The sequence below is a fragment of the Podarcis vaucheri genome (genome assembly GCF_965113315.1).
Source record: "Podarcis vaucheri genome assembly, chromosome: 18".
NCBI classification, from domain to species: Eukaryota; Metazoa; Chordata; class Lepidosauria; order Squamata; family Lacertidae; genus Podarcis; species Podarcis vaucheri.
In genome coordinates this window covers 12,145,231-12,212,739 of record NC_138756.1, presented here as the reverse complement: position 1 = coordinate 12,212,739, position 67,509 = coordinate 12,145,231, and the positions used below count along the sequence as shown (strand labels likewise).

The following is a 67,509-nucleotide window of genomic DNA, read 5'->3' as shown; positions in this document are numbered from 1 at the left end:
GGTCCCTTCCGAAGGATTCCAGTCGCCGCGGGGTTTTTAGGACCTTGCAGGGCGGGAGGGAATCGGGCTGCCTTCTCCTGCCGCTGGGGGGAGACGCTTCCCTTCTCCTCCTCCTCCTCCTCCTCCCTTGGCCTCTGATCTGCTGCTGCAAGCCGGCTTTGCTGCCCGTTATCCCAGCATCAGGACCGCTCGCCAGCATCCTTCATCTCCCCCTGCATCCCTCATCCCTGGTCCCTTCCTCCTGCGCCGCCGGCTGAGATCGGATGGATGGCTACTCGATACTTCCTGGGAGGGACGATGAAGCAAATTTGCTTCTGCGCTGCCTCCTCCTTCGCGGTAGGCTCTCCCCCCCCGATTCTGCATTTTTTGGGTACCCCCCCTCCGATTCTGCTCCCTTTTCTCCCCCTCCAATGACTCCCCCCCCCCCGAATTGCACCATCTCCTCCTCCGTCCTCGTCCGGAGCCGAATTATCACCGTCGCGGTTTATTTATTCGTTTATTTTGATGCAAGAGGCTGCCTTGGGGAGCGGGGTGGGGTGGGGTGGAATTCAGCCTTTAGGGAGATGCACTCTGTACATGCTCTGTGGTGGTGGTGGGGGGGGGGCCGGACACACACAGATGTGCTGTGTAAGGTTGCTTCCCCCCATGAATAGAGCCTTAGGAAGGGAGAGAAAGGAATAGGGGTGGTGTTTTTTGTGTGATTTCCGTTTTTGGGCAGGGAAGATAGAGTTGAATTTGTCCCTTATTCCTTGTCCTAGTATTCCCTGAATATATATTCCTTGTCCCAGTAATTCCTTAATAAACATTCCTTGTCCCAATATTCCCTGAATATATATTCCTTGTCCCAGTATTCCCTGAATAAATCCTTCTTTGTTGCATTGGGCAAACGGCCAATTTTCTTCATCCTCATCCACTGAAGAAGTCGGGGACGTATAATTCTCTCTCTCTCTTTTTCTCTCGTTTAATTTAATTCCATTACAGTCCAATTTTAGCTTTCCTTGCCCTCCAGGGATAATCTCCCCCCTCCCTCCCCACATTTCAGCTGCACAACAACCCTGTGAGGCTGAGAGATGGAGACCGGCCCAAAGGTCACCTTAGGGAGCCTGACGGCTGAGCCATGATTCGAACCCGCGTCTCGCTGGTTTCCGTCTTCTACCTACATTATCAAATCTCTTCCCTTAGTAAACGTACCTGTTTTATTTCTTTTTAAACCCAATAATGCACTTTTTTCTGCATTCCATTTCTCCATTTGCAACACCCCTGACTTCCACCCCCACGTCCTTTTTCACCTTTCCAAGGATAGACACCTGAGATATACCTTTGAACGCAGATCAATTGATTCCTTATTTCATTTACAACCAAGTTACCCCGTGGAAGGAAAAACGTTTCTCCTTCTGTTTCCCAGTGTTTGCTGTTTCTCTTAGCTTTTTAGCTAACACCCGGAAAAGAGGATGCGTGCTGCGCAAAGAGGCCCCATGGCGTGGGTCACGACCCACTAGAACCGTAAAGTTGGGAGCAGGGGGTCCCTCAAAGGTCATCCATCCATCCACCCCCTCCAACGTTTCTCCCCTGAAAAGAGGGACGTCCTATTCCATCCCCTCCAATGTTTCTCCCGTGGAAATAGGGATGTCCTAAGGAAAAGCGGGACATTCTGGGATCAGATCAGTAACTGGGTCAGCTTCTGTAAATCTGGTACCCTCCTTGGGTGTGAGTTGAGCAGGGAAGAAGAAAAAACTTTCAAATCTGTCTTTGTGCAAGGAAGCATTTATATTTTCCCTTACGGAGCAAGTCGAGGCAATCCCTGTGTATCCTCAACCTGTGGGTCCCCAGATTTTGTTGAACTACAACTCCCATCACCCCTAGCTAGCAAGGCCAGAGGTCAGGGATGATGGGAGTTGTAGTCCAACAACATCTGGGGACCTGCAGGTGGAGAACCACTACAGCAACTAACACGGTGCCCCATGGATGTTGGATTCCGGCTGCCTTCATCCCTGATCTTTGGCCGCACTGGGCGCTGGGAGTTGTAGCACAGCCCAGGGGACATTTCAGGGTCCCAAAGCCCAGGGGTTTGTGTCTATTTTATGGGATCGGAAGAGCTGATTTAGAGATTCCTCTGGCCAGGCTACTTTGAAAGCTTTTGCCGTGCTGCTGAGGTCAAGCGACCTTGTCCGGCGCGCCCGGCCTTCGAAAACCAGGTCCTTTCGGATTAACCGGCGTTGCCGTGGAAACCAGGTGATTTCTGGGGAATACAAGCGATTAATCCGCAATCTGGAGGCCAGGATTCTGCAAAGCATAGCAGCCTCTTCTTCAAAAAACGTGTGTTTTAGCCTTCTTTTTAGTTCCTCCTAGATCAGTGATGGCCAAACTTGCATCTTCCCTGCTTAATCCCAAATGCACATTTCCCTGCTGTTCCCTGTTCAAATCTTCCTTGCGCCATGTTTATTTATCTTTTTAATATGATTTTTATTCATTTCTTTTTCAACACGATAACAAAACAAATAAATCCTTTGCTCTGCTGAGGCCTTGACTTCCCTCCATCCCTTTCGACCAGTTTTTAAATTTTTAAAAGGACTCAGAACATTTCGGTCCTACCTAAAACCTGCCTCTTCTCCAGCTCTGCTTTCCACTGTTAAATTTCCATTTCCATTGTTAAATTTGCCAGTTTGGCATGCTCCGCAAACCTCTCATTCTAGGCGTGTTGATCCAAACGGCGCTTGACCTTTTTGCTGTTTTTCCCCTCTTCCTTTTCCTTTTTTTTTTTTTTGGGTTTACAGAGCCAGGACTGGAGCAAAAATGACGAGAAGCTCCTGCAGGCGGTGGAATACAATGACGCCGACCGTGTCTCCTCGCTCCTCGTCCGAAAGGGTCTGGTTCCCACCAAGCTGGACTCGGAAGGGAAATCAGCGTAAGCCCAAATAACCTGAATTTCACAATCAGTCAGTCGGTTTTATTGCACATAGCCAAAGGCTGCTGCAACGCACACAGAACCATTCAACAATTAAAAGAAAACATGCTCGATTAATACAAAAAAACATTTATATTATCAAGAGCCATAGCTGTCAACTTTCCCCCTTTCTTGCGAGGAATCCTATTTGGAATAAGGGAATTTCCCTTAAAGGGAAACGTTGACAGCTATTGATTCAAGACATTACCTACTCTGAACAGAGCTTTGAAAGGACCTTAATAGACAGGTTAAGACATTAAACAGTAAAATTTATAGGCTAAAATCACCACACGTTAAAAAATAATGTTAATTAATGCAATGTGCAATTATATTCGGAGTTTGGTCATAAAGATAGAATATAGCTTAGGGTCAAATAAATTCATCTCCTTTACAGTTGGTGGCTATATAATTTACTCTAATTTTCCTAGCGGCAGTTGCAAAGAGTGCTACACGCCAGGTCACATACTTATCTATGTCTGCGAGGAGATATAAAATCATGTCACAGAGTCGGGAAATCGCACGGCCGAAAGGGGCCCGATGCGAATCTCGAACCCATGGCCCTGAGACAAAGCGTCTCCTGATCTACCAACTGAGCCATTGTGAAGTCGTGCAATTAATCTCAGAGTTGTAGAATTGGAAGGGGGCCCCCTGGGGTCATCCAGCCTGACCCCCTGGACCTGCTTAATTTCAAGTGGCGGGGATTTCCAAAGTTCTAAACTGCTAAGTTTATTTATTTGTATTTATTTAAATTGGTGAGCTTCATCCGGTGACCCCCCAGGAAATCCCACTGCCCACCCCACAACTGTCCACTAGGAGACCACTGCTGTCAAGCAATACCCCAGGGGCTTCTAAACCCTCGATCTGCCGGGTGCTTAGGCCAGTGGTTCATCCGACCCCGGGGACCCTGGATTAACAGGGAAATCCTAGAATTGTAGAGTCGGGCCCTCCCGAGTCATCTAGCCCAACCCCTCGCGATGCGGGAATCGCAGATCAAGTGTCGGTCTGTTCCGCAGGTTCCACCTGGCTGCGACGAAAGGGAACACAGATTGCCTGGAAGTCATGCTGGCCCACGGAGCGGACGCCATGACGACCGATGGCGCAGGTGGGTTTAGGGTGCAAAAGCTATTATTATGGAGGTTGAATCCTGACAAGACAGAAGGACTGTTTTGGGGGACAGGCGGGTATGGGGGACTCCCTGGTCCTGAATGGGGTAACTGTGCCCCCCGAAGGACCAGGTGCGCAGCCTGGGGGTCGTTTTGGACTCACAGCTGTCCATGGAGGCGCAGGTCAGTTCTGTGCCCAGGGCAGCTCCATCTGGGACGCAGGATGAGACCCTCCCTGCCCACAGACTGTCTGGCCGGAGTGGTGCATGCTCTGGTTTTCTTCCGCTTGGACTACTGCAATGCGCTCTACGTGGGGCTACCTTGGAAGGTGACCCGGAAACTGCAATTAATCCAGAATGTGACACTGGCCATTGTCTTATAATGAAAAAACCCCATATCTCACGTTCCTTCCTTCCCCGCAGGCTACGCAGCGTTGCACCTGTCGGCTAAGCATGGACACCCGCAGTGCGTGAGCAAGCTGTTGCAGGTAACTCTCGGGGCAGCTTCAAGCATGGCTTTCAACTGCAGCTGCGCACTGAATTTGGCCAAATCCCAAAGTGAACTGGGTGGGTTTGGGTTTTCAAGGCGGCTTTGCAAGGAGAGGCAAGGCAAGAGCCGGATCCGCCTTGGCCATCTTCCCACTGGGTTGGTATGGGGCTTACTCCCCAGGAAGCCGCAGGTAGGATTGGGGGCTCAGCTCCTTTTCACTGGTTAACTCTCTCTCTCTCTCTTCTCTCTCTCTCTTCTCTCTCTGTCTCTCTCTCTCTTTCTCCCCCTCCCTCCCTCCCTCCCTCCCTCCCTCCCTCCCTCCCTCCCTCCTTCTCTCTCTCTCTCTCTGTCTCTCTCTCTCTCTCTTCCTCTTTCTCCCTCCCTCCCTCCTTCTCTCTCTCTCTCTCTCTTCCTTCCTTCCTTCCTTCCTTCCTTCCTTTCTTTCGTTCTTTCTTTCTCTTCCAGGCATCCTGTCCAGTGGACGTAGCCGACAGCCACGGACGGACAGCTCTCCACCACGCAGGTCAGCATATTTCACCATCTCCCCAAACCCCAGGGAGCGGGGGGTGGGGTGGGCACTGGTTCCGGGGCATTTTGCTGCTTCAGGTGAATCTCAGGTGATAACCCCACCTCACTTGGGCCATATATATATATATATATATATATATATATATATATATATATATATATATATATGCTTTCGTAGATTTTCACGGGTACAGGAATGCAGGTTTTGGTGTCTTCGGGTGTCTTCCCGTGTAAGAGTCGGGGTGTCTGGGCGACGTTTCGACGAGGTCTCACTCGTCATCTTCAGGCTGGTGCTTTCGGCTTCTTGTTACTGGAACAGAGCAGAGTCTGGTGTTTGAGTTCCTATAAATACTGTTGAGGGGTGTGGTGTATAGCCTCCAACGTTCTGGGCAGGGAGGAAGTTCCTAGATTAGTGTGCCTCTTCTTCTTTTGTTCCTTAATTACTTGAGGGATATCTTGAGTGATTTCATGAGTGATATTCTGAATATCACTGGGTGGGTCATTAAGTGTAGATTAGTTGCTAAAGCTTTCGTGTCTTGACCTCTTGAGCTTGTGAAGAGTTTTTCTGAGAAGATGGCTGTGCTGCATTTAGTTGTGCTCTGGCTTGGCTTCGTGTATAGGGGCGAGCTGTGGTTTTGTGCCTTGTGCCAGCCAGATCTGTGTAGGGATTGCAGGGGGGTGCAGCATCCGGAGGTGCCACTATAGTTTGGCTACTGGATGGAGTCTGTAATATGTCTGTGGAGAGGGTCTGGGTTTGGGTCTGGTGTGGTTGATTGGTGACGGCGTTCTGTGTGCCTCTGGTTCTGGTGTCGGTTTTTGTGGGGAGGGCTAATTTCCAGATGTCTGGCAGGCGGGACGTGTCGTCACGCTTGTTCATGTTGTGAGGGTGTTTCTCTATCTCGATGGCTTCCATGATTATTCTCTTGTGGTGATGTTCCATGTTAAAGAGCAATTTGGAATCTGCAAAATTAATTTCGTGTCCTGTTTCTTTCATGTGTTGGAAAAGAGAGGAAGTTTTTTCTTCTTTTTTGACGGCATTCTTGTGTTCTGCGATACGTGCATTTATTCGTCTGTTTGTTTGTCCAATGTACGTGGCTGGGCAGACTATATATTACAATCCCATGTTCCCGTAGCTCAGTTACATGAACGTTTGCCCCAAAACCAAGGAATGAACTGCCATTATAATTACGTATCATAATACGGGAAATAAGGAGCTTGCAAGTTTTCCAGTGCTTGTACAAAGTCTTGTACATTGTAGAATAAATTGCAAGAACAGAAGGACGTCTTGTTTGCTCCTTACTAGGTTTTCCCCTGCTCTTTCCCTGCAGCTGTCAACGGATGCATCTCCTGTCTTGAAATCCTTTGCGACTTTAAGGCTCCTTTGAACACCAAGGACAAGGTAAGCGCCGATCCAAATTCACAAAAACCTCCCTCTGCGTTCGTTTCCCCCGCTGCTGGGTAGGGGTGCAAGAAGGCGCTGTTTTCTTTTCTTTTCAATCAGTTTTACGGTGGCACCTTGGTTCTCAAACGCCTTGGTACTCAAACAACTTGGAACCCAAGCACTGCAAACCTGGAAGGAAGCGTTCCGGTTTGCGAACCTTTTTCAGAAGCCGAACGTGCTCCGTTTTGAGTGTTACGCTTCCCGTTTTAGTGGTAAATGGAAGTGTGGCACTTAGAACAAAAGTGTGGCACTCAAATCAGAAGCGTAACACTCAAAACGGTGCGCGTTCGGCTTCCGGAAAAACTTCGCAAACCGGAACACTTACTTCCGGGTTTGCAGTGTTTGGCTTCCAAGTTGCTTGAGTCCCAAGGCGTTCGAGAACCAAGGTGCCACTGGTATTATGATATTTAAAGGCTTCCATTCTTCCATGCGGGACGCGGGTGGCGCTGTGGGTTAAACCACAGAGCCTAGGACTTGCCGATCAGAATCCCCGCAATGACGGGTTGAGCTCCCATTGCTCGGTCCCTGCTCCTGCCAACCTAGCAGTTTGAAAGCACGTCAAAGTGCAAGTAGATAAATAGGTCCCACTTCGGTGGGAAGGTAAACGGCGTTTCCGTGCGTTGCTCTGGTTCGCCAGAAGCGGCTCAGTCCTGCTGGCCACATGACCCGGAAGCTGTACGCCGGCTCCCTCGGCCAATAAAGCGAGATGAGCGCCGCAACCCCAGAGTCGGCCACGACTGGACCTAACGGTCAGGGGTCCCTTTACCTTTACCTATTCTTCCACGAAACAGTTGTCATTAAGTTCTCTGGTTTTAGCTGTTAACTTTGGGTCAACTCTCCTCTCTGGCGGCAGGATGGCGCGACGCCTCTCATGCTAGCAGCCAAGATGAGCCACTCGGAGCTGTGCCGCTACCTGCTCCACCGGGGAGCCGCCGTCAACGCCAGAGACCAGCGTGGACGGTGAGCGCCTTTTACTGCCTGTGTGTGTGTGTGTGGCATTGGGCGGCATCCTTCCTCTGCACCTCCCCATTTCCCCCTGCGGCACCGGAAAGCGGACCGGATCACAGAGCAAGTGTGGTGTAGTGGTTAAGAGCGGTAGACTCGTAATCTGGTGAACTGGGTTCGATTCCCCGCTCCTCCACCTGCAGCTGCTGGGTGACCTTGGACCAGTCACACTTCTCTCTGAAGTCTCTCAGCCCCACTCACCTCACAGAGTGTTTGTTGTGGGGGAGGAAGGGAAAGGAGATTGTGAGCCGCTTTGAGACTCCCTAGGGTAGTGATAAAGTGGGATATCAAATCGAAATCCAATCAAGCCCTCCGCCGTTTCCATTTCTTTCCGCAACGCCTCCCTGCCGCTTGGTCCAAACAAAGCAACAGTGGTACCTCGGGTTACATACACTTCAGGTTACATACGCTTCAGGTTACAGACTCCGCTCACCTAGACATAGTGCTTCAGGTTAAGAACTTTGCTTCAGGATGAGAACAGAAATCGTGCAGCGGCAGAAGGAGGCCCCATTAGCTAAAGTGGTGCTTCAGGTTAAGGACAGTTTCAGGTTAAGAACGGACCTCCGGAACGAATTAAGTACTTAACCAGAGGTACCACTGTACCCCTCTCAACTTAACTGGCCTCGTCTTTGCTTCAGAACAGCCCTGATGGTGGCTTGCGAGAACGGCAGCGTGGAGACGGTGGAAGTCCTGGTCCACGGCGGAGCACGGGTCGGCCTCGTTGACGCCACGGGTCACGACGCGGCCCATTATGGCGCGGCCGTGGGAAACGCCCTCATCCAGCACTACCTGCAGGAAGCTGCTCAGCGCCACTCCTGGGCCAGCGGTAAGGATACCTTTCCTCCGCCAAACTGGGCTTTTTCCTGATGAGAAGCGGAGGCCGTTTCTGCGTCTCCATGTTCCTGAGGAACTGTAGGCAGAAGGAGGAGACAGGCTCCAAGACGGTTTAAACTCGGCTAGCTCTGCCCCTGCCTTTGTTGTCCTTTAAACAAATGCTCTCCTGAAAATGCTTAGGCTAGAATAAATCACAGACACTCAGCTTTGCAAATCTAAATAGCTTTACTAATGCCAAAGCAAACAAGTCTCCCTTCGCCAGCAATAAAGCAAAGAAAAAGGTTCCAAATGACTTTAAAGGGGGGAGGGAGTTGGGGAAAAAAGGATCATGCAATATTTGGGTTAGCAAAGATGCAGGCAGTGAAATCTCCTTTTAGAGAGATTTGGTTTGCTTGCAGGGAGCCATGGCTGCGTGGCTTCTTGCTTGTTCCGGGAAGCAGGAAGAGGAAACACTGGGAAGGTGGGGCATGTTAAGCCTGGCAACTTGAGCTCAGGGCTCAGGTTAACCCTTTCATGCAAGCAAGTGTGAGTCTGCAACTGTGTATTGCAGCATCTAAGCCATCTCAGTTGTTAACAGGGGGACGTCCCTGGGCCTCGCAAGTGACTTGTTCCCTCACCATCTAATATAATTCCATCTTTGTGTTCTCTCTCTCTCTCTCTCTCTCTCTCTCTCTCTCTCTCCTTCTACTTTTCACAGAAGAGGAATCGACCGAAGCATCCTCACAGGTAACAATTTTCGAGCCCCCAATACTTGTACGGCGGGCGATGTTGCCGGGGGCACATTCTTCTCACGTGCCTCATTTGCGTTTTCTACATCTATTTCTTTCCTTTTTCCGAAATAAAAACCAGACCTCCTCTCCACGCCACTCTCTGACCAAAGGGAAGAACAGCAGCCCGAGAAAAAGGAAAGCCCCACCTCCCCCAGGAAGTGCCCCCAGCCAGGTAGGGAAAATAGGAAGCCGTGTTGGACGTTCGAGTTCCAAAATAACGTTCAAAAACCAGAACCCTCACTTCCGGGTTTGTGACGTTCAGGAGCCGATTTGTTCGGGAGCCAAGGCTTTTGAGATTCAAGGTATGAATGTATAAGCCCTGCTTTCTGAATGTCAGCTTAATTATATACCGCTATGTTGTTTAGCGAAGTTTTAAATGTTTGATGTTTTATTGTGTTTCTAATATTCTGTTGGGAGCTGCCCAGAGTGGCTGGGGACACCCAGACAGATGGGTGGGATATAAACAAACAAACAATTATTATTATTATTATTATTATTATTATTATTATTATTATTAGGACCCCCACCCGCCGGACCACAACTCGGCTCCTGCCGAACGGGGCAACCGAGTCATCACCGCCAAGCCAGCCCGGACCCACCACAACGACCCTCCTGTTCCGGCTGCGACGGTGAGGATCCCTTAGTGGTGATGCCCTTGTTATGAGAAAACACCGTTCCTTTTCCCTTATGGGGTACCCAAGAGCCTGTATAGAGTCCTTATGTAGGTTCTCTATTGGTAGGAGAAAGTAACAGAGGCTGAGCAGAGAATATTGAGAAGCAAAGCAGCTAGTAAGCCTGATCTTTATTGATCTGTTGCAACAGGGTCCCCTGCTCACCCCACGCAGGGAGGGAGGAGAGGAACCCCAGTATTGGTGCGCAAGCTATTATATGAACTTTTGAAATTGCCCACCCTGTAGCTCAAGACCACCCCCCCAAAACATCATCCATACATCACAGAAAGAGGTGGTCTCCACTAGAAATTTGAGTGTGTTGCTTCTCTCCTGTCTGCCAGGAGACCTGATCATGCCTTATCAATTGCTTTTTCTGGGTCGCCTGGCCATTCCTTGGAGATGGTCAATACTCAGTTCCCGAATCTCTTACGCATATTGATAGTGTGCTCAGCTGAACAGATACTTGCCAGGCTGTATTTGAAAAGGGAGGCGTAAGCCCCTACAGTCCAAAGAACTTCCTGACAGTAAGAGCTGTTTGACAGTGGAATTTGCTGCCAAGGAGTGTGGTGGAGTCTCCTACTTTGGAGGTCTTTAAGCAGAGGCTTGACAACCATATGTCAGGAGTGCTCTGATGGTGTTTCCTGCTTGGCAGGGGGTTGGACTCGATGGCCCTTGGGGTCTCTTCCAACTCTATGTGTCTATGAGTCTATGACCATTGGAAAGCTTTCCCCATTTCCTTCCTCCTTGCAGAGAAATATTTGAGGTCAATTTGGGAGAGTCAAAATGTCTTCAGGATTGCTCTCCTGTACTATTTCAGACACGTGGATGATATACTTATGTGTTTGCCTTGTACATTTATGAACATATATTTTATATATATATAAAAGGCCTTAGAATTCCTATAACACCCTCGAGGTGAGGAAGGGGACCAGTCCCTCGTTGCTCAGGTTTGGGTTTTTCTCCCCCGCCCAGGAGGACCAGGAGGCCTACGAGGAAATCGTGCGGCTGCGTCAGGAGAGAGCTCAGCTCCTGCAAAAGATCCGAAGCCTGGAGCAGCGGCAGGAGACGTTGAAGCAGAAAGTGAGGCGCTTCGGGGTTGAACTTGCTCCCGGCGAACCCCGGGATCTGTCTCCCGTGCCATCCCTCAGCCGTACGGCATACACACATATATACAGTGGTCCCTTGATTCTCAAACTTAATCCGTTCCGGATGTCCGTTCCAAAACCAAAGCATTCCAAAACAGAAAGGAATGCAAAAGGGATTAACCCGTTCCAGACTTTTAAAAACAACCCCTAAAACAGCAACTTAATGTGAACTTTACTATCTAGCGAGACAATTGATCCATAAAATGAAAGCAAGAATCAATGTACTGTACTATAAAATAAATAGGACAGTATTGTAGATGATAAAAATTGAAATTATTTTTTTTCTTTACCTGCACTGATGACAGTCACTGTTTGGATGGGGGGGGGGCTTTTATTCATTTCCGCAGCCACACAATACATCAATCGGTAGTTGGACTGTGTTCTGCACAGTCGCAAAAACAAATGAACCGAAAAAGCCTCAAAAACGCAAAATAAAGAGCGAAAACAAAAGCAGCAAACTTAATCTGTTCCGGAAGTCTGTTTGGCTTCTGAAATGTTCAGAAACCGAGGCGCGGCTTCTGATTGGTGCAGGCACCCCGGAAACAATAGCTGACAGCCGCGTCGGACGTTCAGCTTCCGAAAAATGTTCGAAAACTGGTACACTTTCGGCGTTTGGGAACCAAGGCGTTTGAGAACCAGGGTACCACTGTAATTAAATTTATACCCTGCCCATCTGGGTGGGTTGCCCCAGCCATTCCAGGTGGCTTCCAACACATATAGAAATACAGTCAGTTTTCAAACGTCTCAGCTGCCGAATGTTTTGGAAGCCGAACTCCAAAAACCTGGAAGCGAATGCTTCCATTTTTGAATGCGCCTCGGGAGACGAACGTTCAATTTCCTAGGCACGCTTCTCAATTTCCCCCATTAAACTTGCCGGCAGTCCCTTTGATCCTCGGTTTTCGGACGTTTCGGGACTTCTGGAACGGATGACATTAGAAAACCGAGGTTCCACTGTAATGATAAAACGTCAAACGCTTATAGGGACAATCTGGTCCGATATTAAAAAGGGTCACATTCGCTTTGAAATAAACAGCTCATCTTGAATAAAGCAATGTTCAGTAATCCATTAGGATCCCATCGTAAAATTAAACGTCAGTGCATAATGAGTAAGTAGTTTACATTTACACATGAATGCAGGCAGCGAGGGTTACATAGGCATGTGCAGAGTGCTTTCGAGTAACGGCCTGTGCAAAGCTGTGATGGGGAGATGGCAGGCTGCCTTATATGGCTGCAAGAAACCCCACTTACTTAAGAGTAAAACCCTGTTGAATTGAGTAGGACTCAGGTCACAGTAGACATGGTTAGGGTCCCTTTGTACGGAAAAATTAGCAATATAAATTTGTGTGTGTGTGTATATATATTTTCTCAGGCTCTATTAATCCTGTCCATCTCCCTTTTTTCTTGTCTCCATTAGCGACTGGACGATGGGTCTTTGCATACTCTGCAGAAGCAGGTGAGCCTATTACCTGCCCGAGATAATATTCGAGGATGGTTTAAAAAAGGACCAAGAAAATCGCATTTATTAAACACCGCAGCAAATTGAGATGATGGGGAGAGGAGGGGGTGAGAAAGGCTTAGGTTTAAAAGATGCCGTTTCTTAGAAAAGGGAACCCATTGCCCCCGCGCTGATCCTAGAATCGTAGAGTTGCATGGGACCCCCAGCGGCCATCTAGACCAACCCCTGCAATGTGGGAATCTCAGCTAAAGCATCCCCGACGCATGGTCCTCCATTCTCTTCTTTCGGCTAGCTTTTTGCGTCTATTGCTTCACGTTTCAAAACATTGGAACCAGGGCTGGATTTGGTTTTGATGAGGCCCTCAGCTCCTGAAGGTAATGGGGCCCTTTATATGTCCAGCTGTCCTTCGTCAACAACAAATTGTCACTGTTTTTTGTGTTGAATATATGCTATATGGCGATTTATGGACCTCATAGGTATCTTGAGCCATTTGCACATGTTGCCCTGCAACCAGTCCATGCAGAATGTCAGCACCCTATATACGGAAAGGAGCAAACCGGTGATATTTTAGGGAGCAGGCGGGGCCCATGACTTACACCCGAGGAGCCTACACAACGCAAAACACGGTTGCTGCATGCCGGTTTTATTTTATTTGCTTTTTATATTTTGGAAATGCACATCCAATTTATTAAAATACGGGTTAAAATACAATTTGAAATGCAGCCTCATTTTAATGGTAGCCCATAGATCAAAACCATAAGGGGTTTTGCAAACGTTTACCGTATTTTTTGCTCTGTAAGACGCACCAGACCACAAGACGCACCTAGTTTTTGGAGGAGGAAGACAAGAAAAAAAATATTCTGAATCTCAGAAGCCAGAACAGCAAGAGGGATCGCTGCGCAGCGAAAGCAGCAATCCCTCTTGCTGTTCTGGCTTCTGGGATAGCTGCGCAGCCTGTATTCGCCCCATAAGACGCACACGCATTTCCCCTTACTTTTTAGGAGGGGAAAAGGGGGTCTTTTAGAGCAAAAAATATGGTAAATGAATGGATCGATTTCTTTTGCTCTCTGCCCCACCAGGTGGAAGAACTTCAGAAGCAGCTGGAGGAGAAAGTTGGGGAAAAGGAAAACCTTGGGAGAGAGCTGGCGGTTTTGCGGAGCCGTCTGTCATCCATGGAGGTACCGCAAGCCATGTGCATCGGTGGGGTTTGAAATACACAGCAGACTCGTTGTAACAATGGGCGTTTTCTTTTTTGGGTTTACCCCAATAAGAGCTTTGTTCCCTACGAGCCAATATCTGTGGTGGGATAGTCTTGACATCTGGATTTGCAAAGGGCAGACGCCACCACCGAGAAGGCCCTCTGCCTGGTTCCCTGGAACCTTGCTTCTCGCAGGGAGGGAACCGCCAGAAAACCCTCGGGAGGAGGACCCCAGTGTCCGGGTAGAGACGCTCCTTCAGGTCTACTGGGCCATTTAGGGCTTGAAAGGTCAGCACCAACACTTTGAATTATGCTTGGAAATGTCTGGGAGCCAGTGTAGGTCTTTCAGGACTGGTGTTATGTGGTCTCCACTCCCAGTCCCCAGTCTGGCTGCCCCATTCTGGATTAGTTGCAGTTTCTGGGTCACCTTCCAAGGGAGCCCCACGGACAGCGCATGGCAGTAGTCCAAGCGGGAGATAACCAGAGCGTGCACCAATCTGGGGCAACAGTCTGTGGGCAGGGAGGGTCTCATCCTGCGCACCAGATGGAGCTGGCAGACAACTGCCCTGGATACAGAATTGACTTGTACCTCCATGGACAGCTGTGAGTCCATAATGGCTCATATTGATCTGTCCCTGCCTGGACCCCTCTTTTTCTGCTCTCCCCTGCCCCACACAGAACGAGAAGGAAAACACCAGCTACGACATTGAAACTCTGCAAGACGAAGAGGGAGACCTCCTCGAATTCCCAGGTATGGTTGTTATTAGTATTTAATGGTCACTCCCTCCCCCCTCGAGGACCTTATTTGAATATGTAGAATCAGCAAAGATGGCAGGCGTTTGTGATGTTCTGTTACGTTCCGTCATGTTATTGTTATTTATTGGGATTCATTTGAAATGCGACGAATCGAATCCGGACTCTGCAGCGCGATGCGTTGCCGTGGGATTTCGGCTTTTCTTTAAAGTTGCTCTTCTTTCGACAGGAGCAGAGCTTCTGCTCTCCAAAAAGAGTTTGAGCGTCTCCACTGAGGAACTCCTGGCGACCTTGCAAGGACAGGTTGATTCCCTGACCCAGAAGAACAAGGAGCTGATGGAAAAGATACAGGTAAACGGAGAACTCCCCGCAGCTATTTATACCCTGTCCATCTGGCTGGATTTCCCCAGCCACTCTGGGCGGCTCCCAACAGAATATTAAAAACGCAATAAAACATCAAACATTAAATGCTTCCCTAAACAGGGCTGCCCTCAGATGTCTTCTAAAAGTCAGGTAGTTGTTTATTTCCTTGACATCTGATGGGAGGGCGCCACCACCAAGAAGGCCCTCTGCCTGGTTCCCTGTAACTTAGCTTCTTGCAGTGAGGGAACCCCCAGAAGGCCCTTGGAGATGGACCCCGTTGTCCGGGGTGGATGATGGGGGTGGAGATGCTCCTTCAGGTCTACTGGGCCATTTAGGGCTTTCAAGGTCAGCACCAACACTTTGAATTGTGCTTGGAAATGTCCTGGGAGCCAATGTAGGTCTTTCGGGACCGGTGTTATATGGTCTCCATTCCTAGTCCCCAGTCTGGCTGCCACATTCTGGATTAGTTGCAGTTTCCGGGTCACCTTCAAAGGCAGCCCCATGGAGAGCGCATGGCAGTAGTCCAAGCAAGAGATAACCAGAGCATGCGCCACTCTGGCCAGACAGTCTGCGAGCAGGGAGGGTCTCATCCTGCGTCCCAGATGGAGCTGCCCTGGACACAGAACTGACCTGTGCCTCCATGGACAGCTGTGAGTCCAGAAGGACTCCCAGGCTGCGCACCTGGTCCTTCGGGGGCACAGTTGTTCAGGACCAGCGAGTCCTCCAGACCAACTAACTTCCCATCTCCCGCAGGTCCTGGAGAATTACGAAAAGGACGAGAGCGACGCCGACATCTCGGCGGACTTCATCCCCATCATCCTGTACGACTCGCTCCGGTCCGAGTTTGACCGCTTGAAGGAGCAACACGTGGAGGCCCAGGAGGCACTGAAGTCCATCGATGGAGCTGGCGAGTCGTCCTGCAAGCTCATCCCTGCGGAGGCGTACGAGCAACTGAAGGCTGACCACGAGAAGCAAATCCGGGCCCTCAAACTGGCTTTGGAGAAGAGCAGCTTCCCGGCCCTCCGGGGTGGCAGTGGGCCGCCGGCAGAGGGGAGCTCTGGTTTGGGGACGGAAGGAGACGCAAGCCAAGCAGAGCCGGGAGCCAGGAAGGAGGCGGTGGAGGAGCTGGCTAAGGAGCTCAGCGCCACCCGGGAGAAGTACCAGGCAGCCCTAGCGGAAGTAAAGCTCCTTCAAGAACAGATGGAGCTGGGCATCTTGTCTGTGGAGGAGAAGGAGTTGTTGGAGAGCTCCAGGACCGAGCTGGAGACGACAAAGACCGCCTTGCAGCAGGCTCGGATGGACCTTGAGGAGCGAGACCGGAAGGTGATGGATCTGGAGGGACGTCTGAGGGCTCAGGAGGAAGCAGCTGTGGTGGAGGACAAGGAGATGAAGGTCTCCTTAGATGAGGTCTCCAGAGAGAAGGAGGCCCTTCTGGCAAGGTGCGCTTCCGCTGAGGCCGAGGTGAGGGAGCTGAAGGAGAAGACCCGGCAGCTGGAAGAGGATGGGAGTCGGAGCTTGAGGGAGGAGGCTGGCAAACTGCGGAGCCAGCTGGACGCAATTGAGGGGCAGTGCCGGGCGGCTGAGGCTGAGGCGGATCAGCTCCGGAAAGGCCGCGAGGCGCTGGCGGAGGAGCTGAGGTCCACCAAAGAGGAGCTGGCCTCTCGACGGGAGCAGGAGGACGCGGCAGGCAAGCTGAGGACCTCCCTCTCCGAGGCGGAGAAGAGCCTATCGGAGCTGAAGGAGCGGCATGAAGGCACCTTGAAGAAGTTGGCGGAAGCGCGGGAGGCGGCGGAGACCTGTCGGCGCGGATCGGTGCCCCTCGCAGAGCACGCCCGGGCCAAGGAGGCGCTGGAAGGCACCCTGTGGGAGCTGAAGGCCAAGTCGAAGCTTCTGGAGCAAGAGCTGAAGGCCAAGGACCAGGAGATTGTGGGTCTCAAGGAGGAGCTGGAGGTGGTTCTGAAGGGAGCGGTCTCGAAGGAGGCGCACGAGGAACTCCGCGCCCGGCTGCAGGGCGAGGCGGACGCCCTGAGCGCCAAGCTGGCCGATTTGGGGCGCAAGCACGAACGGACCTGCACCGAGGTCTTCCAGGTCCAGCGAGAGGCCCTCTTCATGAAAAGCGAGAAGCACGCGGCGGAGGCCCAGCTGGCGGCCGCCGAGAAGCAGCTGCAAGGCTTGCGGGCCGAGTCGGAGCGGATCCGGGAGCTGCACAGCCACATCGAGGACTCGGCCAAACTGGTCAAGGAAAAGGACCGCAAAGTGAGTGCAGGAGGACCAGACACATCTGTTTGGGTTTGGGAAATACAGTGGTACCTCGGCTTAAGTACCGTATTTTTTGCACCACAACACTCACTTTTTTCCTTCTAAAAAGTAAGGGGAAATGTCTGTGCGTGTTATGGAGGGAATGCCTACGGGTGGCATGCCTACGGATTCTCCTCCTCTAAAAACTACGTGCGTGTTATGGTCGGGTGCGTGTTATAGAGCGAAAAATATGGTACTTAATTCGTTCCGGAGGTCTGTCCTTAACCCGAAACTGTTCTTAAACTGAAGCACCACTTTAGCTAATGGGGCCTCCTGCTGCTGCCGCGCCGCCGGATCACGATTTCTGTTCTCATCCTGAAGCAAAGTTCTTAACCCAAAGTACTATTTCTGGGCTAGCGGAGTCTGTAACCTGAAGCATATGTAACCAGAGGTACCACTGTAAATTGGAGGGCTTCTCTAGAAGCCTGCTAATATTTATTTATTCGGTTGGATTTTTCAAGTTGAAATTTTACAAATACAGTGGTACCTCTGGTTGCGAACGGGATCCATTCTGGAGGCCCGTTCGCAACATGAAAAGCCCACAACCTGAAGTGCCGTATCTGTGCATGTGCGCAGCGTGATTTGGCACTTGTGTGCATGCGCGAAGCGTGATTTAGCGCTACTGCGCATGCGCGAGCAGCGAAACCTGGAAGTCACCCTTTCCGGTACTTCCGGGTCGCCGCGAGACACAACCTGAAAAAACGTAACATGAAGCAAACATAGCATGAGGTATAACTGTACAGTGGTCCCTTGGTTCTCAAACTGAATCCGTTCCGGAAATTCCGTTCCAAAACCAAAGCGTTCCAAAACTCAGAGCGTGCTTTCCCATAGAAATTCATGAAAAACGGATTAATCCGTTCCAGGCTTTTAAAAACCCCTAAAACAGTAATTGAACATGAATTTCACTATCTAATGAGACCATCGATCCATAAAATAAAAGCAGTAATCCAGGCGTAGGCAAACTCCGGCCCTCCAGATGTTTGGGACTACAATTCCCATCATCCCTACCTAACAGGACTAGTGGTCAGTGGTTACAATAATCCAAATCTTTTATCTCTCCATTGTGTCCGAAATTCGCCCTTAAACTACAAGTGTTATTCCAACACTGCTAACTTTTGGCTACAACTACGGAAGATCAAATTTCCTGAACGCAATTTTGCACAGTTTCCATACCGAAACTTGCAAGAAGCTGCACCCAGGAACCCTTTCGAAATATTTGCAGCAGCTTACGGATTTGCAGTCGGGGGGAGACGCAGCATGAAAGGGAAATGGGCTTGGATGGAGGAGGAAATACCAAAACCCCTTTAGTTTCACGATGCTCTTTTATTGAGGGGAAATGTCGGAATGGGCGGGCACCGGGAGAATAAAGTGCCTCTTCGCTGCCCTGCAGATCACAGAGCTTTCCAAGGAAGTCTTCAAACTCAAGGAAGCTCTGAACGACCTCTCAGAGCTGTCAGGCGAGGCTTCAGCCAAAGCCACCTCGCCAAAGGTGGAGTCGCGGCAGGAGGTTGCTACTCTCCAGGGCCGAATCCGAGATCTGGAGCAGCAGTTGGCTGTGAGTATCTCGCGGGGGCCAGCTTGTTGCGGAAGGGGACGATGGGGGCCACCCTCTGTTGTTTAGTCGTGTCCACCTCTTCGTGACCCCCTGGACCAGAGCACACCAGGCACTCCTGTCTTCCACTGCCTCCCGCAGTTTGGTCAAACTCATGCTGGTAGCTTCGAGAACACTGTCCCACCATCTCGTCCTCCGTCGTCCCCTTCTCCTTGTGCCCTCCATCTTTCCCAACATCAGGGTCTTTTCCAGGGAGTCTTCCCTTCTCATGAGGTGGCCAAAGTCTTGGAGCCTCAGCTTCCGGATCTGTCCTTCCAGTGAGCACTCAGGGCTGATTTCCCTAAGAATGGAGAGGTTTGATCTTCTTGCAGTCCATGGGACTCTCAAGAGTCTCCTCCAGCACCACAATTAAAAAACATCCATTCTTTGGCGATCAGCACGGCTGACGCAAATCAAGATTCATTCATTCATTCATTCTTGGCCACCGCAGCATCTTGTAGCGGTGAATTCCGCCGGTTAGCCGCCCATCGTTAAAAACGACCAGTTCCTTCCCCAAAATTCGTCGCATGGAGTCTTACCGAGAACACAATGGGATTCGGCCGCCCTGCCCGAGTAATCAGTGCAGCGGATCCTTGCCTGTGATGTCACAGTCCTGAGAGCTCTTGCCAAAAGGCTTGGCTCTGTAATTAATCCTGACCAATCCAGATTAATTCCTGCATGATGAGTCAGTGTTTGGGGAAAGTAATCTGGGTTTACGGGATTAATTACGGAGCGAGCCAAGGGGAGTTCATCTCTCGCTGACGTCCCCAGAATATCGTTACACGCAACTCCCGTTATAGGAAAAATTTGGGGTCGGCTTTGGTAGCCCAGCTCCTCAGTGCCCCCTTAGTCGGAGAAGAATGGATGGAGGCAGAATCTAGTGAAAGCAAGGAAGATATTTATTTTTCTGTTGCAACTGAATTCTGCCTGCCCCCCCTCCTGCAAACAGGTGAGGACCCAGAACAAAGGTCTTTTTAAATACTTTTAAAATTGCCCAGCCCTGAGTCCGCCCAAAAAGTATCATACACACGTCGCAGAAACATGCCCTCCAACATTTCTCCGATGAAAATAGGGATGTCCCATTCCATAATGATAGTTTTACTCTTTATAGCCCGACCCCATACATCTACCTGGGTTGCCCCAGCCACTCTGGGCAGCTTCCAACGTATATGAAAAACATAATAAAATGAAACATAAAAAAACACTTCCCTATACAGGGCTACCTTCAGATGGCTCGGGGGTCGGATAACTCCATCCCCTCCAAAGTTTCTCCCGTGAAAAGAGGGGAGTCCTATTCCATCCCCTCCAACGTTTCTCCCCTGAAAATAGGGACGTCCTATTCCATCCCCTCCAACATTTCTGCCTTAAAAATAGGGACGTCCTATTCCATCCCCTCCAACGTTTCTCCCCTGAAAATAGGGACGTCCTATTCCATCCCCTCCAACGTTTCTCCCGTGAAAATAGGGACGTCCTATTCCATCCCCTCCAACATTTCTGCCTTAAAAATAGGGACGTCCTATTCCATCCCCTCCAACGTTTCTCCCCTGAAAATAGGGACGTCCTTTTCCATCCCCTCCAACATTTCTCCAATGAATATAGAGATGTTCTATTCCAGGGGTCAGCAGGGGGCCGGTCCCCTGTCCCTCAGACCTTGCGGGGGGCCGGACTATGTTTTGGGGAAAAATAATAATGAACAAATTCCTATGCCCCACAAATAACCCAGAGATGCATTTTAAATAAAAGGGCACATTCTACTCATGTAAAAACACGCTGATTCCTGGACCTGTGTCTGTGCGTTTTCACCTTGCGCACCTACAAACATCAATTTTATATTCGAGAGCTTAGAATTCTTACAATGATGGCTTGGGGACCTGGTTCCCGGCTTTGAAACCTTTTTCCTTTCTTCTTCCAGGAGGCTGAGCGACGGCATGGCAATATCGTTTCTTTGTACAGGGGACACCTTCTCTATGCCATCCAGGTGAGTTTACCTGGACCCAGGTGAGTTTACCTGGAATTTACCTGCCAGGTTGCAGGATTGGGGCTCGGTATTTTGGGGGTGGTCAGAGGCTTGGAGGGCAACCCGGAGGGAGACTTTGTCCATACAGATCCTCCTTAATAATAATAATAATAATTATTATTAATTTATACCCCACCGAATATTAAAAACACAATAAAGCATTAAACATTAAAAACTTCCCTAAACAGGGCTGCCTATGATTCTAAATAATAATAACAATTTTAAATAACAACAATTGTAAATAACAATAACTTTAAATAATAATAACTTTAAATAACAACAACAATAATTTTAAATGATAATAATTTTAAATGATGATGATGATACAGTGGTACCTCAAGTTACATACGCTTCAGGTTACATACGCTTCAGGTTACAGACTCCGCTAACCCAGAAATAGTACCTTGGGTTAAGAACTTTGTTTCAGGATGAGAACAGAAATCGCGTGGCGGTGGCAGCGGGAGGCCCCATTAGCTAAAGTGGTGCTTCAGGTTAAGAACAGTTTCAGGTTGAGAACGGACCTCCGGAACGAATTAAGTACTTAACCCGAGGTACCACTGTAATAATAATAATAATAATAATAATAATAATAATAATAATAATTCTCTCTCCCCAGGGACACATGGATGAAGATATTCAGAGGATCCTCTTCCAGATTCTGAAGATGCAAAGACTCCAGGAACAAGGCAGATGAGATTCGGGAAAAGAGGACCGCCGATTTCAAAACGGGGGTGGGGGTGGGGGGCTTTTCCATATTGGAGAACTGCTGTCTAGAGAACTCCCTTCCCCTCACGCCAGCCCTGCAGTGCGGCACCGATCCTTCGCACTCCCTTCCTCTGGAACGCAAGCCGCCTGCCTCGCCTGCACAAGAGTCTTCCTGAACCCCTATCCTCACGGACTTTGCCTTTTCTGTCCTCGGGGAGCGCCTGCGAGGAAGACTTTGCCCCCCCCCACTTTGCCCCCCCCCCGTCACCACCTTCAAAGGGCTTAAATGGGCCACTCCAGCAGGCAGAAATCCACTGCCCTCCATCGCTGCACCTCCCTTCTGCGCAAAGCCGCACCTGTGGAACATCCGCCCACCGCGACACTGTGATAGCCCATGCTGCAGGTGGGAAAGGTGCTTGCAGGGTTGGGCAGAGGCCGTTTCTCACCAGGAACGAGAAAATATATTTAAAACTGATTAGTTGTATACAAATGACAGGGCTGACCTTTCCTGGAAACAGAATTCTTCCTTCCTTCCTTCCTTCCTTCCTTCCTTCCTTCCTTCCTTCCTTCCTTCCCTCTCTCTTTCTCATTCTCTCAGTTCCTCCTTCCTTCCTTCCTTCCTTCCTTCCTTCCTTCCTTCCTTCCTTCCTTCTCTTTTAAACTCTGCGATTCACACTTCCCAGGGAGAAAATGCAGGGTTTCTATATTTCAAAAAGCAAAAAACCAGGACACCGCAAGAGCTGTTGAGCTTTTCTTTTCTTTTAGGAAAACCCCAAAGCTTTCTGTTTCATTTCGTTTGCTGTATGAGTAACGAAAACGAGCGGATTGATGGAGTCAGTAAAATACAGGTTGCCAACTCCTTTCCTGGCTCTGCTCCTGTGCGCTCAAACAGTCGGGGAGTTGGCAACCCTCGTTGATTTATTTATTTTTTATTTTGCATTAAAAGGCGAAGAAATAAACTCGGTTTGGAGTCCACAAATATTTGGGGTGGGGCAGCTGAATATCTGGTCTGCAGGCCATGGCTGGGGGACGGAAGTGGGGGTCACAAGCATGGGGGGGAATGGGGAGGGGATCTGCGTTAATGTCGGGGGCTGAATGGAGGAGCTTTCGAGAAAGTCACTGTCTTCTTTCTTCTTACCACCCATGGCAATAAAGCATCTATGCTGACTTCCCATCTTGGCTCATTTGGTCTCCTTGTATTACCCTTTTCAAAGGAGGATGGATGGCGGCTAACAGATTGAGGTTGAATCCTGACAAGACAGAAGTACCGTTTTGGGGGGACAGGGGGTGGGCAGGTGTGGAGGACTCCCTGGTCCTGAATGGGGGTCACTGTTCCCCCGAAGGACCAGGTGCGCAGCCTGGGGGTCATTTTGGACTCACCGCTGTCCATGGAGGTGCAGGTCAGTTCTGCGTCCTGAGCGGGTGTTTATCAGCTCCACCTGGGACGCAGGATGAGACCTTCCCTGCCCGCAGACTATCTGGCCAGAGTGGTGCATGCTCTGGTTATCTCCCACTTGGACTACTGCCATGCGCTCTCCGTGGGGCTACCTTGGAAGGTGACCCGGAAACTGCAACTAATCCAGAATGTGGCAGCTAGACTGGGGACTGGGAGCGGAGACCATATAACACTGGTCCTGAAAGACCTACATTGGCTCCCAGGACATTTCCGAGCACAATTCAAAGTGTTGGTGCTGACCTTGAAAGCCCTAAATGGCCCAGTATACTTGAAGGAGTGTCTACACCCCCATCATTCTGCCCGGACACCGGGGTCCATCTCCTGAGGGCCTTCTGGCAGTTCCCTCCCTGCGAGAAGTGAGGTTACAGGGAACCAGGCACAGGGCCTTCTCGGTGGTGGCGTCTGCCCGAGGGTAGGACTCGAACCCATGGCTTCAAGTTGCAGGAAAGGAGAGTCGGACTCAACATCAGGAAGAGCTTTCTGACAGTCGGAGCCATTAGACGGTGGGATGGAAGGAGGTAGACTCCTTCCTTGGAGGTTTCTAAGCAGGGGTTGGATGGACACCTGTCATGGATTCCTGCATTGAAGCGGGTCAGACTGGATAACCCTTGGGGTCCCTTCCAATTCTGCAATTACATGCCCTCTCCCAGACAGCCATTAGGTGGAGCCACAGGGCTGCTAGGTGGAGTTTTCCAGTCCTGTCTAACTTGGTGCTAGGCATGGCTGACAGATCTGATTCTGTCTGGATTTAAGGCCTAAATACCTAATATGGAACAGGACGTCCCTCTTTTCAGGGCAGAAACGTTGGAGGGGATGGAATAGGACGTCCCTATTTTCAGGGGAGAAATGTTGGAGGGGATGGAATAGGACGTCCCTATTTTCAGGGGAGAAATGTTGGAGGGGATGGAATAGGACGTCCCTCTTTTCAGGGGAGAAACGTTGGAGGGGATGGAATAGGGCGTCCCTATTTTCAGGGGAGAAACGTTGGAGGGGATGGAATAGGACGTCCCTCTTTTCAGGGGAGAAACGTTGGAGGGGATGGAATAGGACGTCCCTATTTTCAGGGGAGAAACGTTGGAGGGGATGGAAGAGGACGTCCCTATTTTCAGGGGAGAAACGTTGGAGGGGATGGAATAGGACGTCCCTATTTTCAGGGGAGAAACGTTGGAGGGGATGGAAGAGGACGTCCCTATTTTCAGGGGAGAAACGTTGGAGGGGATGGAATAGGACGTCCCTATTTTCAGGGGAGAAACGTTGGAGGGGGTGGAATAGGACGTCCCTATTTTCAGGGGAGAAACGTTGGAGGGGATGGAATAGGACGTCCCTATTTTCAGGGAAGAAATGTTGGAGGGGATGGAATAGGACGTCCCTATTTTCAGGGGAGAAACGTTGGAGGGGATGGAATAGGACGTCCCTATTTCCAGGGGAGAAACGTTGGAGGGGATGGAATAGGACGTCCCTATTTTCAGGGGAGAAACGTTGGAGGGGATGGAAGAGGACGTCCCTATTTTCAGGGGAGAAACGTTGGAGGGGATGGAATAGGACGTCCCTATTTTCAGGGGAGAAACGTTGGAGGGGGTGGAATAGGACGTCCCTATTTTCAGGGGAGAAACGTTGGAGGGGATGGAATAGGACGTCCCTATTTTCAGGGAAGAAATGTTGGAGGGGATGGAATAGGATGTCCCTATTTTCAGGGAAGAAACGTTGGAGGGGGTGGAATAGGACGTTCCTCTTTTAATGGGAGAAACGTTGGAGGGGATGGAATAGGACGTCCCTATTTCTATCGTAGAAATATTGGAGGGCTCAGATTCCTCGCCCGTTCTGAATCTCCCAGTGTCCAACTTCGTTCCTTGACGGGTCTTTGAATTCACGGAGGGTGTTCTTGGCTAGGTGTGTTGTGTCGGCTTCCAGGAAAGTGTTGGCGATCCGTCGACGGGAGCCATCGATCACGCTCAGACGTCAGGATTCCAAGAAGCTGTGGGCTCATTGCGTCCCTTATCTGTTGGCTGCACCAGCCCCCAGTTTGGACAGGGAACAATGGAGGTCACAAAGACCCTTTCCTGCCAAGCTGCCGGGAACGGGAATTCCCAGAAGACTTGACCTCCTCGCTTCTCGGCTTGGGAAAGGAAGATGGTCTGACTTTGGGCTGCCTACTAGTCCGAAGCCAGATTCCTTTTATTTATGTCTTCTCCTCAACCGAGGCCTCCGTTTCTGCAGAAGTAAAAAACTGACCAAGACTCTGCGTTCCTTCCTGTTACAAAAAAGGAGATTTGCTTTTGTTCGGGTGAGATAGATTTAAAATGAGAGAGTAGGGGCTGTGCCCGACTCTAATCCTTCTCCGAGAAGAAAATAATGAATAATAATGACATGATTTCATTGATTTGTAGAATTGGAAGGACATCTAGTTCTGGAATCTTTTATAACTTCACACCCTCCAACATTTCTCCCATGTGTTCACAAATGTACAAGGGAAACACACACATAAGTATATAAACCACGTGTCCAGGGGAGCAATCCTGAAGCCATTTGGACTCTTCCAAATTGACCTCAAATATTTCTTTGCAAGGAGGAAGGAAATGGGGAAAGCTTTCCAATGGTCTTTGGTCTGTAGGGGCTTACACCTCCCTGCAAATACAGTCTGGCAAGTATATGTTTAGCTGAGCACACTTATCAATATGCGTAAGAGATTCAGGAACTGAGTATTGAATGGCCAGGCGACCCAGAAAAGGCAATTGATAAGGCACGATTGATCAGCTATCCTGGCAGACAGGAGAGACGCAACACACTCCCATTTCTGCTGGGGACCACCTCTTTCTGTGATGTATGCCTGATGTTTTGGGGAGTGGTCTTGAGCTACAGGGGAGGCAATTTCAAAAGTCTATATATAGGGGCTTGCGCACCATTGTTCTGGGTTCCTCCAGAATGTGGGGAGTGAGGACCCTGTTGCAGCAGTTCAATAAAGACCAGGCTTACTAGCCGCTTTGCTTCTCAATATTCACTGCTTGGCCTCTGTTATCTTCTCCTACCAATAGAAAGCCTACATAAGGACTCAATACGGGGTCTTGGATACCCAAAAAAGAGCAGTTTTTCCTTATAACAGCCCCCTTAAAGGTTTTTGGTTTTTTTAAATACGCCCCTGTATCTTCCCATGTTCTTAAATTCACCCAGGATTTAAGAATGTGCTTTGCGGTTACGAAACAGGACCAGGAAGCCGACTGAGAACTCTTTCTGAATCCTTGGAGGCCTCTCGTTCTTTTTTTGGGGGGGGCAACTGTTTATTGGCCCCCGGCGACTCCAAGCCATTGCCACAAACACCTGCATCAATCATCTTTTAATTCGTGAATCACCTCGCCTTTGAAACGAACATCCTGTTTGCCTGGACGACTCTGCGGGATTGTGGCTTATCGGTCAGGAGCGAATTCTGGCATTTACTCTCCTGCAAATTACCCTACGACAAACCTGCTCCTCTTTATTGGGGATGTGAGCAATTCCCTCTCCTCTCCCCCCCTCAAAAAACCCCCCACATCCTTTTCCTTTCCTAAAAACTCATTAGCGGGAGCACGTTCAGAGTTCCCTTTTGTGTTAAAGACTTTGTTTCCGAAAGGAATGGAACCACACCCAGGATGTATTTAATGGGATGCAAACTCACACACGCACACAAAACAGCATCCTAGAGAGAGGTTTTCTTGAGGAGAGGGCGTTGTCTGTGCGCAAGGAAGCTCTGGGGCCTCTTAGCAGCCGCTATAAATAATATTTTTGCAAGGTTCAGTTTCCAGCCTGATGTGAGAGCAGGAGACGACTGCCTTGCCTCCAGTGCAAAATTCGTTTTTTAAATACAGCTACGCTACCTAAAGGGTGCTGGGAAAGGGCACTCCCAAAAGGTTGATTTCCCCCCTATTTAGCCTAATATTTACATTCTTCCCCCCCCCTTCAGTGATTGGGGGGGGGGGAAAGGAAAGTGAGTGAATGGTGAAAAATGTACAAAAACGTATATTCTTATGTGAATTGAAATAGTGTCGTTATCCTGAAACATAGGCAGATTTTTAAAAGTCTACCTAGGGCTGCCATATTTTGAAGAGCGAAAATGAGGGCACGTTTGCCGACTTCTGCTTTTTGCTACGGGGAGCTATTATGACGACTCTCCTATATGCAGGCCTGAGAAGCTGCGACCTACAGGTGAAACTCGAAAAATTAGAATATCGTGGGAAAGTTCATTGATTTCAGGAATTCAACTTGAATGGTGAAACTAATATATGAGATCGACTCGTGACATGCAAAGCAAGATGTGCGTCTGCTTCTCAGAGGCCCAATCTTGCTCGATTTGCAATCCTCGTTTTGCTGATTTCCTTGAATATTCTAATTTTCTGAGATGGTTAATTTGGGGTTTTCACCAGCTGTACGCCACGATCATGGCAATGATCACAAATCAAGGCTTGACATATCTCGCTTTGCATGTCACAAGTCTGTCTCATATATTAGTTTCACCTTTCAAGCTGAATTCTTGAAATCAAGGAACTTGCCCACGATATTCTAATTTTTCGAGTTTCACCTGTATAATGTCTTGTCCTCTTCCTTTAGACTTCCTGGCACTATTCCCAATAGGAAACCTTTGCCATTGCTAGTGGCAAAGCGGGAGTGACTGTCGCCAACTTGGGTGCATTTATAAGAGGACTGGGCAAAATTTGGCCCACGGGGGTGACCAGCCAGGATGGCGATTCTCAGCCTCCGCAGTCGGCGAGGACCATTAGCGAGGAGGCAGCCCTTTGCCACCCCCCATCCAGCGCTCTTTTCCTGAGGTTATTCAGAAGCGAGGAACGCCGCCTTTTCCTGCGCAACGGATCTGGAGGGGAAACCCAAGTCAGGAAGCGAGGGAAGATGCCGTTTTTCCTCTGCAGGCGACTTTGGGTTCATCCACTCACGCAGAGACAGCTGGAAAGAAACAGACGTTTCCTAGGAAGCAGCTCATATCCCTCTGGCTGCCATCCCATCATCATCATCATCATTACATACCCTCCAACCAGGGCCGGATTTAGGTTTGATGTGGCCCTCAGCTCCTGAAGGCAACGGGGCCCTTTCTACGTCCAGCTGTCCTTTGTCCACAACAAATTGCCGCTGTTATTTTGTGTTGAATAGATGCTATGTGGTCATTCATAGGTATCTCAAGCCATTAGCACATCACAAAGTATGTATTTTATCCAAGCCGTTGTTGAACAGAAACACAGTTAAGAAGAAGTATATTAATAGTGATATTTTAGGGAGCGGGCGAGCAGGCGGGGCCCTTGACTTACATACTAGGAGCCTACACAACACAAAACACGGTTGCTGCATGTAGGTCTTATTTTATTTCCTTTTTATCTTATGTTTTGGAAATATACATCCAGGTTTTTCTTTTATTATTTTTTTTTGGGGGGGGCAAGAGAGTGGGGCCCTAAGCTATAGCTTGTTTAGCTTATACCTAAATCTGGCACTGTCCCTCCAACGTTTCTCCCGTGAAAATAGGGACGTCCTATTCCATCCCTTCCAGCGTTTCTCCCATGAAAATAGGGACGTCCTAAGGAAAAGCGGGACATTTCAGGATCAGCTCAGAAACCGGGGTGGCTACTGTAAATCTGGGACTGCTGGATAACAGGGACCTCTATCTGTCAGGAATGCTTTAGCATTGCACTGGGCTGGATGACCTTTGGGGTTCCCTTCCTGCTGTACAATTCTATGACACCTCCCTAGCTTCTGTCCATCTTTGGACCTCTTTCCTTGCTCTTGTGCCTTGGCGTTAGTTTTGATTCCTGCATCGCTCTGTCATGCTGAATTCACCTACCTAAAGACCTCTCGCTTCCTCTCAAGTAGAAGTGGCTGCGCTTGTGTTTTTGGGACCCAATCCCCACCCACCCCGTGCCAGCCTCACCCAAATCAAGAACGACTCCAAGTGGATTCGAAAACACCTTTTATTCCCGCAGCCTAAGCCTTTGCTCTTTTTTATTTTTCAACAAGCAAACCCTGAAAACAGAACTTATTTCTACAAGCAACTATTTCCCGCCCAAGGAAGCACAATTGTGACTGCGCAGCCCAAGACGCTGTTTCCAACAGGGGACAGCCGGGAAGCTCACAAGCGTTGGAATACGAACAGGGGAACCGCTGGCGTTTGGCACAACACGTTTGAAAAACAAACACCATCCAGATGTTGACAGACTCCATCGCCCCAAATCCCTGCTCTTCAGCTCCGCTGGCTGCTAGGAATTGGAGATTGTCAACCTCTGGAGGGAAACTAGGTTTTTCCCCATCCCTGATTTAAGAAGCTGCATTTGTCTGCTGCCAGGAGGAAACGCCTCTGTTATCTAAAAGGCCTTCCTCCATTTCTTGCATGCAGAAAGGAGTGCTGCTTTTAAGATCAGGAACGAGGAGCCAGCAGTTTTCCAGATGTTGCAAACATCTTTTGTCCCTGATCACCAGAGCTGGTGGAATCCAACATCTGGAAACAGACTGAGGTTTGATGAGACCCTCAGCTCCTGAAGGTAATGGGGCCCTTTATATGTCCAGCTGTCCTTTGTCAACAGCAAATTGCCACTGTTTTTTTGGCTGAATATATGCCATATGGTAATTGATGGACCTGATAGGTATCTCAAGCCATTTGCACATATTGCCCTGCAACCAGTCCATGCAGAATGTTGGCACCCTATATATAGAAAGGAGCAAAGCAGGGATATTTGAGGGAGCAGGTGGGGCCCATGACTTACACCCGAGGAGCCTACACAACACAAAACACTGTTGCTGCATGTAGGTTTTATTTTATTTGCTTTTTATCTTATATTTTCGAAATGTACATCCAGGGTTTTTTTTCCCCTTTAATTTTTTTTGGGGGCCCCCCAAGAGAGTGGGGCCCCAAGCGAGAGCTTGTTTAGCTTAGACGTAAATCCGGCACTGTATGGAAAGGAAATAGATCCCCTCATTTTCGAAGAATGTTTCGTCAGCATCATGCGATTGTGGATAGACTGCCATGAACGTGGGAGCTCTATTCAACCATCCTTGCTAGCAAGGTCTATCCGGGGAAAGGTAAATAATGCCTCCTTTTTCCTGAGAGATATATACATATAGACCTATCTAAATGTGTACATGATATCAAAATTTATACATAGGCACGCCGCCCTGTCTCTTGCAAGAATGTAGGAAATGTCTAGAAACGTCAACAACAACTCAACTCTGCCCAAAGGGTGAATTTACAGCTTGTTTTGCCATTCTTGAAAGCATTCGTGGTTTGCATTCAAATCTTATGAAGAAAGTCAGGGCAAGGGGACACAAATGGCGGTTACATACCGTATTTTTCGCTCTATAAGACGCACCAGACCACAAGACGCACCTAGTTTTTGGAGGAGGAAAACAAGAAAAATAATATTCTGAATCTCCGAAGCCAGAACAGCAAGAGGGATCTCTGCACGGTGAAAGCAGCAATCCCTCTTGCTGTTCTGGCTTCTGGGATAGCTGCGCAGCCTGCATTCGCTCCATAAGACGCACACACATTTCCCCTTACTTTTTAGGAGGGGAAAAAGTGAGGCTTATAGAGCAAAAAATACGGTACCCTGTTTTATCATCACAACAACCCTGAAAGGTAGGAAAGGCAGTCTGTTCATTTTGCTATCTCATTTTCCCCACCACGCCCCCCGACTCAGTTCTCCACAATTGCACGTCATTTTTGGACCACGGCTATTTTTTCAGAAACCCTCCTTAAAAAACCTTTTAATGCAACTTTGCGTAAGACACACAGATTTCCCCCAGGCGATCTCCGCCGGACAGAACACATTTCTGCACATGCCTTTCGCTAAACAGATGTGTCTCCATGCATAATTTCCTGGAGCAAATGCATTTTTTGCACGAATCCGCCAGTCGGGGAACTGCGTCGCAAAATTCGGGGTATGAATTTCAAACCGCCTTTTGCTCAGATTTAAGTTGCTGAGCTTTCGCTTCTGGGAGGGCTAGCTGGGGGTATAATCAACCAAGCTCTTGAACATGCCTGCTTTAGAGCATCTAAATTTCTTGCGAGGGCTTTACAGATTCGTGGGACAAAACTGGATCAGGAAATGAGAAATGAATGATCCACTAAGAGGTTGGGGAGTAGAAATGCAAAACATTATTAATAGCGGTTATTATTATTTTCATGGGTGTAATGGCTGCTTGCGAAACACAACAAACCAAACAGACTGGTTGCATTTAGGATAAGACATGAAATTGGGCATCAGTTGTGTCACCAGGAAGCAGCAAGGGTTTTGGGGAAGATACCAGGCAAGAGGGCAGTTTCCCCCATTCAATGCTGATGTCCATTTCCGCTTCGATTCCCTGTCCCGTCCGAAATGCATCTCCAGGTGAGGAAATTTCCAAACTCCACACTCTCCCCGTTCCAACAATCGAGTCTTAATTCCCAGGGGCTGTTCCTGGAGGCCTCCAGTGCCGCTTCCTTTAACCGCTGTGGTGGGAAGAAATCAAATTTGGAATGAGGCTGTAACTGAGGAATCCCCGGCCTGCACAGGAGTACCCACCTCCAGAACCAGCTGAGGCCTGAGCCTGAAGGGTCCTCACCTGTGCTGGGTCCTCAGGTGAGTCTGCTCTGGCTCCTGAGGTGATGGAGGACCCATTGCCTGCAGGTGCTCCCCTTTCAGCCCCGTCAGAGGAAGCTGAGGTGGCCTCTGGGTCCGGGAACCCTCCAGCCTCTCCTGAGCTGCAGAGGCTCAGGGCAGAGAGGCAGAGGGAACTAAGTTCCCGCAGGAGGAGTGCTCACCTCCAGGCCAGGAGAGGTGAGTCACCTGTGGACCGGGGCTGCCCTATGCCTCGGGGGAGATAAAAGCCAGCCAGCCCAGTCCCAGGTTGCGGGAGCAACATTGTTGGTAGCCAGTTCCTGCCTGAACCCTGTCCTGCCAGAGCTCCTGACCTCACCCGACTCCTTGCCTTGGACGCAGCTTCATCTTTGATGGACAGCCTCCATACCGCACCCTTGACCTCGGACTGGACTCGGACCTTGCCGCACGGTTAGCCCCTGCGACCAGCACACTGTTAAGGTCATTTTGAGTCCCGATTCCGTCTTCTGCGGCATTAGCTACCCCTCACAGTTTGGCGTCATATGCAAATTGGATGAGCATGCCCTCAATTCTTTCTTTGTTGGTTGATCCCACGATTCCCTGACATATGGGACCTGATCCGCCCCCATAACCTGGGATCACCCCCATATTGACACCACACCTTATCTACCGGGCTCTGACCCCAAAGCACCCAAACGTCCCAGCAACCCAACACAACAGAAGTTCAGCCCCATAGACCATATAAAAATCACATTTTTTCACTACAAGACCTGGGGGGTTGTCCCGCGGGGGTGGCTGGCGGCTGGTTCAGCAGCTTCCCGATCTCCAAAAGGGGTTTCTTGTTCTCCAGACTTCTCAGTCGGTCTAAAGGAACACAAAGCAAACACATTCTGATGTACGGTATTGCCTTCCAATCAGGAGCAACTGGCACTTACCTCGTTTCCTACAAATCCACCCCAGGGTGTGTGTGTGTCATATTTTATTTGGATTTCTTCCACCAGGTGCATCGATTCTTGTACCTCATATCCCAGGGACAGTCCTGGATTTACAAAAGCCGTCCCAGTTTCCGATAGAACCCCAGAATGTCCTGTTTTCCCTTAGGATGCCCCTATTTTCAGGGGAGAAACGTTGGAGGGGATGGAATAGGACGTCCCTCTTTTCAGGGGAGAAACGTTGGAGGGGATGGAATAGGACGTCCCTCTTTTCAGGGGAGAAACGTTGGAGGGGATGGAATAGGACGTCCCTATTTTCACGGGAGAAACGTTGGAGGGGGTGGAATAGGACGTCCCTATTTTCAGGGGAGAAACGTTGGAGGGGATGGAATAGGACGTCCCTATTTTCACGGGAGAAACGTTGGAGGGGATGGAATAGGACGTCCCTATTTTCAGGGGAGAAACGTTGGAGGGGATGGAATAGGACGTCCCTATTTTCACGGGAGAAACGTTGGAGGGGGTGGAATAGGACGTCCCTATTTTCACGGGAGAAACGTTGGAGGGGGTGGAATAGGACGTCCCTCTTTTCAGGGGAGAAACGTCGGAGGGGATGGAATAGGACGTCCCTATTTTCAGGGGAGAAATGTTGGAAGGGATGGAATAGGACGCCCCTCTTTTCAGGGGAGAAATGTTGGAGGGGATGGAATAGGACGCCCCTCTTTTCAGGGGAGAAATGTTGGAGGGGGTGGATGGAGCCAAGGGGGTGGGTTGACTCACCGGCACTGATTTGTATTCCCGGGGAGGCAGGATTCGGCTGCACGACTGCACCTGATCTTCCGGGGAAGATTTGTGGGCTGGAAACCGAACCAGCAGTATTCACGGCTCTCCCTGCGTTCCAAGCGCCCCCCATCGTGTTGGCGCCGCCGGACAGAATGGGGCTCGCCGGTCTCACAAACGGGTTGCTGGGGAACGAAGAAGTCCCCTGCAAAGCAAAGAACCCTGATATCTCCTCTGAACGAGTCCTGCAATATTTCAGCAGAGCTGCGCGGGCGGAGAGGCTTTGAGGGGCCACATTTGGGGCCCCGGGAAGCTCTCCGCCAGCCCTTCTGCCAACTCCGGCAGGTAACAACCAACCGTCTTGCCAACCCTTCCATGCCCAGTTCCGTTTATATCCAGGTTTGGCGGAGCTTCTGCGCTTTCAATCCCCAACAACAACTCGGCGAGGTAGGCTGACAGCGAGCAACAGGTGAGTGGGAAGATTCGAATCCAGGTCTCCCAGGTCTCATCATGACAGCAGCGCCCTCTCTTCACCCCCAATACCTACCCGTAACATTTGCCCTGATATTTATTCCATTAGCCCACTTTATCCTTAAACAATAGGGTGGTGATTGGCGATGTGGTACTGTTGTATTGTATTATTTATGCAAATTGACTTTCTCTGGAGTTAAAGATCTGACTGGGACACACCTCCTTACGTTGAGCTGGTATTTTGCAGAATTTGTAAACGGTGTCTGTTTGATCATGTGTGGTTTGCTATGCCTAATAAAGGACATTAAAATAAAACCCCCCTAAACAGGGCTGCCTTCAGATGTCTTCTAAAAGTCAGATAGTTGTTTATTTCCTTGACATCTGATGGGAGGGTGTTCCACAGGGCGGGCGCCACCACCAGGAAGGCCCCGTCCCTGGTTCCCTGGAACCTCACTTCTCGAAGGGAGGGAACTGCCAGAAGGCCCTCGGTGCTGGATCTTGTTATAACGAGGCTATTATTGGACGGTAACGGAAAACTAATGAAATTATGATCCCAAAATGGAAGAGCGAACGGGCGTGCGATGAGTGCCAGAATTGTGGCTTATTACCCTGAGATTACCCTGAGACGCGGGTGGCGCTGTGGGTTAAACCACAGAGCCTAGGAGCCTAGGAAGGTTGGCGGTTCGAATCCCCGCAATGACGGGGTGAGCTCCCGTTGCTCCTGCCCACCTAGCAGTTTGAAAGCACCTCAAAGTGCAAGTAGATAAATAGGTACCACTCCGGCGGGAAGGTAAACGGCGTTTCCGTGCGCTGCTCTGGTTCGCCAGAAGCGGCTTAGTCCTGCTGGCCACAACCCGGAAGCTGTACACTGGCTCCCTCGGCCAATAAAGCGAGATGAGCGCCGCAACCCCAGAGTCGGCCACGACTGGACCTAATGGTCAGGGGTCCCTTTACCTTTACCTTACCCTGAGATTCAGGCATGCTGTCTTGCTCTGCTGCAACTGCAGCTGGAGGGTCTCCTTCTCCCCGACCAACTGCTGTCTCTCCGCGTACATCTTCTTGGTCTCCGCGTCCTGGGCGTCTCGTAGGATCTGCTTCTCCCTCTCGCACTGTAATTTTTGGGCGCCCGCTTGGCGTTCCTTCTCCTGCAAGCTGTGGGCGCAAGTGGCCTTCTCTCTTTGCAGCCTCCCGTTCTCCTCGGCCGCGCTGCTCACTTTCTGGTCCACCTGCCTGGCCAGCACCTCGAACTGGTCCCTCATGGCGTCGGTCAGCAGCCGGAAGTCCTGGCGGGCAGTGCCAACCTGGTAGCACGAGGTGAACTTGGCCATCACCTGCTCAAAGGATGATCTCAGGTTCTCCTGGACGGGATTCAGTTTGGACAAGACTTGGGATCCCAGGTTATCGTAGGTCTGCATCCGCGACTGCTCTCCCAGCTGGTCGCTCTCGCAAGCTTGCTTCTCCTTCTCTGTCCGGTCCAATTGGTCTTGGAGGTTTTTCTGGACGCCGGACAAGGCGCCTTGCTCCAGTTGGCTCCTCAGCTGCAGAGCGGCCAGTTTTTCCTGGAGAGAGTCGATCCGAACTGCAGGACGTTCGAAAAGACAAAACGATATGGAAAAAAAAAGTTTTGGATAACTTTTGTTTAAAAAAAAAGAGGCTTTTTTTGTTAGGTATTATAGGTGGAAAAGAAAATAAAAAGTTGTTTTTTATTTACCAATAAATAACCAAAAGAAAACAATATCTGCCAAAAGGAAATGAAAAGTTGTTTATGTGTGCAGTGACAGCAGCAAGGGGCTGTTTCCATCCCCCCAAAACTCAAGGGTCAGATAGGTAGATAGATAGATAGATAGATAGATAGATAGATAGACAGACAAAAATAGATAGATAAATATAGATAGATAGATGTTAGATAGATATATGATAGATAGATATAGATAGAGGATAGATAGATAGATAGAGAGAGAGAGAGAGAGAGAGATGAAAGATAGAGAGATAGAGAGACAGATAGAGATAGATAGATGATAAATAGATAAAAAATAAAATATAATGTCCAGTAGCACCTTAGAGACCAACTAAGTTTATTATTATTATTATTATTATTATTATTATTATTATTATTATTATTTCTTATGGGGGGAGCGGCAGGATTTCCGGCAGCTGCTGGGCTTTGCACCGATCTCTAGGGGCAGCCTTTCCTGGCCATAGCTGTCAACTTTTCTCTTTTCTTGCGAGGAATCCTATTTGGAATAAGGGAATTTCCCTTAAAAAACGGGAAACGTTGACAGCTATGTTCCTGGCATGGCCAACCGCACACCTGCGGCTGATCAGCCATCAGGGACTCATTCAGAGAACCAGCAGGCACCAGCTGTCTTTGACTGAACTTCCAGCAGCCGTAGCCTCAAGGCTAGATTAATAATAATAATAATAATATTTTATTTATATCCCACCCTCTCCAGCCAAAGCCGGGCTCAGAGCGGCTAACAACAGTAAAAATAGCACAGTTTTAGATTACCACAGCGTGCCCTGGGCGGGGCTGCCCTTACCTTGAGTCGTCATATTCAGAAGGTACAAGTTGTAAGCGCACTCCCGGCTCATCTGTTGGGCAATTGAGTCCTGTCTTCGCTGCTCATGGCATTTTAACTGGAGGAAGATGGAGAGAGGGGTGGGTTAGGATCCAGTGATTTGGAGTGGGAGAGAAAATAAGCGGAGCTGACAATGACTGGAGAAAGCTGCTTAAAATATTATTAATAATTAATAATTATTAATTATTATTGATCACTATTAATTAGTGTTAATTCAAACCGCGGGAGGCAGTGGAAGACAGGAGTGCCTGGCGTGCTCTGGTCCATGGGGTCATGAAGAGTTGGACACGATTAAACAACAAGTGTTAATTAGTATTAATTACTGCTTATTATTGCTCTTCTTCTTCTTCTTTGGCTGCGATCCCTCGTAGCCGAGTAAGATTGTCTTCCATAATCACGGTTTTAGCAATGAGTCCGTAAGTGACTCTGGAGGCCAATTCTGGATCCCCACGTCCTTCCACAGTAGGGACATAGGTTTCCAGGCGGGAGTTGATCCCAGTGAGGGTTTGCCAAGCACGCCTTCCTCTTGGCACATTTCTCCCTTGCGTCCTGAGTTCGAGTGTCTTCAAAGCCCATGACACCTTTGGTAAAGGCTGTTCTCCAACAGGAACACTCACAGGCCAGTGTTTCCCAGTTGTCGGTGTTTATACTACATTTTTAAAGACTTGCCTTGAGAGAGTCTTTGAACCTCTTTTGTTGACCACCAGCATTACGCTTTCCATTCTTAAGTTCGGAATAGAGGAGTCGCTTTGGAAGACGATAATCAGGCATCCGCACAACATGACCAGTCCAACCAAGTTGATGTTGAAGAATCATCGCTTCGACACTGGTGATCTTTGCTTCTTCCAGTACACTGGCATTAGTTCACCTGTCTTCCCAAATGGTGTGTAAAATATTTCGGAGACACCGTTGATGGAATCTTTCGAGGAGTTGGAGATGGCGTTTATAAGTGGTCCACGTTTCACAAGCGTACAGTAAGGTTGGTAGTGCAATAGCTTTGTAAACAAGCATTTTGGTTTCCCTGTGAATGTCCCGGTTCTCAAACACTCTGCACTTCGATCGGGAGAAAGCTGCACTTGCAGAGCTCAGGCGATGCTGGATTTCGGCATCAGTGTCGGCCCTTGTGGAAGAGACCCCCCCTATTTTTCGCTCTATAAGACGCACCAGACCACAAGACGCACCTAGCTTTTGGAGGAGGAAAACAAGAAAAAAATATTCTGAATCTCAGAAGCCAGAACAGCAAGAGGGATCGCTGGGCAGTGAAAGCAGCGATCCCTCTTGCTGTTCTGGCTTCTGGGATAGCTGCGCAGCCTGCATTCGCTCCATAAGACGCACACACATTTCCCCTTACTTTTTAGGAGGGGGAAAGCGAGTATTATAGAGCAAAACATATGGTAACTTTCCAGGTAGGGGAAGTGATCAACACTTTCCAACATCATTGAGTTGGATTTGATGGAAAGCCCCAGGTCCTTATACATTTTACCTGCTTCCAGGCAGGTTGTTCCTCTCTAGGGATGGGGGCAGAAACTGGTCCTTTCCCCTCATTTCCCCCACCCCCAATCTTAAGCTCGGTTTTCGACATTTCCATGCCACCCTTTTAAACCCCTCGTGGAAATTCATCAGCCTTTCGGTGTAAATTTCTCCCGGCAAACGCATTTTTGTGTGTGTTTTGCCTAAGATTCATTTTCCTCCTCGTTCTTTATTTGCAACGCAATTCCCACCCCACCGTAATGCTTCCTTAAATATTATTCTCCAGCATTTTGATGCAAACATCACCCTAGCTCGGGAAATTGGGGACACATTACTCTGTCAGGAGAACTGCATTGAAAATGTCAGAGAAGGGTGCATTTGAAAAGATGGCTGTGTTTTGGCTAGTTGACTTTTTCTCTATTATTATTGCTATTATTATTACCAACATTATCATTCTTATCATCGTTATCATTATTATTTAGCAGGCAATGCAATATATAATATGCAGCAGCCATTATGGCAAACAGGCATTCCCTATAAAGAAGAAACACCGACAGGAAGAAAATTATAACAATACAAATTATTCATATCAACCTCATCCCTTTAGGAGCTGTTTGTGGGAGGTCAGTGCTCCTGGATATGAAAGCACGTCACAAAAACATAACAATTCAAAATAAACTTATCACTTTTACACGGCCCTCAAAGCATTCTCAGTTTGTGTGTCCATTCCCCCCCCCATTAATTCAGTATCCAACAACATTCCGTATCATAGACTCATAAAATCCTAGAATTGCAAGGGACAATCAACGGTCATCCAGCCCAACCCCCAGGGCCGGATTTAGTTTCGATGAGATCCTCAGCTCCTGAATGTTATTGCTTATTTTGCAGATGACTGACCAACAGATGCTTTCTGCAAACAGCTGTGTCATAATTGTCAAAAGATTGTCTGCCTACATCTTGTTGCTAAAGGGAAAAGGGGGCTGAATGTTCAGCTGTTGCTATAATGATTGCAAACAGTGCTTGCAAAAGGGTAAAAGAGGATTGGGAAATGACAGAGCCAGCACATAACATGCAATGAAACAGGGACGTCCTATTCCATCCCCTCCAACGTTTCTCCTGTGAAAATAGGGACGTCCTATTCCATCCCCTCCAACGTTTCTCCTGTGAAAATAGGGATGTCCTATTCCATCCCCTCCAACGTTTCTCCCCTGAAAATAGGGACGTCCTATTCCATCCCCTCCAATGTTTCTCCCCTGAAAATAGGGACGTCCTATTCCATCCCCTCCAACGTTTCTCCCCTGAAAATAGGGACGTCCTATTCCATCCCCTCCAACGTTTCTCCCGTGAAAATAGGGACGTCCTATTCCATCCCCTCCAACGTTTCTCCCCTGAAAATAGGGAAGTCCTATTCCATCCCCTCCAACGTTTCTCCCCTGAAAATAGGGACGTCCTCTTCCATCCCCTCCAACGTTTCTCCCCTGAAAATAGGGACGTCCTATTCCATCCCCTCCAACGTTTCTCCCCTGAAAATAGGGACGTCCTATTCCATCCCCTCCAACGTTTCTCCCCTGAAAATAGGGACGTTCTATTCCATCCAAACCGGGACGGCTTCTGTGAATCCAGGACTGTCCTTGGAAAACAGGGACGTTTGGAGGGTGTCTGAAATAAACACCCCAATGTGTAGCACACAGGCTCTGAGTGCATGCGAGCTTCTGGTGTTGGCGGGGACCCCCAGAGATCATCCACCCCAACCCCGTTTGAGACGGTCTCTCTGCTGACCTTCTCGTTGTTGCAGGCCACCAACGTCTTGTTGCAGCTGCTGGCCTTGTTCTTGTTCAGGTTGGCCTCCACCTGGCTGGCGTTGAGGCGTTTCTTGAAGTCCGCGATCTCTCGCCCGTGATCCTGCCCCTTCTTGTTCAATTGCAGGAGCTGTTCCTGCAAGACTTTCTGGTGTTGCTTGGCGCTTTCTTCTGAGTTGCCATACACCATGAAAAGTACCAGCCCCAGGATGATGAGGAACTGGATGAGCGAGAGGAAGAGGAAGAAATATTTCATGTAGAAGCCGCAATCCCTCTTATTGGGGTTCTCCTTCAACTCCAAGCCCAGCTTGGCCATCGTGTAGGGGTTCTTCTCCATCTCGCCAACAACTGCCTCTGCCAACGTCGAAGGAGATGCTTTTGGGTCAGCCGGGCGGGGACTCCAATTCCCCGAGTGTTTATATTGCCTCCTTCCTCTCGCCTGACTCCATCCTGCCTGTCCGGAAAAAGCTGCTGGTTCCTGGTTATCAAAAGGGGCCCCCTTGTCACCGGGAGATTTCTCGGGGGACGGCCTCCCGCAGCTCCTTCCCCCTTGTTTTTGTTTTTTCGGCCGACGGGAACAAGGCCAAGGCGGCCTCGCCTTAGCCAGCCTGGTCCCCAGGGTGTCCCGAAAGACGTCAGCCGGGGCAAAGTCACAGAAGGAACCAGAGCATCGTCGGATTTCAGAGGGACAAGGGCCCTCCAAAGACCCTCTAGTCCAACCCTCTGTGTGCAGGAGTCTTTTGCCCAACGTGGGGCTCCAACCGACAACACTGAGATGTTCGACCAGCTGAGCTCTATCCCAGGAGCCCTGGACTTTCCTTGGCATGGAGGGCAAAGTGGGGGCAATGCCCCACTAACTTCGGCCTGCTTCCCCCCCCAACCAGCCCCAGGCCCTATGACCCAGAATGTCCTTAGCCCCTAAAGCGGGGAGCACATAAAAAGGGGGCGTTTTATGTTTCTGTTTTTAAAGACCTTTGATTATATGGATATGTGTGTGTGTTTTAAAGCTTCCAAGCCTTCATCATGGGGAAAATCAGAGCTTCACTAGACTTGCTTACTCTCCCCACTCCTTCTGCTGCCCCCCCCCCAATTTTTCAGTTTTCCCCACCTAAACCAGGGTGTGTGCGATGTTGGGAAAGATTGAGGGCGCAAGGAGAAGGGAACGACAGAGGACGAGATGGTGGGACAGTGTTCTCGAAGCTGCCAGCATGAGTCTGACCAAACTGCAAGAGGCAGTGGAAGACAGGAGGGCCTGGCGTGCTCTGGTCCAGGGGGTCACGAAGAGGTGGACACAACTAAACAACATAAGTCAAAGCTATGGGTTTCCAAGTCGTGATGTATGGAAGTGAGAGCTGGACCATAAAGAAGGCTAATCACCGAAGAATGGATGCTTTTGAATTCTGGTGCTGGAGGAGACACTTGAGAGTCCCATGGACTGCAAGAAGATCAAACCTCTCCATTCGGAAGGAAATCAGCCCTGAGTGCTCACTGGAAGGACAGATCCTGAAGCTGAGGCTCCAAGACTTTGGCCACCTCAGGAGAAGAGAAGACTCCCTGGAAAAGACCCTGATGTTGGGAAAGATGGAGGGCACAAGGAGAAGGGGACGACAGAGGACGAGATGGTGGGACAGTGTTCTTGAAGCTACCAGCCTGAGTCTGACCAAACTGCGGGAGGCAGTGGAAGACAGGAGGGCCTGGCGTGCTCTGGTCCAGGGGGTCACGAAGAGGCGGACACGACTAAATGACTAAACAATAACAACAAGGGCCCCATCTGCACTAGGTATATAAAGCAGGTATGATACTGCTTTAAATAGCCCTGGCTCAACCCCCCCCCCAAAAAAATCCTGGTAACTGAATGTTAGGAGAGCCAGAGAGGCAGTGTGGGATATTGGTTATGCCCCAATATGTCATCTCAGTCTTTAATCTCCAGACGCGAGAGCTGCTTTTAACTATTTTGTGTTCCACCCGCCATTCCGGATCTATGTTTGTATTTCTCACGGGGAGATAAGGGTTCAAATCAACGAAATAAAATCATCATAATCTCATTTCCCCTCCCAGAGCTACTGTTATAGGAATTCTAAGGTCTTATATATAGAAAATAAATGTTCATAAATGTACAAGGCAAACGCACGTGCCCAAGTATAGTGTCTGAAACAGTACAGGGGAGCAATCCTGAAGCCATTTGGAGTCTCCCAAATTGACCTCAGATATTTCTCTGCATATTGGCATCAAGACATTATCTTTTCCTTTTTCCTTTGGGGATAGAGGCCCGCAGGGAATGTGTCTCTCCTCCTCAATAGCTTTGAATGCCGTCGCCCTCCCTTTCCCCCAAAGCAGTAGACGTCTGGTCACCTCTGAGCTACTCCCGAACTACCGGATTTCGCTCTCGGCTCCTGGGGCTTCCTTTTCAGTGCTAGAAATAGCGCCAGCCGGCCCACACCCTTCCAGGCTCAGAGGAAAACCCAGAGACAGTTCCTGTGGCAATTTGGGCTCTCTGGCCGAATGTGGGACCCTCTTCGTCTCCCTGAATCTCGTGCTACAAAGAGAAATCCCCCAATCTCCTCCTTTGCTTATACAATCAGCGTCTGCTTCTTTCCTCTACCCTCCCCATGCCCTTTTCCTTTCGTGCTGCGCCTTTGATTTTAATCAATGGCGCATAAGCTGCGCTGGGATCCTCTTATAGCGGCTCAAGAGCAGAGATGAAAACCCTCTTTATAAATCAATAAATTGTGTTGTGCCAATTCTAAAGCTAGGTTAGGGAGAATGTCAGTCACTTCTCCTACCTGGGCAGTTATCTTTCCACAAGGGCCGACATTGATGCTGAAATCCAGCATTGCCTGAGCTCTGCGAGTGCAGCTTTCTCCCGATTGAAGCGCAGAGTGTTTGAGGACCGGGACATTTGCAGGGAAACCAAAATGCTTGTTTACAAAGCTATTGTACTACCAACCTTACTGTATGCTTGGGAAACGTGGACCACTTATAAATGCCAGCTCCAACTCCTCAGAAGATTCCATCAACGGTGTCTCTGAAATATTTTACACACCACTTGGGAAGACAGGTGAACTAATGCCAGTGTACTGGAAGAAGCAAAGATCACCAGTGTCAAAGCGATGATTCTGCAACATCAACTTTGTTGGACTGGTCATGTTGTGCGGATGCCTGATGATCGTCTTCCAAAGCGACTCCTCTATTCCGAACTTCAAAAGCGTAATGCTGGTGGTCAACAAAAGAGGTTCAAAGACTCTCTCAAGGCAAATCTTCAAAAAAATGTAGTATAAACACCAACAATTGGGAAACACAGGCCTGCGAGCGCTCCAGTTGGAGAACAGCCTTGACCAAAGGTGTTGTGGGCTTTGGAGACACTCGAACTCAGGACGCAAGGGAGAAAGGTGCTAAGAGGAAGGCATGCTTGGCAAATCCACACCGGGATCAACTCCCACCCGGAAACCAATGTCCCCACTGTGGAAGGACGTGTGGATCCAGAATTGGCCTCCACAGTCACTTATGGACTACACTGTTATAGACAATTTTACTCACTACGAGGGATCGCCAAAGAAGAAAGAAGGAGTTGCTGGGTGGGTTGAATTACATGACCTCTGGAATCCCTTCCAACAGTTCTACGATTCTAGGTATTAAAGTTAGTTGGAGCAGCGCCAGACTTTAAAGGACGGGGATTGCAATAATGGGCTTGTTTTGGTGTGGAAGCGTTTGACGTGTTTGGGGGGGAAACGCTTAGGACAGGCGCCAAGAACAATTCAGAAAGACAAAAGGACCTGAACAGATGAACCGAGCAAAGCAGCCAGATATCTGTCCCAAATCGCAAGATGATGGGGTTAGATCTGGTTAATTGTTTGGATGATTTATAGACTTCCCTTTGCAAAAAAGGCGCAGGGCATTTTGCAAACAAAAGAAGACGAAGGCAAAAAACCCCAACAACATCCAAACAGGGAGAAATCCAGGCAACTGCCAATTATTCCTCAAATCCCAGGAAGTCTGGCTTGTTAAAGGCACTTTTAATTGTTAAGAGATCGCCCTATTGTTATAAGAAAAAAACCCTGCTCCTTTTCCCCTTTTGGGGTACCCAAGAGTCCTTATAGAGTCCTTATGTAGGTTCTCTATCATAAGAGAAAACAACAGAGGCCAAGCAGAGAATATTGTGAAGCAAAGCGGCCAGCAAGCCTGATCTTTATTGAACTGTTGCAACAGGGTGCTCACTCCCCACACGCAGGAGGGAGCAGGAACCCAGAACATTGGTGCGCAAGCTCTTATATAGACTTTTGAAATTGCCTCCCCTGTAGCTCAAGACCACCCCCCAAAACATCAGGCATACATCACAGAAAGAGGTGGTCCCCAGCAGAAATGGGAGGGTGTTGCATCTCTCCTGTCTGCCAGGATAGCTGATCAATCATGCCTTATCAATTGCCTTTTCTGGGTCGCCTGGCCATTCAATACTCAGTTCCTGAATCTCTTACGCATATTGATAAGTGTGCTCAGCTAAACAGATACTTACCAGACTGTATTTGCAGGGAGGTGTGAGTCCCTACAGTCCAAAGAACATTGCAGAGCTTTCCCCGTTTCCTTCCTCCTTGCAGAGAAATATTTGAGGTTAATTTGGGAAGAGTCAAAATGGCTTCAGGATTGCTCTCCTGTGCTATTTCAGACATGTGGTTGGTATACTCATGTATGTGTTTGCCTTGTACATTTATGAACAATTATTTTATATATATAAGACCTTAGAATTCCTATAACAGGGGCCCTATATCTTGGTTCAGCTCTCACTTCCATACAACACTACTGGGAAAACCATAGCTTGAACTATGCGGACCTTTGTTGGCAAGGTGATGTTAAGTTGTGGGTGAACATATCAGACAACACAGTGATTCTTCAAACAGCTCTTGTTTATTCACAGGCCAGGACAGAACTGAAGGGCTCAGTCAGCCTGCTTATATAGAGCTCCAGTACCACGTTACTGTAACAACTTTCTAAAACTATCCAATCACTGGACGTCACTTTCGATCCTTCATTTGCATAACTACAGTATCCCCCTGCTAGCCCAGGGTGAGAACTTCAGTACATAACAGGTGATGTCTCTGCTTTTTAAGATGCTGTCTAGGTTTGTCACTGCTTTTCTCCCAAGAAGCAGGCGTCTTTTAACTTTGTGGCTGCTCTCACCATCTGCAGTGATCATGGAGCCCAAGAAAGTCAAATCTCTCACTGCCTCCATTTCTTCCCCTTCCAGTTTCCCTAAGGCGGCTGAGAGGGGGGTTTTGTCGTCTGGACAGCCTGGGACCCCCAGAAACATGGCCCAGGATTGCGCCCTGGGAAGGTCACTTTGGTTCTGCTTTCACAGTTTTTTGGCTTCTCCCCCTCTGGAGGAGCACTCCATCGTCTCTCGAGACACATGAGTGCCGACAATGCGTGCAAGCTTGGGGAAATGTGCTTGGTGCAATTACGTATGAAAAAGCTCATGTAAGGAGAAACGCCCACTCGGGGTTTGCAAAGCAGAAATGGAGAAAGAAAGCCAAATTTCCTTCATCCCTAAAGATGAAGTGATCGCGTGCTGCTCCCTCGTGGTCAACTCATAAACTGCACTCATGAGGCTCATGAGGCAAAGGATTCCTGGATGATTAAGTCCAGCCAAAGGCGATTGTGGGGTTGCACCGCTCATATCGCTTTCAGGCCGAGGGAGCCGGCGTTTGTCCACAGACAGCTTCCCAGGTCGTGTGGCCAGCAGGACTAAACCGCTTCTGGCGCATGATGGAAACCAGAGCAGCGCACGGAAACACCGTTTACCTTCCCGCTGGAACGGTACCTATTTATCTACTTGCACTTTGACGTGCTTTCGAACTGCTAGGTTGGCAGGAGCTGGGATAGAGCAACGGGAACTCACCCCATCGTGGGGATTCGAACCGCCGACCTTCTGATCGGCAAGCCCAAGAGGCTCTGTGGTTTAGACCGCAGCGCCACCAGCATCCAACACAAGACCCCTGCTAGATCGGGCTATAAGGTATTAAGTTGCCAGATGTTCTCTTTTTGTACTACCAACCTTACTGTACGCTTGTGAAACATGGACCACTTATAAACGCCACCTCCAATTCCTCAAAAGATTCCATCAACGGTATCTCTGAAAATTTTTACACATCACCTGGGAAGACAGGCAAACTAATGCCAGGGTACTGGAAGAAGCGAAGATCACCCGTGTTGAAGCAATGATTCTTCAACATCAACTTCGTTGGACTGGTCATGTTGTGCGGATGCCTGATGATCGTCTTCCAAAGCAACTGCTCTATTCCGAACTTAAAAATGGAAAGCGTAATGCTGGTGGTCAACAAAAGAGGTTCAAAGACTCTCTCAAGGCAAATCTTTAAAAATGTAGTATAAACACCGACAACTGGGAAACACTGGCCTGCGAGCGCTCCAGTTGGAGAACAGCCTTGACCAAAGGTGTCCTGGGCTTTGAAGACACTCGAACTCAGGACACGAGGGAGAAACGTGCTAAGAGGAAGGAACGCTTGGCAAACCCTCGCCATGATCAACTCCTGCCCGGAAACCTATGTCCCCACTGTGGAAGGACGTGGGGATCCAGAATTGGCCTCCACAGTCGCTTACGGACTCACTACTAAAACCGTGTTTATGGAAGACAATCTTACTTGGCTATGAGGGATCGCCAGAGAGGAAGAAGAAGATAGGGGGTTGGGTTGTCATATGTGCTATTTTCCCCAACGCGTCTTCTTTTCCAGAATTAAAATTTCTGTCTGGGCATTTGACAAAACATCCAGGTTTTTTCATTCGGTGTTTTTATTTCCAGTAACCCAAGAAAAAAATCCTAGCGCATTTTACTCAGATCTAAGCAGGCCTGCAGCAGAGAATCGCGATCTACCAGGAATCTTTTTAATGTTGCGCTCCTTGCTTCCACAAGGGAGAAGGAAACATCAAGGGGAAAAAGCAGAACAATGCAGATTTAATTGGTTGGGTCAGAGAACAACGTTTTATTTGAACATCAAATATAAATTATTTTTTTATTTATTTAAATTTATTTAAATTTATTTAAATTGTGATCTGACAGATCTGAATCATCCCAGAATATTCCTGCATTTCTGTCCTTCATGGTCCTTTCCAACTCTACAGTTCTATCATTCCAATCTGGTTACTAATCTGTCTCTCCCCACTGCCAATTTCCCCAAAGCTGCATCTGAATTTGGTATTTATCTGTGACTTTGAACGGGTTGGGGGAGAGGAGTAAGGGGTCCGCAAAACCTCTCATCATGTCGAAGGCGTTGGGTAAATTGCTCTAGAGGAGAAAGATCAGCCTTTCCTGAAACAACAACAACAAAATGAATGAAATCGAATTAAAATATAAACACAGAAGAAGCAATTCAATTTTATATTCACCAGCAGCCAAGTCACTTCTTGGCAACATGGAATATGTAGGCTCCCTTTTAAAAAAAACATTTATCTATTGAATTGTTAAATTTCACACGTTTTCCCATAGACATTCCATTGACTTCCCATCCACCGTCCATGACGTTCTACGGTCGCAATCGGAATTATTCAACCTCCACTGAAAATCAGGTTGATTATCAAAATGTTCAGACTCTGAGCTCTTTGCAAGAAGCAATGTTGCTTTTCCAGTAGAATTTGGGGGAAGCTCTTGAAGCAGCCCTTGCGTTGAGCTACGGCTTCCGTGGCGCTGTGGGTTGGGTGGCGCTGTGGGTTAAATCACAGAGCCTAGGACTTGCCGATCAGAAGGTCGGCAGTTTGAATCCCCGCAATGACGGGGTGAGCTCCCGTTGCTCGGTCCCTGCTCCTGCCCACCTAGCAGTTCAAAAGCACATCAAAGTGCAAGTAGATAAATAGGTACCGCTCCAGCAGGAAGGTAAACGGCGTTTCTGTGCGCTGCTCTGGTTTGCCAGAAGCGGCTTAGTCCTGCTGGCCACATGACCCGGAAGCTGTACGCCGGCTCCCTCGGCCAATAAAGCGAGATGAGCCCTGCAACCCCAGAGTCGGCCACGACTGGACCTAATGGTCAGGGGTCCCTTTACCTTGAAGCATCCCTTGTGTTGAGCTATGACTTCCGTTTTTCAATTTGCTCCTTGCAAACAGCTCAAACCCTGCAAATTTCGATAAATAAACCTGATTCGCAATGGGGGGCGGAATAAATTTCGACTGCGTCAAGCCGGAGTGACGGATGCCAAATCTTTCTCTTGCGACAGGGTGATCGCCACCCTTTGGCGCAAGGGATCGCCCCAGGGGAACCCTCTCGGCTCTGAAAACTTACGAGAGGGTCAAGAATGAAAAAGATCGCCAGCCCCCACAATAAGTACCGGAACGGGGGGCACCTGCGGCCGGAGGACGACGGGCGCCCTTGAAGGCGACGGTGGAGGGAGGCGATTTCGGACTGGTAGCCGTGCCTGGGGAGATAAAAGGCGAAAAAGAGATGTCAGGAAGGGGGAGACGGACTGATGAGACCCCCCGACAGATTATCTATGCATCAAATTATCACCAATGTATGTGTGGGATGTGATCCATGAGAGGCAGTCAAGTACAACATTCCTTGTACTGCTAAAGAAGGGAATGTTTGGTCCAGCCGGTCGAAACTCCCTGTTCCTCCTGGCTGGAATATCCTTCCTTTTGCATGTGACAGAAGATGGGCGTGACCTCACCTGCCCAGGTAACAAAAGGACGAGTCACATAGCACACCTCTCTCTCTTTGACTCCCTTCTTCATTTGACCAGCTTCTAGCTAGGACTGCTCTGCTAGCTCTCAGAATCACTGGGATTACCCCCTCCCCCATATGGGGCAGATCCACATGTACATATTTGTAACCAAGTCTGCCTTCAGGGATCCAACTGTGAACTGATGTGAGTAAACGTCCTTTATTGACTTTGAACAAGATTGTGGCATCTTTATTCTTTTAAGAGGGATTCAAGGGAACTTAGCAGGAACGTACAATTGAATCTGAAGACGGACCGAATTGTATAATCGTGAGAGGCTCACACGAGCCTGCGACCAGCCATCTGCTGTGCATGTAAAAGGGGAATGTATCCCCCCATATGGGGTAGATCCACATGTATATACTTTGTAACTAAGTCTGCCTTCAGGGATCCATCTGTGAACTGAACGTGTGAGTAAACCTCTGACTGAATTGTATAATAGTGAGAGGCTCACACGAGCCTGCGACAAGCTATCTGCTGTGCGTGTAAAAGGGGAATATAAACTCTGCTAAGTAAAGGAACTTGCTAGCGCAAGTTTAGGAAGGATATGAATAAACAATATATCCTCTCCTGCCACCCTGAACGTTCCCACAAGATAAATATATTTAGAAAGATTTGAGGAGCTACTGTATGGGACGTGATCCATGAGAGGCAGTCAAGTACAACATTCCTTGTTTTGCTAGAGAAGACACATGAGGGAATGTTTGGTCCAGCCGGTCGAAACTTCCTGTTCCTCCCGCCTGGAGCATCCTTCCTTTTGCATGTGACAGATGGGCGTGACCTCACCTGTCCAGGTAACAAAAGGAAGAGTCACGCAGCACAACTCTCCCCTTTTGACTTCCTTCTTCGTTTGACCAGCTTTTAGCTAGGACTGCTCTGCTAAATCAGGGGCAGTGCAACGCCGGAAATTGCTTCTGCGCATGCCCAGATGCCCAAAACCGCGCCTGCGATTTTTGGCGTCTGGGCATGTGCAGAAGCAATTTCCGGAGCCACAGAAGAGAGTCCCCACCCCGCGCCGGTTTAGCGCAGTGCATGGGGACTGGCCGAGCTGCCAGCTAGGTTCGGGGGCAGCTTATGGGCCAGTTAAGCGCCCCTCACAGGCTGCTTCCGGCCCATGGGCCCTAGGTTGCTGACCTCTGTGTTAGAGTCTGTGATTTGTTTCTCTGCAACAGTCGAAAGCGCCAGGGAGACTCGACTCACACGCTTTCCTGCAGCGCCGCCTGCCGTGCCTCGCAGTGCTCCCTCTCCGCCTCGGCCGCGGCCTTTTCTCCCGCCGCTGCCTCCAGCCGCTCTTCCAAGCCGGCCGCCTGCTGCCGCCACCGGGACATCTCCGCTGCGAGCGGGAAGAGCCGAGAGACGGGCTTGAGAACAGCACAACGCAGGGAAAGCTTTCCAGGCTTCCTCCAAACCCACCCCTTCTCCAACAAGGTAAGGGGAAAGTATTATCATCATCATCATCATCATCATCATCATCTTATTAGCTTCTCTGGGCTAGATCTACACAGTTATAAAAAAAACGCTATGGAAAAAAACCCGTTATAAAAGCTCACAGTGGAAATTACCATTGACTTCCTATTTCCGCCATTATTATTATTATTATTATTATTATTATTATTATTATTATTATTATTAACTTCTCCGGTGAAAGAGTTCCAGGCTGGATCTACACAGCTATAAAAAACCCTACAGGAAGAAAACCGCTATAAAAGCTCACAATGGAAATTACCATTGATTTTCAATTTCGGCCATTATTATTATTATTATTATTATTATTATTATTATTATTATTAGCTTCTCCAGGGAGAGAGTTCCAGGCTGGATCTACACAGATATAAAAAAACGCTATGGAAAAAAACCCCGTTACAAAAGCTCACAGTGGAAATTACCATTGACTTCTGATTTCGACTCTACGTCGCCCTCTGGTGTCACATTCATATGACGCCTTTATAACGTTCTAAACCAACTAATGTGGCAGAATCTGGGAGGAAGCCAACACGGAGAAGGCCTTGCCATGGGTCGCCACCAAGGGTGCCTTTGAGGGGGGCAGGGTTGAGGGAAGGGAGGCCCACGGATACCTTGGAGCCCAGGCAAGTTTGTAGGAGGAGAAACCCACCCAGAGGGACGGGGTATAAATAATAAATTATTAGTAGTAGTATTATTAACATCTTTTTCAATTCATTATATATCGTTTCCCAGTAAGCTTTGCCCTTACTACAAGACCTATAAAGAAATCATTGCAAATGAGTTTTCAATGGCTGTCCCCTTGTAACATCTGCAACTTGGATGGGCGGGGTACAAGTAGTAAATCATCATTATTGCAATTATTATTGTTATTACCCAGCAGGGCGCTGTTTCGACCGTCCATCTCCACCCCTTCAGCCTGGAGGGTGAAGATCTCGCCGTGGAGCGCTGTCAGGTTGGCATCCAAAAGGGTCTGCAAGAGAGATGGAGTGAGGCAGCTTCTCTTAAGATGTGGGTCCTGGGCTTGTAGCCCTGCCCCTTCTCTAGACCATGCCCACACAGCGCCCTCCCACCCGTGGCCACGCCCCACCTTTGAAGAAACAGGCAAGAGGGAGGGTCTGCCGTCGCCAGTGCTGGATTTACACATAAGCTAAATAAGCTCTAGCTTAGGGCCCCACCCTCTTGGAGCCACCCAAAAAATTAGGTAAAGGTAAAGGGACCCCTGGGAATGCGGGTGGCGCTGTGGGTTAAACCACAGAGCCTAGGACTTGCCGATCAGAAGGTCGGCGGTTCGAATCCCCGCAACGGAGTGAGCTCCCGTTGCTCGGTTCCTGCTCCTGCCAACCTAGCAGTTCAAAAGCACCTCAAAGTGCAAGTAGATAAGTAGGTACCGCTCCGGCGGGAAGGTAAATGGCGTTTCCATGTGCTGCTCTGGTTCGCCAGAAGCGGCTTAGTCCTGCTGGCCACGTGACCCGGAAGCTGTACGCCAGCTCTGTCGGCCAGTAAAGTGAGATGAGCGCCGCAACCCCAGAGTCTTCCGTGGCTGGACCTAATGCTCAGGGGTCCCTTTACCTTTACCCAAAAGTTGCTCATCTTTTCTTGGGATTGGTCCCACCAAAGTTGTTGACAACTCTGGAGAACCTGATGGTAAGGTAAAGGTAAAGGTACCTATTGATCTACTTGCACTGGTGTGCTTTCAAACTGCTAGGTTGGCAGGAGCAGGGACCGAGCAACGGGAGCTCACCCCGTCGCGGGGATTCGAACCACCGACCTTCTGATTGACAAGCCCTGGGCTCTGAGGTTTAACTCACAGCGCCACCTGAAGGAAAAACTGAATGTAAACCACAAATGCTTTCAACAATGGCAAAGGAAAGCTGTAAATTCACCCTTTGGGCAGGGGGATGGACTGGATGAAATGTGAGGTCCCTTCCAATTCTGCCATTCTGTGAAAGAGGCTCTGTCTGTCGTGATGAGCTCCTGAGTAGGACACGACTGACGGTTTGCCGATGCCCAAGGGAGCACGGGAAAGCCAGCACAAAACTAAAAACGGACAAAATCTGGACGCTTCTGCAAAACCTCAAGAAATGGGGACAACTGCAGGCAGAGGAAATGGACTCGGGCCCCACAAAAACCTCCCCAAGCCCCCTTTTCCTGCCCAACCACCTCCACCAGCTAAAAAGGAAATTGCTGGAAGGAGAACAATGGAGGTGAGCGATTCGTTTTCCAGAGTTGGGCTTTTCCCAGGAAACGGCTGCTATTGTGTCTGTTTATATTTCTCCAGGAGGACGGCAAAGGCTCTCAAGGTCCCTCAATCTTGGCCTTCTTCCAGCCGGGCCAGTGACTATGTGGTAGGAAGTGTTTTTTTTGAGAAGCTGGGGCTAAGTGGCCCTGCAGAGCGTACCTGGAGGCGTATAAAAATTATACGTCTGCCCGAAAAAAGAGCCTTGGATAGGCGTGGCGGACACTCAGAATAAGCTGTCTCTGCACTGGACTGTCTCAAAATAGAGTTTCCAAAAAAAGGGTTTAGGGTTCTCTAGGCCAGGGGTAGACAGCTGGAGCCCAGATCCGTGCAGAGCCAGCACATAACGTCCAACGTTTCTCCCCTGAAAATAGGGACGTCCTACTCCATCCCCTCCAACGTTTCTCCCCTGAAAATAGGGACGTCCTGTTCCATCCCCTCCAACGTTTCTCCCCTGAAAATAGGGACGTCCTGTTCCATCCCCTCCAACGTTTCTCCCCTGAAAATAGGGACGTCCTACTCCATCCCCTCCAACGTTTCTCCCCTGAAAATAGGGACGTCCTGTTCCATCCCCTCCAACGTTTCTCCCCTGAAAATAGGGACGTCCTGTTCCATCCCCTCCAACGTTTCTCCCCTGAAAAAAGGGACGTCCTTTTCCATCCCCTCCAACGTTTCTCCTCTGAAAATAGGGACGTCCTATTCCACCCCCTCCAACGTTTCTCCCCTGAAAAGAGGGACGTCCTATTCCATCCCCTACAACGTTTCCCCCCTGAAAATAGGGACGTGCTCTTCCATCCCCTCCAACGTTTCCCCCCTGAAAATAGGGACGTCCTCTTCCATCCCCTCCAACGTTTCTCCTCTGAAAATAGGGACGTCCTATTCCATCCCCTCCAACGTTTCTCCCCTGAAAATAGGGACGTCCTATTCCATCCCCTCCAACGTTTCTCCCCTGGAAATAGGGACGTCCTATTCCATCCCCTCCAACGTTTCTCCCTTGAAAATAGGGACGTCCTCTTCCATCCCCTCCAACGTTTCCCCCCTGAAAATAGGGACGTCCTATTCCATCCCCTCCAACGTTTCTCCCCTGAAAATAGCTAAAGGGACCCCTGACCGTTAGGTCCAGTCGTGGCCGACTCTGGGGTTGTGGCGCTCATCTCGCTTTACTGGCCGAGGGAGCCAGCGTTCAGCTTCCGGGTCATGCGGCCAGCAGGACTAAGCCGCTTCTGGCGAACCAGAGCAGCGCACAGAAATGCCGTTTACCTTCCCGCCGGAGCTGTACCTATTTATCTACTTGCACTTTGACGTGCTTTTGAACTGCTAGGTTGGCAGGAGCAGGGACTGAGCAACGGGAGCTCACCCCGTCATTGCGGGGATTCGAACCATCGACCTTCTGATCAGCAGGTCCTAGGCTCCGTGGTTTAACCCACAGCGCCACCCGCGTCCCATTCCCTGAAAATAGGGATGTCCTATTCCATCCCCTCCACCGTTTCTCCCGTGAAAACAGGGACTACAACGTTCCCCGCCCACCCGAGCCCAAAATACCACGTTCTTCAAGCAGTCCATGAAGGTGGTGTTCAGCCTCTTCCTGCTCTCCTTGGCTTGGCCAAGCTGCTTCTGCAAGTCCTTCTCTCGCTGGGCCAGCTTTTCGAGCTGCTCCTCGCGCCCGGCCCGTTCCCGTTCCAGCTCGGCCACTTTGTCCCCCAGAGCCGCTGTCTCATTCGCCACCTGCTCCCGGCACCTCCTGAGATGGTGAGCCGCTTCCGAGTGCCACGCCATGACGGCCACGGATACAGTCACAGCAGCCAGCACCAGGAGGAGCACCGCACACAATCCCAGGACCTTCAGCGTGGCCTTGACGGCTGAGGGATCCATTCTTCTCCAGAGTCTGTGTCGCCGGCCGCACTCCTCTCGCTATAATCTCCCTGCGTGGGTTTCCTTACGATCACACAAACCCTTCATCTTTGGCTCACCGCAGGCCACAGGGGAGAAAACCACAAGGGAGTTATTTGTGGCCTTTTTTTCCGCCAGGAGTTGATGGGTTCAGCTCTGAGCCCTGAAATTATATCCAGCCCTGGAAATGAAAATCACCAAGTAATTCGACCTCTGCTAAGTGCTAGGGCTGGGCCGGTATCGGGTTTTCAACACCGGGATGTATCAGCAGCTAAATATCATGATATACCGATATCAGAACCTCCCAGTGTCCCTATTTTCCAGGGATTGACAGAAGCCGTCCCGGTTTCTGGTTTGATCGCAGAATGTCCAACTTTTCCTTAGGAATGTCCCTCTTTTCATCAGAGAAATGTTGGAGGGGATGGAAGAGGACGTCCCTCTTTTCAGGGGAGAAACGTTGGAGGGGATGGAATAGGACGTCCCTATTTTCAGGGGAGAAACGTTGGAGGGGATGGAATAGGACGTCTCTATTTTCAGGGGAGAAACGTTGGAGGGGATGGAATAGGACGTCCCTAATTTCAGGGGAGAAACGTTGGAGGGGATGGAATAGGACGTCCCTATTTTCAGGGGAGAAACGTTGGAGGGGGTGGAATAGGACGTCCCTATTTTCAGGGGAGAAACGTTGGAAGGGATGGAATAGGACGTCCCTCTTTTCAGGGGAGAAACGTTGGAGGGGATGGAATAGGACGTCCCTATTTTCAGGGGAGAAACGTTGGAGGGGATGGAATAGGACGTCCCTCTTTTCAGGGGAGAAACGTTGGAGGGGATGGAATAGGACGTCTCTATTTTCAGGGGAGAAACGTTGGAGGGGATGGAATAGGACGTCTCTATTTTCAGGGGAGAAACGTTGGAGGGGATGGAATAGGACGTCCCTATTTTCAGGGGAGAAACGTTGGAGGGGATGGAATAGGACGTCCCTAATTTCAGGGGAGAAACGTTGGAGGGGATGGAATAGGACGTCCCTAATTTCAGGGGAGAAAAGTTGGAGGGGATGGAATAGGACGTCTCTATTTTCAGGGGAGAAACGTTGGAGGGGATAGAATAGGACGTCTCTATTTTCAGGGGAGAAACGTTGGAGGGGATGGAATAGGACGTCCCTAATTTCAGGGGAGAAACGTTGGAGGGGATGGAATAGGACGTCCCTATTTTCAGGGGAGAAACGTTGGAGGGGATGGAATAGGACGTCCCTAATTTCAGGGGAGAAACGTTGGAGGGGATGAAATAGGACGTCCCTATTTTCAGGGGAGAAACGTTGGAGGGGATGGAATAGGACGTCCCTATTTTCAGGGGAGAAACGTTGGAGGGGATGGAATAGGACGTCTCTATTTTCAGGGGAGAAACGTTGGAGGGGATGGAATAGGACGTCCCTAATTTCAGGGGAGAAACGTTGGAGGGGATGGAATAGGACGTCCCTATTTTCAGGGGAGAAACGTTGGAGGGGATGGAATAGGACGTCCCTATTTTCAGGGGAGAAACGTTGGAGGGGATGGAATAGGACGTCCCTATTTTCAGGGGAGAAAAGTTGGAGGGGATGGAATAGGACGTCTCTATTTTCAGGGGAGAAACGTTGGAGGGGATGGAATAGGACGTCTCTATTTTCAGGGGAGAAACGTTGGAGGGGATGGAAGAGGACGTCCCTATTTTCAGGGGAGAAACGTTGGAGGGGATGGAAGAGGACGTCCCTCTTTTCAGGGGAGAAACGTTGGAGGGGATGGAATAGGCTGTCCCTATTTTCAGGGGAGAAACGTTGGAGGGGACGGAATAGGACGTCCCTATTTTCAGGGGAGAAACGTTGGAGGGGATGCAATAGGACGTCCCTATTTTCATGGGAGAAATGTTGGAGGGGATGGAATAGGACGTCCCTCTTTTCAGGGGAGAAACGTTGGAGGGGATGCAATAGGACGTCCCTATTTTCATCCAAGAATCCCCAGTGTGTCAGCTAATAATAATAATAATAATAATAATAATAATAATAATAATAATTTGAATGAGGCAAGACCAGGAAGGCTGCTATTCCGTAGCCCTGCCTCCTGGTCTCCCCCCTCCTGCTCTTCCTCTTCCTTTCAGATTTGCTCAGCGAGTATCAGAATCTCTTCCAAATTCAGCCGGATACGCAGCCCCTCTCCGGAGAATGACCTGTTTATCCGTGCGCAACTTTGGGAACGGGTGAGCTCTTTCCCCCGGCCTTTTGGGTGCCCTCCGTTCCAACTCCCTGAGGGGCTCGGAGAAGCGGGTGGGGAAGCCGCTTTTTGGGTTTTGGGGTTCCCGCACCCCTTGGCACCCACTCCAAACCATGGAAGAGAAGGAAAGCTCTCCCAGTCTCCGCTGGGGGAAGCGCAAACTCTGGGTCGCCGTGGCGGCGTTGGAGTTCGCCGCCATCCTCATCTTGGGGGCCGGGCTGGCGCATTTTGCTGCGCACCACGAAAGGGCCACGGAGGCAGGGAACTGGGGAGAGGGCAGCAACGCCACCAGCAGCCTGGCCTCCCTGGGAACAGTGAACCGGACCCTGCAAGCCGCCGCAAAGCGCTGGGAGTCGTGCCAGAACCTCACGGTAAGCCGCAAATAAAATCGCAGGAGGGATGCGAAAAAAGGGAGAAAGGGACTCGGAAGGAAATGTAACGGATAAGTTTGTAAACAGGTTGGAATTGGATACGCGGTCGCAAGAAGATGCAAAAGAAGGGAGGGCAGGGCAGAATGAAGCCAAAGGAAACGTCCATTTGTTTTGCGTAAAGTCTGTGTTGCTAAAATATCTGCGAGACGGGAAAATATAGGCGGTTGCAATCGGAACTATCCAAACCCCACCTTGCAAATCTGGCTGGTTCTCAAAGTTTGAAAGGTTCCGGGTGTTTGCAAGGAGCAAATGTAAGGAATAATAATAATAATAATAATAATAATAATAATAATAATAATAATAATAATAATAATAATAATAATATCTGAAGAAGTGTGCATGCACACAAAAGCTCATACCAGCAACTAACTTAGTTGGTCCCTAAGGTGCTACTGGAAGGAATTTTTTTTAATTTTTAATTTTTATTTCATTAATTTTATTTTGTTTTGTTTTGACTACGGCAGACCAACACGACTACCTACCTGTAATAATAACAAACAACCCCAGAGTCGCCTTTGACTGGACTTAACCATCCAGGGGTCCTGTGCCTTTACCTATCACAATGCCAAATTGTAATACAATTACTAATACCAATCAATCAATCAGATAATAATAATAATAATAATAATAATCATCATCATCATCATCATCATCATCATTCTGTCCCCAGCCACTCTGGGCGGCTTCCGACCGAATATTAAAAACACAATACAACATTAAACTTTAAAAACACCCCTAAACAGAGCTACCTTCAGTTCTTCTTCTTCATTTTTGTAATTTTACTGGTGTTAGCCGCCATGAGCGTTTGTCTTCTGAAATGTTCGGAAACCAAGGCGCGGCTTCTGATTGGCGCAGGCGCCCTGGAAACAATAGCCGGCAGCCACGTCATACGATCAGCTTCCGGAAAACATTAGGAAACCGGAACACTCCCTTCTGGGTTTTTGGAGTTTGAGAACCAAGGCGTATGAGAACCAAAGCGTTTGAGAACCAAGGCATTTGAGAACCAAGGCGTTTGAGAACCAAGGCACCGCTGTATAGGGTTGGGGGACAGTGTTAACCTCGGTTGTCAATGCACATTCAGGGGTGAGCCAATATGTCAAAATCATCGATCGATGCCCTCTTCTTCAACAACAAAATGTGTTTCCACACAAATGTGCAGAGCTTTGTGGCTGCGATCCCAGTTTCGCTTTCCCAGGAGTAAGCCCTCCGGAACCAAAGCATCCCTGGCTAACCAAGCGCAGGATTGTGGCCTTTGGAAGATAAAACCAGAGTGCTGTGCCTTTGCTTCCGCCACAAAAGTCTTCGAGATTTTTGTCTTTGAGAAGAAGCACTAACCAAATTTTCCCTCTTCCCCTCCCTGTCTTTTATCCTTTCGCTAATTCTTCATTGTCATCGTTCTTTGCTGTTATTTAATTTGACTGTTTACCATTCCAATGGATCGCTGAATATTGCCTTATTCAATATAAGCTGTTTCTTTTAAAACTATTGTGGCTTTCTCGTCTTAGATCATTAAGGCGTGGGCGATCTTTGGGTATTGATTTCTTTTTTGGGGGGAGGGTGCAGATATAAGTGGGACTCAAAAGCGCCTAACTTTATTTATTTCTCTTACGCATACCCCACTTTCTTTTTAAAACAAAGTACAGTAATAATAATAACAATTTTTATTTATACCCCGTCCTCCCCAGCCAAGGCCGGGCTCAGGGCGACTAACAAGCAATAATAAAAACAAGTAATACAGAACGGTTTGCAGAAAAACCAAAACGAGAAAGGATAAAGATAAAATCCAGTATAAAACAAACAACCCACAGCAATTTAAAGCATCAGCGGAAAACATAAAACCTGAATCCTGAAAATGTTTACTTAAATAAACCGGTCTTAATTATTTATTTTTAAAAGACGTTTGCAGTAAAGGGACGAGGCTGATTCTTCTCCTGGTTCCCACCGATTTTATCTCTCATTTGCTATTGATTTTCTTGTGCCTTGTAATTAAAAGTGAAAGGAAATCCTTTTTTTCTCTCCTTGTTGATGTCTCGCCTCGGGGCAGAGAGCTCTAGAAGCCAACGCCTCCAGCCTGAGCTCTGAAATGACCCAGATCAAGACCCGCTTGGGCCTGAAGGAACTGGAAATTAAAGGCCTGGAAGGTGAGATTCTGGGATGTTCAAAAGCTTTGGGAAGATCCTAGGTGGAGGTGGTTTGGGGCTGGAGGGGGGCGAGGAGCGGAGCGCAGAACTGGGATCTCAGGCTCAGTGGCCCCACAAACCTCTCCACATGGCCCTCGGGGGACTCTCCCCAGGCCACACCCCTTTCTTAAGCCACACCCCTCACCTGCTCTACCCGGCAACGTCCCCAAGTGCTATATCTATCTATCTATCTATCTATCTATCTATCTATCATCTATCATCTATCTCTATCTATTTTAACCCACAGTGCCACCCGCATCCCTACACCAATAAAATATTTGAAGGTTACCGTATTTTTTGCACCATAGGATGCACCGGACAATAGGACGCACTTTGTTTTAGAGGGGGGAGAACAAGAAAAAAAATTATCCCCCTCTCTGCCCAGCGCCCCTTCAGTGAAGCACAGAGAGGGGGAGAACTTTCCCCCTCTTGTTTTCCCGCTCTAAAACAAGGTGCCGTTTAAGGTGCGTTCAGGCGGCTACCTTGGAAGCCTGGAGAGCGAGAGGGGTCGGTGCGCACTGACCCCTCTCGCTCTCCAGGCTTCAGGTTCCTTTCGACCTGCTCTTTGGGGCTGGTGGGGGGAAGCCCACCACCAGCCCCAAAGAGCAGGTCAGAGAGCAGCAGAAAGGCACAGCAGAGAGGCTCCTGCCATAGCCGCGCGTCACCTCTCCAGCCGGGAGAGGGTCATGGGGCTATGGCGTCTTCGCTCCATAGGACGCACATACATTTCTCTTTCATTTTTGAAGGGGAAAAAGTGCATCCTATAGAGCGAAAAATACGGTATTTGAAAGTTGATGGGCATCGCCATTCAAACGGCCTTTGTGTTTTGGGGGAATGAAAACCGCCCTCTTTTCCCCGTTTCCCAGACGAGGTCACGCTCCTGAAAAACTGGACACAGATGCTTCAAGGTGTAACGTAAGTGAGACCCACGTCCGACTTAGGAGGAAGGGGCTGTTGGGGGTGGGTTGGTGAGCAATGCGGCGCCTGGTTCTGTTCCGGTGAGGTTAGGGCCAGTTTCCCCATTTTCCAGGGACAGCGCTGGAATGACAGAAGCCGTCCCGGTTTCTGATTTGATCCTGAAATGTCCTGCTTTTATTTAGGACGTCCCTCTTTTCAGGGGAGAAACGTTGGAGGGGATGGAATAAGATGTCCCTATTTTCAGGGGAGAAACATTGGAGGGGATGGAATAGGACGCCCCTATTTTCAGGGGAGAAACGTTGGAGGGGATGGAATAGGACGTCCCTATTTTCAGGGGAGAAACGTTGGAGGGGATGGAATAGGACGTCCCTATTTTCAGGGGAGAAACGTTGGAGGGGATGGAATAGGACGTCCCTATTTTCAGGGGAGAAACGTTGGAGGGGATGGAATAGGACGTCCCTATTTTCAGGGGAGAATCAATCAATCAATCAATCAATCAATCAATCAGTAGCTGAACTGGGTTCCACACAGTCACAAAAACAAATGAACCGAAAAGGCCTCAAAAACAAAAAATGCAAAACAAAGAGCAAAGACGAAAGCGCCAAACTTGATCCGTTTCGGAAGTCCGTTTGACTTCCAAAATGTTCGAAAAGCAAGGCACGGGTTCTGATTGGTGCATAAGCAATAGCCAACAGCCACGTTGGATGTTCGGCTTCCGAAAAATGTTTGCAAACCGGAACACACTTACTTCCAGGTTTTCGGTGTTTGGAAACCAAGGCATTTGAGTACCAAGGCGTTTGAAAACCAAGGTACCACTGTACTAGCGAACCATAGGTTAGACGGACTCCTTGTGAGAGAACCGGGCACGTATTGTGCGACACAGACGATGCACTGAATTTGACACACCGCTTTCTGCCTTTCTCCATCACAGCAAATACCAGGAAGAAATCATCGCCCATCTTCAGCAGCAGCAAAGGAGGCTTCCAGCCAGCAGTGGAATCGCTCTTTCTGGTGACCTGACGTCTCTGGGGCTCACAATGGCCGTGGTACTCCTGGTTTGAGGAGCCAGAGAGGCAGAGATGACCACTGTCGTTCAAATCGACAGACCGCCAACGTATTAAGTTCTAGCCTGAAAATGATGCACAGATGGTATTTAACATCAGCTGTTGTTTAGTCATGGCCGCCTCTTCGTGACCCCCTGGACCAGAGCACGCCAGGCCCTCCTGTCTTCCACTGCCTCCCGCAGTTTGGTGAAACTCATGTTGGTCTCTTCGAGAATACTGTCCCACCATCTCATCCTCCGTCATCCCCTTCTGCTTGCGCCCTCCATCTTTCCCAACATCAGGGTCTTTTCCAGGGAGTCTTCTCTTCTCATGAGGTGGCCAAAGTCTTGGAGCCTCAGCTTCAGGATCTGTCCTTCCAGTGAGCACTCAGGGCTGATTTCCTTCAGAATGGAGAGGTTGGATCTTCTTGCAGTCCATGGGACTCTCAAGAGTCTCCTCCAACACCAGAATTCAAAAGCATCCATTCTTCGGCGATCAGCCTTCTTGGTGGTCCAGCTCTCGCTTCCATACATCACTACTGGGGAAACCAGAGCTTGAACTATACGGACCTTTGTCGGCAAGGTGATATCTCTGCTTTTTAAGATGCTGTCTAGCTAAGCTTGCTAAAATGTACAAGACAAGAACCAATGAGTGTTGGAAATGTAAAGAAAGGGAAGGTTTATTCTACCACACCTGGTGGCCTTGTAAAGAGGTGAAGGCTTTCTGGGAAATGATATATGACGAGTTAAAGGGTTTTTTTGGGGGGGAGGGGTCTGGATCATGCTTCTTTCCCCAAAGAAGTCGCTTTTTACGCTTCAAATGTTCATATCTGCCATAGCAACTTCACTGGCATAGGCGGGCAACACAGACTAGGAAGAGGAAGAAAAACACAACACCCATCAACCAGGGGCTCTTGGTTATGTCAAAGTCAACATTCTGCTGCTGGTAATTCTGCCGTTCCTCTTGCATCTGGTTTCGAACCCTGGAAAGACAAAGCGGTTGGGGAAATATTGGGTCAATTGGGCTACCTCCGGGGCGATGCAGTCCCAAATCAAATCAAAAACCTTTACTGGCATCACAGTATAAAATATTTCAAGTCACTGGGATCATTAAAATGACAAGGGTGAAGCTATCAAGGGATATAAGGACACACTATGGCCGCGTGTAAGAAGATCCAACCTCTCCATTCTGAAGGAAATCAGCCCTGAGTGCTCACTGGAAGGTCAGATCCTGAAGCCGAGGCTCAAAACTTTGGCCACCTCATGAGAAGAGAAGACTCCCTGGAAAAGACCCTGATGTTGGGAAAGATGGAGGGCGCAAGGAGAAGGGGACGACAGAGGACGAGATGGTGGGACAGTGTTCTCGAAGCTACCAGCATGGGTTTGACCAAACTGCGGGAGGCAGTGGAAGACAGGAGGGCCTGGTGTGCTCTGGTCCAGGGGGTCACGAAGAGGTGGACACCACTAAACGACTCAACAACAACAACATGGTTGTGTGCATTTGCTATGCCCTGACTATTTTCTGAAAGGATCACCCTTTTGGGTATAATTGTGGCTAGAAAAGAAGCTACTAAGGCAGTGATATCTTTGCCCCGGTCTGCAAGTAGAATCCTCTTTTGGCTTCTTCTCGGAGTTATGGGCCGGAGGTCTGACATTTTGCTCAGCATCAGTTGGCGAGGTCTGCTGTGCAAAGGGAAATCTAAGAGAATGTGGTCCATTGAATCGGGTCCTCCTTATAGGACACAATATACAATTTGAGGACTGGGGAAAGCTGTGGAAGGTAGATTTGAAATTTACTGACTGTTCTCTGCTGAAAGAAAACTATATGAAAACGATGTATAGATGGTATAATAAATAAGTATCAATTTCTGTTATTGGTTGGTTGGTTGGTTGATAGATAATTTCCCAATAATCTTTGGCTTGTTTCCATGGCCACCACATGTGCATTAAAGTTCCCTCTGCCCCTTGACACAATTCCTGCATAATTTGGATCCTTTTTAAATACATTTTAACAAGCTTGCGAGGCATCAAGTACAGTGGCACCTTGGTTGCCAAACTTAATCCGTTCCGGAAGTCCGTTCCAAAACCAAAGCGTTCCAAAACCGAGGCGCGCTTTCCCATAGACGGTCATGCAAAACGGATTAATCCGCTCCAGACTTTTAAAAACAACCCCCGAAACAGCAATTTAACATGGATTTTTACTATCTAACGAGACCACCGATCCATAAAATGAAAGCAATAAGCAATGTACTGCAGTCACACAATCAATCTGTCAGTTCCACACGAAAACAGAATGAAAAAGAACCGCAAAAACAAGGGTTTGGGGATGCTGGATTCAGTGCTGGATTGGGCCCCCCCCAATTAAAGGGGAAAAAACCTGGGTGTCCATTTCCAAAATATAAGCTAAAAAACATATAAAATAGAACCCTCATGTAGCAGCAGTATTTTGTGTTGTGTAGGCTCCTGTGATGTCAGTCATGGGCCCCGCCTGCTCCCTAAAATATCCCTGGTTTGCTCCTTTCTATATATAGGGTGCCGACATTCTGGTTGCACAGCGACATGGGCAAATGGCTTGAGATACCTATTAAGTCCATAAATTACCATATAGCATATATTCAACACAAAAAAACCAGTTACAGATAGGTAGCCGTGTTGGTCTGCCATAGTCAAAATAAAAAAATTCCTTCCAGTAGCACCTTGAAGACCAACTAAGTTAGTTCTTGGTATGAGCTTTCGTGTGCATGCACACTTCTTCAGATACATCTGAAGAAGTGTGCATGCACACAAAAGCTCATACCAAGAAGTGTGCATGCATCTGTATCTGAAGAAGTGTGCATGCACACAAAAGCTCATACCAAGAACTAACTTAGTTGGTCTTTAAGGTGCTACTGGAAGGAATTTTTTTATTTTGACAAAAAAACCAGCGACAATTTGTTGTTGACAAAGGACAGCTGGACATAGAAAGGGCCCCATTACCTTCAGGAGCCGAGGGCCACATCAAACCTAAATCCGGCCCTGGGGGGATTGTACGGAACTTCGACCCACCCAGCAGGAAATGCAAAAACAAATATGAACTCACCCTAGACGCTCTTACCATTGCTGGTTATTCCTCCAGCTCTCCAACTCTCTTTCTCGACTGGACAGCTGCTGCACAAGGCCGTCAATTTTCCCTTTGAAAAAGAAAGCAAACGTCTTTCAGATTTCCCACCTATTCCACCTCGACAGATGACTTTTGGAAATCTCCCTTTCTCCCCGCATGGCCTCTCTCTCTCTCTCTCTCTCTCTCTCTCTCTCTCTCTCTCCCCCTTCCTTCCTTCCTTCCTTCCTTCCTTCCTTCCTTCCTTCCTCCCTTCCTCCCTTCCTCCCTTCCTCCCTCCCCTCTTCTCTCTTTTCTCTCTCCCTCCCTCTCTCTTCCCTTCCCTTCCCTTCCCTTCCCTTCCCTTCCCTTCCCTTCCCTTCTCTTCCTTCTTTCTTTCTTTCTTTCTTTCTTTCTTTCTTTCTTTCTTTCTTTCTTTCTTTCCCTCCTCCCACGACGCCATCTCTGCTGGTTTCTCACCTCGGAGCTTCTGGTTCTCCTGCTGTAGATTGTTCCTTTCCTTCTCCAGAGACACGGTTTTTCCTTTCGTGCTGTCCTGTAGCAGGAGGAAAAAAAATACTTTGAAAATCGTGCCTGGAGGGGATTTCTGGTTCACGTCAACCATATAACCCAGTCCTGAAAGACCTACACTGGCTCTCAGGAGGTTTCTGAGCACAATTCAAAGTGTTGGTGCTGACCTTGAAAGCCCAAAACGGCCTCAAAGGCCCAGTAGAACTGAAGGAGCTGTCCATGGAGGCGCAGGGCAATTCTGTGTCCAGGACGGCTGTCTCCCAGCTCCATCTGGTACACAGGATGAGACTCTCCCTGCCCACAGACTGTCTGGCCAGAGTGGCACATGCTCTGGTTATCTCCCGCTTGGACTACTGCCATGCGCTCTCCGTGGGGCTGCCTTTGAAGGCGACCCGGAAACTACAACTAATCCAGAATGCGGCAGCCAGACTGGTGACTGGGAGCGGCCGCCGAGACCACATAACACCGGTCTTGAAAGACCTACATTGGCTCCCAGGACGTTTCTGAGCACAATTCAAAGTGTTGGGGCTGACCTTGAAAGCCCTAAATGGCCCAGTATCCCTGAAGGAGCGTCTCCACCCCCATCGCCCACCCCGGACACCGGGGTCCATCTCCCGAGGGCCTTCTGGCGGTTCCCTCCCTGCGAGAACCGAGGTTGCAGGGAACCAGGCAGAGGGCCTTCTCGGTGGTGGCGCCCGCCCTGTGGAATGCCCTCCCACCAGATGTAAAGGAGATAAACAACTACCTGACTTTTAGAAGACATCCGAAGGCAGCCCTGTTTAGGAAAGCTTTTAATGTTTGATGTTTTCTCATGTTTTTAATATTCTGTTGGGAGCTGCCCAGAGTAGCTGGGGAAGCCCAGCCGGATGGGCGGGGTATAAATAATAAAGGTAAAGGGACCCCTGACCATTAGGTTCAGTCGTGGACGACTCTGGGGTTGCGGCACTCATCTTGCTTTATTGGCCGAGGGAGCCGGCATCCAGCTTCCAGGTCGTGTGGCCAGCAGGACTAAGCCGCTTCTGGCGAACCAGAGCAACGCACGGAAACGCCGTTTACCTTCCCGCCGGAGCGGTACCTATTTATCTACTTGCACTGGCATGCTTTCAAACTGCTAGGTTGGCAGGAGCAGGGACCGAGCAACGGGAGCTCACCCCGTCATTGCGGGGATTCGAACCGCTGACCTTCTGATCGGCAAGCCCTAGGCTCTGTGGTTTAACCCACAGCACCACCTGCGTCCCAGATAAATAATAAATTATTGTTATTATTATTATTATTATAGGAGCCCCTTCCAGCTTCGAAGATCCCTTATTTTTACCAGTTGAGCTTGGCAGGACTTCCAGCGCTGTTGCGTCTCGCCCAGGCTCTGGTTGGCAGCCGCCAGCTGGGTCTGCAGATCATTGCTGTCCTTAATCGCTTTCTCCAAAGCCATCTTGGTCTTCCTGAGGGTCCGGTTTGTAGCGGCCAGTTGCCTGTCGCTCTCCATTCTCTCTTTCTCCATCTCCTTTTTCATGGCTCCCAGTTGTTCCTTCAGAGATTCCACCTCGGCCTGCAGTTGGGCTCGGTCGCATTCTGGCTCCAAAACTGCCCGCGGTTGATCCAAAAGGAACATAGTGATCCACAGAAGGCATTGGAGGACGATGACAGCTGCACACCAGAAATGGGTCTTGCTCCATGGATTGGTGAAAGAGAGCCACTTGATCTTCAGAGCTTCTAGGGATCTGCCCATGGTCCGCTGCAGTTCATCCATGGGGAAGAAAAGTTGGGAAACACCAGCTTTCGACTGGAGCTTTCGAAACACGAGCTTTCAAATCTCAAAGAGTGATTCCTCCTGGCTCCCTCCGGCAACAAGATTTGGGCCTCCCTCCGTTTCCGGGAATTTGTGAAATCCAGCAGCCGAGAGGAATCGAAACTGAACCAAGCCACTGCATTTATTTATTTATTTGGAAAGCACTGTTATAAGAAAAAACCCCGCTCCTTTCCCCCTTATCCAAGAGCCAGTATTGAGTCCTTATGAGTGTGTGTCATGTTTGTACAAACTTAATGGGTTTTTTTTCTTCCTGCAACACTTAATTCGTATTAAGTGTATTAGCGTATTAACCTATGGTCTGTGTGTGTGGTTTGGGAGCTGCACAGTCAGGGGAAAAACAATGCTGTCCAGGGTTGTAAAGACTGCGGAGAGAATAATTGGGCGCACTCTTCCCACCTTAGATCAAATCTACGCTTCCAGGTGCCATAAGAAAGCGGCAGAGATAGCGCAGGATAGTGCGCACCCCGGAAATGATCTCTTTCAGCTTCTGGAAGAAGGTCCAGGGTTATAAAGACCAGGACTAGCCGCCTGAGAAACAGTTTCTATGTAAATGCAATTCTGGTTCTAAACGCAGCATAAGGGGTCTCTATAGTATAGTGTATTTTAAAATGGGGTTTCAGAGTTTTTAGGGGGGTTTGAATGTTTTATGTAGTTTTGTAGTAGTTTTATGTAGTTTTTCAATTTCATTGTTCTGCATGGGACAATGACAATAAAGATATCGTATATCGTTCTGGAGATCTGTTCTTAACCTGAAATATTTCTTAACCTGAAGCACCACTTTAGCTAACGGGGCCTCCCGCTGCCGCCGCGCCACTGCCGTGCAATTTCTCTTCTCATCCTGAAGCAAAGTTCTTAACCCGAGGTACTATTTCTGGGTTAGCGGAGTCTGTAACCTGAAGTGTCTGTAACCCGAGGTACCACTGTATATAACTTAGAATTCCTATAACAGCATTGTCAGAGCTGCTACCAGGTCCCAGCTCACATAGGACCACGCCACACAGCGTCCACTTTAAAAGAGTCTTTATTGAGTTACAGGTTTCATTTCCGAACTGCAGCGTGCAGCTCTACACCTTCTGCTCTAGGTCGGCGAAGACCCGTCTGAGTCCCCGCCTCTTGCACACCAGCTTAATACCCTAGCCTTGCTCCACCTCCTTCGCCTCTCCCTACGTCTCTGGGTCCTTCTGCCCCCCTGGGCCTCCTCCCTTCTACTCTCCTCTGACGCTGACCCCCCTGATCCTTCTGCCTCCTTGCGGCGGGCTTTAGGACCTGGCTCACTCTCCGGGCTGCTTACTGCTCCAGCTTCCGCTGCATTTGAACTTGGCGCGCGCGCCCAACTCTCTACTTTCCTCTTAACCGTTGCCTCGCTCTCTGAGGAGGGCGTGACCACCCCTGACTCGTGCCCTCCCTCCTGCTGACAGCCTCCGGAACCCGATGCCTGGCTACCTTCCTCCCTGCTGCTCTCAGTCTTGAGCGTGGGTCCCGACTTCCAGCTGCTGCCGCCCTCAGTTATGAGCGTGGGTCCCGACTTCCAGCTGCTGCTCTCTGAATCTCCTCTGTTCCCTTCCTCCTGGGGTGTCCCCCCGGATCCCCCCCTTGCTCTGCTCCCTGGGGCTCCCTTTTGGGA

At 49.2% G+C, this 67,509-nt stretch overlaps 6 protein-coding genes across 11 annotated transcripts in view; 3 read left to right on the top strand and 3 right to left on the bottom strand.

The window, feature by feature from the left end:
- LOC309522944 (tetraspanin-33-like) overlaps positions 1-13,418 on the top strand; it is a 52,534-nt gene extending 39,116 nt beyond the window's left edge. The window contains exon 9 of the transcript XR_014215180.1: positions 12,761-13,418. The gene's annotated coding sequence lies outside the window, so the exon portion shown is untranslated. The remainder of the gene's footprint in view (positions 1-12,760) is intronic.
- The window catches only part of ANKRD24 (ankyrin repeat domain 24), a 25,624-nt gene extending 3,867 nt beyond the window's left edge, over positions 1-21,757 (top strand). The window contains exons 1-20 of one of the 3 annotated variants that reach the window (XM_082206284.1): positions 149-336; positions 2,775-2,905; positions 3,958-4,046; positions 4,470-4,534; positions 5,002-5,059; positions 6,393-6,463; positions 7,359-7,465; positions 8,149-8,336; positions 9,042-9,070; positions 9,194-9,286; positions 9,633-9,743; positions 10,758-10,865; positions 12,345-12,383; positions 13,466-13,564; positions 14,263-14,335; positions 14,567-14,688; positions 15,454-16,956; positions 18,389-18,553; positions 20,502-20,567; positions 21,223-21,757. In XM_082206284.1, the coding sequence (XP_082062410.1) occupies positions 268-336; positions 2,775-2,905; positions 3,958-4,046; positions 4,470-4,534; positions 5,002-5,059; positions 6,393-6,463; positions 7,359-7,465; positions 8,149-8,336; positions 9,042-9,070; positions 9,194-9,286; positions 9,633-9,743; positions 10,758-10,865; positions 12,345-12,383; positions 13,466-13,564; positions 14,263-14,335; positions 14,567-14,688; positions 15,454-16,956; positions 18,389-18,553; positions 20,502-20,567; positions 21,223-21,300 (3,264 nt within the window). In that variant the 5' untranslated portion in view covers positions 149-267 and the 3' untranslated portion in view covers positions 21,301-21,757. Of the gene's footprint in view, positions 1-148; positions 337-2,774; positions 2,906-3,957; positions 4,047-4,469; positions 4,535-5,001; positions 5,060-6,392; positions 6,464-7,358; positions 7,466-8,148; positions 8,337-9,041; positions 9,071-9,193; positions 9,287-9,632; positions 9,744-10,757; positions 10,866-12,344; positions 12,384-13,465; positions 13,565-14,262; positions 14,336-14,566; positions 14,689-15,453; positions 16,957-18,388; positions 18,554-20,501; positions 20,568-21,222 lie in introns of those variants that run through there. The other 2 variants (XM_082206285.1, XM_082206286.1) reach the window with 2 other exon arrangements.
- Positions 21,758-29,533: 7,776 nt separating this feature from the next.
- PLVAP (plasmalemma vesicle associated protein) lies at positions 29,534-39,767 on the bottom strand. Its single transcript, XM_082206514.1, has 6 exons — positions 39,337-39,767; positions 36,049-36,145; positions 34,474-35,087; positions 33,038-33,242; positions 32,099-32,192; positions 29,534-31,219 (listed from the first exon to the last, which is right to left on the bottom strand). The coding sequence occupies exons 1-6, from the start codon at positions 39,691-39,693 to the stop codon at positions 31,213-31,215; spliced, it is 1,374 nt and encodes a 457-aa protein (XP_082062640.1). The 5' UTR covers positions 39,694-39,767; the 3' UTR covers positions 29,534-31,212.
- A 6,610-nt stretch (positions 39,768-46,377) lies between these two features.
- CCDC194 (coiled-coil domain containing 194) lies at positions 46,378-53,644 on the bottom strand. 3 transcript variants are annotated; one of them, XM_082206740.1, is made up of 5 exons: positions 53,313-53,644; positions 50,408-50,504; positions 49,271-49,403; positions 47,635-47,767; positions 46,378-46,671 (listed from the first exon to the last, which is right to left on the bottom strand). In XM_082206740.1, the coding sequence occupies exons 1-5, from the start codon at positions 53,640-53,642 to the stop codon at positions 46,648-46,650; spliced, it is 717 nt and encodes a 238-aa protein (XP_082062866.1). In that variant the 5' UTR covers positions 53,643-53,644; the 3' UTR covers positions 46,378-46,647. The 3 variants fall into 3 exon arrangements, with proteins under 3 accessions (XP_082062866.1, XP_082062867.1, XP_082062868.1); XM_082206741.1 differs by having other exon boundaries at positions 47,681-47,767; XM_082206742.1 differs by having other exon boundaries at positions 47,696-47,767.
- Positions 53,645-55,756: 2,112 nt separating this feature from the next.
- Positions 55,757-60,753, top strand: LOC309523005 (uncharacterized protein). The gene is made up of 4 exons (XM_082206790.1): positions 55,757-56,271; positions 58,376-58,472; positions 59,378-59,426; positions 60,361-60,753. The coding sequence occupies exons 1-4, from the start codon at positions 56,014-56,016 to the stop codon at positions 60,488-60,490; spliced, it is 534 nt and encodes a 177-aa protein (XP_082062916.1). The 5' UTR covers positions 55,757-56,013; the 3' UTR covers positions 60,491-60,753.
- Positions 60,754-61,290: 537 nt separating this feature from the next.
- Positions 61,291-65,945, bottom strand: LOC309522966 (uncharacterized protein). Of its 2 annotated transcripts, none has more exons than XM_082206737.1 (4): positions 65,394-65,945; positions 64,028-64,103; positions 63,551-63,641; positions 61,291-61,454 (listed from the first exon to the last, which is right to left on the bottom strand). In XM_082206737.1, exons 1-3 carry the CDS (start codon positions 65,823-65,825, stop codon positions 63,562-63,564), a joined length of 588 nt encoding a protein of 195 aa, XP_082062863.1. In that variant the 5' UTR covers positions 65,826-65,945; the 3' UTR covers positions 61,291-61,454; positions 63,551-63,561. The 2 variants fall into 2 exon arrangements, with proteins under 2 accessions (XP_082062863.1, XP_082062862.1); XM_082206736.1 differs by having other exon boundaries at positions 63,566-63,641.
- Between the last annotated feature and the right edge of the window lie 1,564 nt (positions 65,946-67,509).

Excerpts from the sequence above, each read along its gene's own strand:
- LOC309523005 (XM_082206790.1), top strand. The coding sequence starts at position 56,014 with ATGGAAGAGAAGGAAAGCTCTCCCAGTCTCCGCTGGGGGAAGCGCAAA. Across the intron at positions 58,473-59,377 it reads GGAAATTAAAGGCCTGGAAG|ACGAGGTCACGCTCCTGAAA; the intron begins GTGAGATTCTGG and ends CCCGTTTCCCAG. Across the intron at positions 59,427-60,360 it reads CAGATGCTTCAAGGTGTAAC|CAAATACCAGGAAGAAATCA; the intron begins GTAAGTGAGACC and ends TCTCCATCACAG.
- PLVAP (XM_082206514.1), bottom strand. The coding sequence starts at position 39,693 with ATGGAGAAGAACCCCTACACGATGGCCAAGCTGGGCTTGGAGTTGAAG. Across the intron at positions 36,146-39,336 it reads TGGCCTGCAACAACGAGAAG|TTAAAATGCCATGAGCAGCG; the intron begins GTCAGCAGAGAG and ends ATCTTCCTCCAG. Across the intron at positions 32,193-33,037 it reads GGGAATACAAATCAGTGCCG|ACCGACTGAGAAGTCTGGAG; the intron begins GTGAGTCAACCC and ends GTGTTCCTTTAG.
- CCDC194 (XM_082206740.1), bottom strand. The coding sequence starts at position 53,642 with ATGGATCCCTCAGCCGTCAAGGCCACGCTGAAGGTCCTGGGATTGTGT. Across the intron at positions 50,505-53,312 it reads TGGACTGCTTGAAGAACGTG|ACCCTTTTGGATGCCAACCT; the intron begins GTATTTTGGGCT and ends TCTCTCTTGCAG. Across the intron at positions 46,672-47,634 it reads TTTTCATTCTTGACCCTCTC|GAAAGGCTGATCTTTCTCCT; the intron begins GTAAGTTTTCAG and ends TTGTTGTTTCAG.
- LOC309522966 (XM_082206736.1), bottom strand. The coding sequence starts at position 65,825 with ATGGATGAACTGCAGCGGACCATGGGCAGATCCCTAGAAGCTCTGAAG. Across the intron at positions 64,104-65,393 it reads AGTCCTGCCAAGCTCAACTG|GACAGCACGAAAGGAAAAAC; the intron begins GTAAAAATAAGG and ends CTCCTGCTACAG. Across the intron at positions 61,455-63,565 it reads TGGAGGAATAACCAGCAATG|GGTTCGAAACCAGATGCAAG; the intron begins GTAAGAGCGTCT and ends TTGTCTTTCCAG.